This window comes from Phascolarctos cinereus, unplaced genomic scaffold, assembly GCF_003287225.1.
Source record: "Phascolarctos cinereus isolate Bilbo 61053 unplaced genomic scaffold, phaCin_HiC Scaffold_3;HRSCAF=262, whole genome shotgun sequence".
In the NCBI taxonomy this organism is placed as follows: domain Eukaryota; kingdom Metazoa; phylum Chordata; class Mammalia; order Diprotodontia; family Phascolarctidae; genus Phascolarctos; species Phascolarctos cinereus.
Genome location: NW_027555736.1, coordinates 59,669,085 through 59,741,173, shown reverse-complemented (window position 1 = coordinate 59,741,173; position 72,089 = coordinate 59,669,085). Strand labels below are relative to the sequence as shown.

At 40.1% G+C, this 72,089-nt stretch overlaps 2 protein-coding genes across 3 annotated transcripts; one reads left to right on the top strand and one right to left on the bottom strand.

The window, feature by feature from the left end:
• The first annotated feature begins 14,183 nt into the window (after positions 1 to 14,183).
• On the top strand, positions 14,184 to 19,426 carry TMEM254 (transmembrane protein 254). 2 transcript variants are annotated; one of them, XM_021006190.2, is made up of 4 exons: positions 14,184 to 14,453; positions 16,856 to 16,959; positions 17,163 to 17,222; positions 18,541 to 19,426. In XM_021006190.2, exons 1-4 carry the CDS (start codon positions 14,364 to 14,366, stop codon positions 18,659 to 18,661), a joined length of 375 nt encoding a protein of 124 aa, XP_020861849.1. In that variant the 5' UTR covers positions 14,184 to 14,363; the 3' UTR covers positions 18,662 to 19,426. The 2 variants fall into 2 exon arrangements, with proteins under 2 accessions (XP_020861849.1, XP_020861850.1); XM_021006191.2 differs by lacking the exon at positions 14,184 to 14,453 and adding an exon at positions 14,571 to 14,753.
• An 11,728-nt stretch (positions 19,427 to 31,154) lies between these two features.
• Positions 31,155 to 67,269, bottom strand: LOC110221504 (L-threonine ammonia-lyase-like). Its single transcript, XM_021006193.2, is given in 13 exon segments — positions 31,155 to 31,672; positions 34,770 to 34,827; positions 36,236 to 36,403; positions 40,551 to 40,676; positions 40,790 to 40,865; positions 41,913 to 42,009; positions 42,386 to 42,551; positions 44,914 to 45,155; positions 47,743 to 47,859; positions 51,044 to 51,380; positions 64,285 to 64,311; positions 67,080 to 67,228; positions 67,231 to 67,269. Coding segments are annotated over 13 exon segments (1,701 nt in total). The 3' UTR covers positions 31,155 to 31,573.
• Between the last annotated feature and the right edge of the window lie 4,820 nt (positions 67,270 to 72,089).

Genomic DNA, 72,089 nt, shown 5'->3' with positions numbered 1-72,089 from the left:
TTGCTACATTGTCCTTAAGAAACATAGATGACTCTTGCCATCTACCAGGAAGTTGTCTGTCACCAGAGGGTACAGTTTCAGGGTGGTTGGTTTGGACTTTTAGTCCTTTGATTTTTTAGTACCCTCCCTTCACCTCCTCTACAAAAGGTGTTGCAGAGACCCCTGCCTATTGGCCAAGGAATGGTCAGAATCTAGGATCTCTGACTCTCCAATTATAAGGCTACCTACCCCCAAAGCTAAAACCATTCACCTCAGGATCATGGTTTAATCACCTTGTTCATGTAAAGAAAGACAGAAAAGGAGTGGCATCATCTGGGACCTTCAAATCCAGACTCGGGCTCACCCAGATAAGTCCAAGCCCAAAACAATGGAAAGAAATCCCTTTCACATCCATCCCACCCCCCCAGTTCTCTTTACTCTAAGTCTGAGGGAGAATGCTTAAAGGTAGAAAGGAAGACAGTCAAGTTAAGGCAACAAAGATTTACTAGGAGCTTATTATGTCATTATCTAAGGTCTTGTAGATGCAAAGGCCAAAAAGAGATGATGGTCTTTGAGGACATCCAGCTTAGCTTACTTTTATAGCCCATGAGGACAGTTGCTTCTCAATCAAGTGTCCTCACCTTAGACTGAAGATCCCTCTGATCTAGCCTCCAATAGTCTCCCCCACATATAGTCTTGCTTTGTTGAACAAGTCAAACAGGGAGTCCTTTGGACTGACAAAGCAAGATGAAGGATTGTATTAGAGTGCCCTTTCACACCATTATATCCACATTCCTTGAGTAACTAAAAATCCAAATTCTGACATTACTGGAAATTGTCATTTAATCAGATATCTAGAAATCTGAAATTCTTGGATCTGGTTATTTGGTGTCTCAGTCAGACTTCCTGGGATGTCAGCCAGATTGCCGATGGGGTCAGCTAGGTGTCCATGGGGGACAGGGAGATTTTCCAGTGGAACAGCCAGATGTCCCTGTGTGTCAATGAGGTATCCCTGGTGGTCAGCCAGATCTCTCAAGGGATCACCCAGATGTCCCTGTGGGGCAGGAAGATGTCCTTGGGAGGCAGCTAGATGTCCATCAGGAAGAAGCAATGTAGAACCAAGTCCAGCAGTTCTCTTGGATACATCAGTGGAGTGCAGTTCTTGTTGGTTAAAAGAACAGAACAATTCATATGACTGCTCTTCCTCCTTCAATGGTGGTGGCAGCGTTTGGTCTTGAAGCTCCTGTGACTGATGTTGAGATGAGGTCAACTGTTGTACCTGGAAGGTGGGGGCCTGGGGCACCAAGGGCTGCAGGGCTGATGGCTGGTTGAGGTGTGGCTGCTGCAATCGATGTGGGGGTTCCTCTGCACACCTAAAAGACCTTGAGTGTTCCTTTGAGTACAACTGTTCCACTGTCCAGCCTTGCTCCTGAATATGCAGTGGTGACTTCACTCGTCCATAAAAGGAGGTGTGTGTGTTATAGTTCTCTGGCCCTTGGGTTCCCTGCAGGGCCCAGGAAGATGCCCACTGGCTGCAGCTTCCCTGGGATATTGGTTTGGAGAGGGCACAAGGGTGAAGTTCAGTTGATGGTTCCACAGTTTGGGAGAAGCCAAAGTGACAACTTTGGGAAATGCCATATCCACATAAACAAGCAGCCTCAGTGGTTGAAGCCAAGCTCCTCTTCTCAAAGGAGCAGCCACTCCTTGGGCCAGTTTCCTCACTAGGCTCACCTGACCAAGAAAAGCACCTGGATGCCTTGAGTGATCCAAGTGCTTGCTCAGAGAAGTCCTCTCCCAGAATTGGACCTGGAGATACATCTTCCAGACACATCCTTCTTAAGCTGGTGGAAACCTCAGATGCCTGCTTTTTCTGTTGTGCAGATTGTCTTGCTCTCCTGTTCTGAAACCACACCTGAGTGGGGAGAAGAAGAAATGTCATGATGTCTATTAATCTGATTTCAATTCTATTTCTACCTTGTCATAAAAAGGGGTAAGGTTTTGTTTCTTTAAAGTGGTATCACTCTTAACTGATGAGCAAGTTGGTAAGACATTTCTCTTTTCGGCAGATTTCTTCATCTGATTAAAAGAAAGCCTCAAGGAGATGGAAATTTTTTAAAAAATCACTTAATTCCTCAAGAACTGCATCCTTAGCCCACCCTACTTGACCCCACTGGACTCCATATTCTTCCTGGAAGCATCCCCACTCTCCAGCCTTTCTTACTCTGTAGAAAATATATGTGTGTGTATATATATATATATAGATATAGATATAGATATAGATATAGATATAGATATAGATATAGATATAGATATAGATATAGATATAGATATATATAGATAGATATATAGATATAGATGTAGATATAGATATATCTATATATATGAAAACATATAGACATGAGTTCTCAACTTGCATGTATTCGAGGCTCAGGAATGTTGGTCAGCCCAGAAAGTTCCTCTCTTTCTTCAATTCCAGGATAAGGGTTCTTTTGGTAACAGTTCTTAAGAATATTTATTTGTTCTTTTGTAAACACTGTACGTTTTCTTCTTCTTGTTGACTCAGAACTGTAACCTAAGGGAAAAGGAGGAAAAGAATTGGAGAGTTACTTTACAACAACAGAAGCATTTCCTTCCCTTACTAGATGAGATTTGGAATAAATAACTGAGCCTTCAATCAGCCTCTCTGCAGAAGTACACAACTGGACCTTTTTTAATCCACCCTCTCTTGATTTCCCTAACATGGTCTTCTCCTACCTTTGCCCACTGCTTTTGCCTTTTCTTCTTCTTCACTCCAAGTATTGTATAAAGTCTGTCCTCAGGTCTCTAGTGTCCCTGCAATCTGTTCTCTCTTTTTTATTCCCCTTAACTTCTAGGCCAATCTAGTCTTTCATTATTTATGTTTTCCCTTCCCCCAAAAAAACTCCCAACATGCCATTCATTCTTCCTAGCCTACAGAGAAAGGAAAAAGAAATAGCACAAAGGGCTTTTGAATCTCCTAGAAAGTCAATTAGCTACTCTGGCCTCAGTTTCCTCTTCTGCAGAAAGCAGTGTGAATAACTGATGTCTAAAGTCCTTTCCATTTCTCATGGTGACCTTCTGACCACGTTCCTTAACTTGATGTTCAAGGCCCTAAACAATTTGGAACCAACCCACTTTTCCAGCTTTCTCATACATTCTCCAGTGAAAATGAACAACTAGTCTCTCATTCTCCACCCCAGTGACTTTGCTAAGGCATTCTCTCTACCTGGTATCCCCTATCCCATCTGTTGGCAGTTAGCATCTTCCCTTCCCTTCCATTTCCTCCATGATGATTGCCTTCTCCACCATCCCACTCCTGGTTGGCAATGATCTTCCCTTCCTCAGTCTTCATTAACCCTCTCCACCAATTATACCATAGTTGTACCATATTATAATAATCAGTTACAACACTGGTTCCCTCATTTCTAAAATGATAGGATTGGCCTGGGTGAACATTAAGGTCTCTTCCAGCTCCAGATCTGTGATCTCATTTCAGATTGAGGTTATTTATATGTGTTATACCTCCTGCCTCATTGCCCTCACACAAGATTTTCCCTAGGTATGAGACAGATTTTCCTTCCATCTCTATTTCCTAGACTCCCTGGCTTCTTTCCAAGGACAGCTCAGGTAACACATCTCTCCCCCATGGCCTCTCCTGCCATAATGCCATAATCACACACTGGTTAAGGTTTTCTACCTCTTGACATAACTTTGTATTTACTTCTGTGTCCCCGAAGCATGGCCCCATGGGAACAATCCAGGTCATGAAGTCAGAGGTCAGCTAGAGACCAGCCTATGCTACTTCCTACCTGAGTGGCTTCAGCTGGCTTCTGAATACCACATATATTGTGCTGGGCAACTAAGTGGTGCAGGGGATAGAGTGATCAGCTTGGAGTCAGGAAGACTCATCTTCCTGAGTTCAAATCTGGCTTCAGACACTTACTAGCTGGGTGACCCTGGACAAGTCACTTCACCCTGTTTGCCTCAGTTTCCTCATCTGTAAAATGAGCTGGGGAAGGAAATGGTAAACCACTCCAGTATGTCTGCCAAGAAAACCCCAAATGGAGTCAGGAAGAATTAGATGTGAATGAAAAATGACTGAACAACAAAAAGAACAACATTGTGACACACACACACACATACATACACAGGGTCCTAAAATCTCTGTAACTACATTGGTGTGTAGAAAATTCCCTATGAAAGTCTCTCTACTATTAGTACTACTACTACTAAATTATTATAATAGTCAACAGATATTATCTCAGTACATCCTCAGAAAACCCTGGGTACTATTATTATCCTCATTTTACAGATGGCAGAGGGAAGGGAAGGGACTTTTCTAGGATCACACAGTCAAGTAAATGTTAAGGACAGGGTGGGAACTCAGGTCTTCCTGACTCCCAAATGCTGTAGTTTCCATAGTTCTACCTAGTTAGTGTTTTGAATTTGATACTTTCTTTACCCCAACCCATATATTTCAGAGACAAGTCTTTAATTACTCAGGTCTTCCTAGCTCTGGAACCATATCTATATCCACTGAGACCTTCTGCCTTTTTTCCTCCTCTGGAGAGATAAATGTGTACCATCACTGTATATCATGATCTGCTACATAATCTCTGAAAACCAACAGTAACTCATCCCACAAGGTTGCAATAAAGTATTCCACTTAACTGGAGTAACAGAATGTAACCTTTTCAATTCTTCAGGAAAAGAAAATCACCCAGGTCTAGTCTCTCATTGATTGTAACTGCTTTAGCAATCTTTTTTTTTTTAATGTTTTTGAGCATCTCTCACGCTCGTTCAACAACGCATGTATTGCCAGCTTTAAAATGCTGAGTTCAACCCTAAGGATAGAAAGCACCCTCCTCCAAATAATCCCACCAATTTTTTCTCTTAGGAGTTTGAATTCTCCTTGGTGGATATAACAGGCAAACTGATAAGCATGTCCTGGATAATTTGGAGATGGGAGAGAGTATTAATAAGGCAGAAGAGAGGAGAGATATTGATTCCAGTTTACGGTGAATCTCAATGTACTGTTTCACAATTAACTGTACAGGCTTATAATAGACCTAGTAAGAAACTTGGCTTATCTATTCAATCAATGATTTTTTTTTTCAAAGGCCAAGGACACGGCACTGCGCACTAGAGCAGAAGCTGAGGGGAAATTTTAACTAGTAAAAATTTTCTAAAACTAACTGAGAACTATCCCTCCAAATGAAGAAATGAAGTTTAAAATCATTCAAACCATAGAAATACCATGCAGAAGGTTTCCCATCATCCCCAGAAAAAAGTAAGTGAATTTCAGGCAGGCTTTGAGGACAAAGAGCGTGTTACTTACTAAAGAAATCCAGCTTCTTTTCCTCTGGTGCTGGGTTGGTGTCCATCTTCCTTGGAGAGTCAAAAGATCAGATCCAAATGGTAAGAAGTGATGGAGGAGCACTGAGGCTTGGGAGATTTATACTGTCTCTTCAAGATCCAACCCAGAGGAAACTGAAAGCCTTACCTCCTTTTTTATCTGGAGATGCTCTCTGAAGGCAGGATCACTATTTATGTAGGAATAAGCACCTCCTACAAAGGACTAAGTCTATTAAATGGGCTAAAACCAAAGTTGGCATGGAAGCTCGGGGCCTCTAGCTAAATACTCAGGAAAAGTGTTAACTTAGACTTCATTGTAATCCCCTCACTCAACAACCGAAAAAATTTGCTTGAAGGAAAATTGATACTGGGCAGCTAGGGCGGCTCAGTGGATAAGGGCCTGGAGTCAGGCAGACTCATCTTCTGGAATTCAAATCTGGCCTCAGACTAGCTATGTGGCCCCAGACAAGTCACTCAATCCTGTTTGCCTCAGTTTTCTCACCTGTAAAATTATCTGCAGGAGAAAATGGCAAACCCCTCCAGTATCTTTGCCAAGAAAACCTCCAATGGTGTCATGAAGAGTAGGACAGGACTGAAAAATGACTGAACCAAAACCACAACAAAGTTGACATTGGTCAAAAGATCCTACATAAGCCTGGTAACAGGAAAGCTATGAGGCTAAAATTATAAAGTGCAGAGAGCTTGCTAACTCGTCTAATTTTTTAGACGGAACTTCTTCATCTGGAATCCTCTAGATCAGTGAATTCCCAAGTTGTCTCTATCCCCTACAATTTTGAAGTCTTATTTTACAAGGCTAGAAGCTGAATTCACCTTAAATGCCATCAGACCTTTAGCTGATTACTACAAGATAGTAAGATACTCTCCCTCCGGAAATTCCTCTCTATTTCCTTATCTTTGCATTTTCCCCCAACTCAACCCCAAGAGAACATGAGCAACATTGACTTTTGTTCCCAATTCCATAAAACACACAATTGTTAAGTAAATTTCATAAGAATTTTAAAATTTTAATCTTTTGTTCAAGGAAATTTTACAGTGAGGTAGTGATTTTTTTATTTTAATTTATTTTGTTTATTTATGGAATAAAGCAAGCATTTCCATAACATAGTACAATAAAAAAAGATGATTGCACATGAAACTGCAAATCTAAAATTAACAACTTATTGTTCCTTTCAAATAGACAACACAATTATCATGTAAATTTCTTTTTTTCCCTTTTTTTCTCCCACAGTCCCTCCCCCCATGCAGAGTTGACTATCAATAGACACAAATAGGTATATATACATGTATGTGAATGTAATATTATTGTATACATACTTCTATTTATCAGTTCTTTCTCTTTCTCTGGATGTAAATAGCATCTTCACATATCCTTTTTACTTAATTTAGGCACTTATAATGGTCAACAATTATTAAAATTAAACATTTAAAATTTATTATTTTAAAATTTTATTATTTAATGTTTATTTATAAATTATTTAAAATTTAATATTTATTATTAAAAAATTTAAAAACTTATTTGCTTAAAGTAATTCTTCAAATAATGTTATTCTTACTGTATACAATGTTCTTTTGGTTCTGCTCATTTTTCTCTTCTTTATTTTATGCAAGTCTTTCCATGTTTTTCTAAAATCATTAAGCTCATCATCTCTTTTTAAAAAATTAATTAATTAATTTTTAGTTTTCAACATTCATTTTTATAAGATTTTGAGTTCTAAATTTTTTCCTCTCCCTTCCTTCCCTTCTCCCCAAGACAGCACAAAATCTGATATAGGCTATACATCTACAATCATATTAAACATATTTCCACATTAGTCACGTTATGAAAGAAGAATCAGAACAAAAGGGGGAAATCCACAAGAAAGAAACAACAACAACAACAACAACGAAAAGAAAATAATATGCTTCAAACTGAATTCAAACTCCATATTTCTTTTTCTGAATGTGGCTAGCATTTTCCATCATGAGTCTTTTGGAATTGTCTTAGATCATTGCATGGCTAGAGCTCATCATTTATGGCTTAGTGGTAGCCCATCACAATCATATACCACAACTTGTTCAGCCATTCCCCAATTGATGGGCATCCCTGCAACTTCCCATTCTTTGCCACCACAAAGAGAGCTGCTACAAATATTCTTATACAAATAAGTCCTTCCTCCTCCCCATTTTTAAAAATCTCTTTGGGATATAATCTAGTAGTGGTAAACAATACCACTTTAAAGAAACAAAAATTTACCCCTTTTATGACAAGGTAAAAATAAAATTGGACATCATTACATTTCTTCTTCTCCCCACTTAGGTTTGGTTTCAAAATAGAAGAGGCAGACAATCCACACAACCAAAAAGCAGGTGTCTGAGGCTCCCACCAGCTCAAAAAAAGGAAAGTATATGGAAATTGTATCTCCAAGTCCAATTCTGGAAGAGGACCCATAGTGCCTCCCTAATCACCTCCCAAGATGGCTGTGAGAACCGAGTGAGATAAAGTAGGAAAAGTGTTTTACAGACTTCTAATTGTTGTACATGTCTTTATTATTCTTTTCCCTGCATGACTTTTTGAAGCATTGACATTGATGTCTCAAGGAAATATATCACAGCAAGCTGAAGATACCTTCTTCAGGAAAATCATCTTGACCTCATTTCTTCCATACTGTTGGGAGGAACACATTTTTGCCTACAGCATGGCTATAGCACCATTTTTTCCCCTGTCAACGTATTAGTACCTAACATGAACTTAAGATTTCTCACCATATGTAAAGAAGAGTGAGGAGCTTTTCTGAGTTCAGAATCCAAGCAGCGGAATAAGTAAAAGGGCTATAGTTTGAAATGTTTGCTACTAACAACTGTTTGAATTCTTGCTTATCTAACTTGGTTAGCATAATGGAAGGGCTAGCAAAATTTAAATAAATCATTCTTTTTCTGAAAGAGGTAAGCTATGAAGGGATTTCTTCCTTGTCTGGGAGAAGAATTTTCAGGGGTGAAAAATGGTTTTTGTAAAGGAACACCGTTGAGAATTCTTTCAACCTCTAAATAAAAGTATTTAAGGCTTGACAACTTCATAAAGCCTTTTTTATTCTTCTGCCAAACGTAAGAGCAAGGTAGAAACTTTTCTATATAGGGGTGGTTGGGCATTGTAGATCAATTTTTTTTTTTTAGATAAGAATCTGAGGCTCTTAACTTGGAAAGGTTTGGAGAAAGAGAGGGGGTCCATGAACTTGGATGAGAAAGAATGACATCTTTGGGTTTTTTTTTTTTTTACTAATTTTGGTTTCCTTTGTAATCCTTCATGTTTTATCAAATGCATTTAAAACCATTATTTTGAGAAGATTCCCAGGATTACTGGAGAACCAATGGTTTCCTCTTGGTTTTCATATTCCCATTGCCTAGCACAGGATCTTAGAACTAGGCACTTCATGTTCCATGTTGTTTAATGCCTTTGTTTAGCTCTGTACCCTGGAGCCAATAGCTTAACCTCTCTTCGCCCCAGTTTCCTCATTTGGAAAATAAGGATAACAATCCTCATAAACATCTATGCCTTAATTTTTTTACCATCACACACAACAGTTATGCCCTTTTTCATGATTCCAAACTGTTCATAATCTCTTTATCCTGTCATCTCTTCACCTGCTTCACTTTTCCTTAAACTATTGTTTTCTCTCATTAAAACCACCTATCTCCTCCATATCATTCGTTTTCTTCTCTTCATCGCCTTGAACTCCAATTTAACCAATTCAATTGTAAATTCTCCTCCACACTTTACTCCCTTGACTCCTGGTCTTTCCATCCTTAGGTCTAGACTAATTCTCTGAACCTTTGAGCAATCCCACCATCTAACTTTTGTTCTAGAATTCCAAAAAGCATAGTCACCCCCTCCTTCGGACAAGGTACAGTTCCGTTACAAATTCATTTTATCTAATCTCAAGTACTCAGGGTTCCTCGGAAATCCTTTCATTCTTTATCTCATTCCCAAGTTTCAGATCTTTTCTTTTTGCCCCCAAGCTAGTCCCCCCCCCACTCCCTTTGTCAACAGGTGTCCTTTTGCACTTTAAAGCAAATAATTGAGGCAGTTTGTTGTGAGTGCTTTCCTTCCCCAATTTTACTCCTTGAAATTTCCCTACATATTCACCCATTCTCTCTTTACTCCAGTTTCTGAGCAGGACATAGTCCTTCTTTCCAAGACCAGCCCTCTAATTTTTATCCCATTACCTCTTCTCCCTTTCAAGAGTTTGCCTCATCAATCACTTCCCTCTTCTAATCTCACTTTTCTTCAACTTCTACCACTTTGTTGATTCCTTTCCCAGTTCCTACCCCATTCTAAAAATTATCTTCATCTGACTTTGCCCATCCCCTTCAAGCTATCATCTCTAGCTCTTCTTTTCATTGCCAACTTCCTAGGAAGAGGCATTTATGCTAGATGCCTCCATTTCAGCATGACTCACTCCCTTCTTAGCCCCTTCATTCTGGTTTCCTGACCTCACTGGTTAACTAAAATTAATTCCTGCGTGATTACCAATGATCCCTTCACTGTTAAATCCAATACCATTCTATTAGTCTTCATCTGTTTAATCTCTCTGCAGATTTTAACAGTAACCATCTTAACTAGGTGGTACAGTAGATAGAGTGCTAGGTCTGAAGGCAGGAATACTCATCTTCCTGAGTTCAAATCTGGCCTCAGAGACTTTCTAGCTGTGTGATCCTGGGCAAGTCACTTCACCCTGTTTGCTTCAGTTTTCTCATCTGTAAAATGAGCTGGAGAGGAAAATGGCAAACCTCTCCATCATCTTTGCCAAGAAAACCTCAAATGGGGTCACAGAGAGTCTGAAATAACTGAACAACAACTTTAATATGGAAATGCAAGGTAGTGTTAGTACTCGCATGCTAAATTTAGCATACATTTTAAAAACACGCTGTAATAGAGATTCATAGTTCCTTATACAAAAAGACCCAAATGGTAGAAATGAAAAACACACCAATAATTGTTTACTAACTTTAAATAATTCATTCAATTGTAGTTGATTTCTTTGTTCCAGCTCACAATGTCTTAGTTCTATTCATACTTAGAGCTTGAAAATACCTTAGAGGCCATTAAATCCAACCCCCTCATTTTACAGATGAGGAAAACGAGGCACCAAATTGCTGCTTTTGCTCTGTTTGAATACCAGCACTGACCAAACAACACCAGACATAATACAATTTACATTTTTTTCTCCACAAGGGATTAAGCACTCCACCTCTACTTCCTGAGTACTCACTCTTCTCTGGATTTTGGGAAATTAATTTCTCCAATCCAATCCAATATAATTGCCTGTTGTGTGCTAGGCACCATGCTAAGCCCTAAGGATAAAATTAATAAAAAAGAAAAACAGACTCTGTCCTCAAGGAGCTTATAATCTAAAGTGGGAAGAGAGGAAGGGGAAACAATAGGGAGTATCTTGTTCCATGGAGTTAAAAAAAAAAAGATTTGACTACTCTAACCACTTATTCTTAGGCTGCATTGCTTTTATTTTGGATAACAATATAATTATTTTAAAATGAACATTATTAAGAATAAGGTTTGGGGTCTTCCTTTCTTTGCTTACCCTCTCAGTAATCTCACCAGTTTATTCACCAGTCCCAATTATTTTCTCTACATCAATGACTCTGACAAGCATACATCTGGCCATAAACACGTGGACACGGTCCCACATCTCCAACCATACCTGGATATCTCCTCTTGACTATCTTACGGACAACTGAAATTTGATACGTCCAAAATGGAACTAACTCTTGAATATAGTGCTGCTCAAAACGTCCTTATTTCTGTTAAGGGTGCCTTGCCATCCCTTTGGTCTATCAGATTTACAACCTGAGTCATGCTTGGCTCTTACCCCTCCTTCAGACCTCAAAGCTAATTAGTTACCAGTTGTTGACAGACCCATAACTAGAATAAAGGTCACTTACTTGTAGTGAGCAATGAGGAACATAGAAAAATACCATGTCATATCATTAGGATGATTATGTGTGTGAGAAATTTTATATTCTTGCCTTGGGTGCAAAATTAGCCCGTTATTGTTCATTGCAGCTAGCTGCAGCTTGTTAATCTCTGCCTCAACCCTTTGGTCTGTGTTCTCTCTATACTCATGATCACCACCCTTCTTCTTTGGGCTCTTATCATCTCTCCTAGAACGTGACAATAGCCTCCTAATTCTCTTAGTTAGTCCCCCGAATTCCATTCTCTCCTTTTTCCAATCTGTCTTTCACAGAGCTTCCAAAATAATCTTGCTGCCTCAGAAATCTGACCAGGTCACTCCTCTGCACAAAACCTTTCAGGGCTACCCGACTGCTTCTAGAACAAAATGTAAACCTTTGGAAAGAGGGTGGTATTTAATTCCCTCTACAGTATTTCTCCTAATTAGACAGCTTTGTTTCATATTCCCCTTTCACCAGCTCTAAATTGCAGCCAAACTGAATTAACTATTCCCTAACCTATCTCTCAACTCAGGTACCCTACCCCCAATGAAGCTTTCCCTGAACTCTGCATTTGTAATTGTTCTCTTCCACCTCAATTTACCTTGTATTATATTTACTGGTTTCCATATGGTTCTTCCAACTCAGTAGAGTCCTCTTTGCCACATTAACTTAGTCTTTGGTCCAACACACAGAATAAAATTCCAAGTCTTCAATATTAGAGGAGCTATAAGGACTACCAAGTTGGTATCTTGGAAATGATAGAGTTTATACCAATCAAACAATCAAATAAGCATTTATCCGGGATTTCTTAATGTGAGGTACTTGAAATTATTTTTTTAAAAATACTCTGATAAGTATTTAAATATAATTGTTTTCTTTTGTAATGTTATGTATTGGGGGGGAGGGGGCCGCATTTGTAACCTAGGTATTATCCTGGACTTTCTCTCTTTTTTTACCTTCCTAACATTTTGACTCTACACTCCCTTGTCTCCTCTGTCACCACATGTAGTGTGTTGAAATGGCCTTCTGGTTGATATCCCTGCCCCAGGTCTTTTCCTACTGTGGTCCATCAGAGGCAGCTAGGTGGTGCAGTGGATAGATCCCTGATTCTGGAGTGAAGGAGACCTAAATTTAAATTCAGCCTCAGACAATTATGTATCTCAAGAGAAAAAGATACATATTTGGACCACAAGGTATATGATTTATTTCACTTCTAATTTTTAAGGCTATGATCTTTGATATTAAGGTCATATATCCATTTAGCAAGTATTATGGAATATGGTCAAAATGTTAGTCTAATTTCTGCCAGACTACTTTTCCAGCATCTTTCTTTTTTAGTCTGTTACAAAGAATGACTCCCTGGGTAAGGAGAAAGGAAGGGAAGAATATATTCAGAACTGTAGGTGATTTAGAAAATAAATCTTTTGAAAGAGAAAGAAAACTATTTGTCCATGTTCTCAGACCTCTTATCCTTTTGTTAAACGGTTATTTTACACATTTCTGTCAATTCCCCATGAACTTTGGATGTCTGACTTCAATCATATATATTTAACGGAAAGGTTTTTTCCCCCCAAATATGTATCTTTTTCTCTTGATTTTAAAGTCATTAATTTTTTAGCCCTTTAAAATTTTCCACAATCACAGAAAGGAATCTGAACTTTCTTTCTGTAATCCATGTCATCCTCCTACTCAATAAACTTCTGTGGCTCCCTATCCCTACAAGTTAAATATTAAATCCTGTCTTGTTTTTAAAGTCCTTTATACCCTGGCCCACTTCTACCTTTCCAGTCTTTTTGCATTTTGCCCTCTTCCATGTATTTTTCTATCCAGTGTCCCTAGACTCCTGGCTTTCCGGAAAAAGACACTCCAGTCCATGACTGTGCATTTTCTCACTGGCTGTCCTCCATGCCTAGAATTTTTTCCCTCTTAATTTCTGTCTTTGGGCTTCAAGTCCAGCTAAAATCTCATCTTAAGCAACAAGATTTTACCAATTCTCCTTAATGCTAGGGCTTTCCCTCTGTTGTTCTCTCCAATTTAGCCTGTATACATGTCTCATTTGTCCATAGCTGTTTGCATGTTGTCTTAACCCATTAGACTGTGAGCTTCTTTAGAATAGGAATACTTTTTTGCCTTTCTTTGTGTTTTCAGTGCTTAGCACAATTTCTGGCCCATAGAAGGCATCTTAACAAGTACTTCTTGATTGCAGTCATTCAGAAAGATACACAATTATTAAAAGAATAATTATGAGATAGAATCTTTAATTATCATCCAACATTTTTGTTTCTGACTTTTTACATTTAGATAAATAATCTCCCCATGAATAACTCAAAATTGAAAGAACGATACAAAATTACCTGATAGGAGTTGAAATACAAGATAAGTAAAGGCATAATATAAGAGCACCCATGCTTGATACTGGGCGTAAGTAGAGCCCTGGACTTGTGGTGAGCAAGACCTTGTTTTCAATTCCACATCAGATGCTTACTACTAGCTCTCTGACCCTGAGCAAATCACTTAATTTCTCTGTGCCTCTGTTTTCCCCTCTGTAACAAAAGGTTTGGCTTGATGGCCTCAGAGGTCTCTTCTACATCTAAATGCATGATCCTTTGAGTAATTCAGTCACCAAGCCCAAATGAATTACATTCATAAGGTATTAAGAAAACTAGCAGGTGTGATTGGTGAGCCATTCAGTGATCTTTGAATGAGCATGTAAATGAATATTCGCAACCGTGCCCTAAACCCATAGTACATGGTATTGATAGCTTTCAGTCTGGTAGAATCCGTGCTTCGGCTATCCACACACACGCGCGCTCGTGCGTGCGTGCATGCAACACGCATGCACGTACGCTCATACATGTGGGTTCATTACCCGCACGCACTGGAGGAGGGGTGGGGGGCCTGGGTGGACCGCAGACACAGTTGCGCGCACCAGAATACCCCCTCCACGTGGTTTTCAGAGGGCGCCAACTCCGCCCCCGCCCCGCCCCCTGTCCGCCTTTTTTCCCGGGTCCTGCAGTCCACGCTGGGCAGTGCAAACCCTGAGGACCATGGAGGCAGCGGGGAGCGGTGCGGCCTTCTTCAAGAGAGGCAGCCTCTTCTGGTTCGCAGTGATCACGGTGGCCTTCGGTTACTACACGGTGAGTGGGGCTGCGGGGAGGAAGGAACGCCGCCAGGGAGGAGTGCAGGCGCATTCTGCCTCCCTCCCCACCCCAACACATACTGCCCCCGGGCCCGAGCCTCTGCGCACGCGCCCTTCACTCCAGGAACGGGTTAGTCCACTTTTCCTTAGGTAGGGGGTGGGAACTGTGTCCCGCGCTGACAAAGCTTTCAGGATGGAGGCGAAGGAAAAGAAAGGTTCGCAGCTGGCTGGCGTTCACTTACGGAGGGGCAGCCCGGTGGGCATGGTGATCACCGCCATGGGTCTGGGATACTTCACGGTAAGGATTGGCGAAATTTTAAAAGTCGTCCGAGCGGCGCAGGCGCACTGCTTTCCTCTCCTCTTGCATTTCTTGAGGTTCTTGCGCATGCGGGCATCTCCTTTCGCCTTCCTCCCCTTCCCATCCCTGTGTTGCCTCAGTTACCGGAGTCAGGATGAAGATGGGGTGGTGGAGCGCGTGTAAACGCTCACTGTGGACTCGGAGTGAGAAGGCTAGAGTTGGGGTGGGGGGAGAAGAGCTTTCTCTCCCACTGGCTGCATAATCCTGAACAAGACCCTTTCATGAATGCTTGTTGATTTGATTTTTCAATTCAACAATCCGACCTATAGCTTACTGGCTGTAGGTAAAATGGGCATAATACTTGCAGTACCTGCTTAACAGAGTGGTTGTGGAGAAATGGATTTGTCAGCATTCAGTTAAGCAGCAAGCATTTAGTAAGAGCCTACTGTGTGCCACGCAGTGAACTGAAAGGAAAAAGGAACTGCCCTTACAGATTTTACAGTTTAATAGAGGAGACAGCCTTAAAATTTTAGTGAACCATTATTGTGGAGGCTACCTGCTTGCCCAGTCCTTGCTATGTGAGGCTGACGACTTTGTGCAACTCTGCCTCATTTAAATGCAAATCACTCAGCAAGTCAAGACATCACTCCATGATGTCATTGGTCTTCTTTCAAAAGGAAGGATGGAGAAGAAGTTCTATGTGCCAAATACTTGAGCTAAATGCTGAGGATACAAAAGCATAAGTGAAGAAATTCACTATCCTTAAAGAGCTCACATGCTAACGGGGGAGGGGGGAAGACAAAACATATGCCCTGTCCGGGAGCAGTGGCAGAATTGATTTGATTATGGTTTCAGAACTGGAAAGGAAGTGGTTTGGGACAAGGTTATTCCAAGGTCCATGAAGGTTGGGGATGGGACAAGGTCATTTGAAGGTCCATGAGGCAGGTAGAGACCAGGTGAGGCAGGAGTAAAATGAAGACTGTTTTCAGCAAGCCTAATATAGTAGCCCCACATATGAGGCAGAGTAGGGAAAAAAATTTGTCTGGAAGCAGCAATCTCATGGAGGAGATAGGGAGTCTTAACCCGAGCCATAAAGGATGAATGGGATCTGGAGAGAGTAGGATTTGGCAGGAAAGGGAGATGGAGCAATCAAAAGTGAATACACATGAAGTATAATAGGTGGGGCCATTAACTGTTAAGAGGAGAAAAGGCTATAAAGTCTGGAAGATAGGTGGGGTCAGATTATAGGGGCTTTGAATGCTATGCTGAGGACTTTGGACATTATAATAGGCAGTAGTACTGGGATGTAAAAATGTTTTTTGTTATGCCTTCATTTTTGTACTATAGTATTTGATAGAATGGAATTTTACTTGTTAAGGTAGAATAGTGAGGGAGGACTTACTTTTTCAGTACTCCAGTTAAACTTATACATGGGAAAAGTAGATGGAAAAATATAACTTATGTTCAGTTCAACAAACATTGAGTTTCTGTTATGTTTAGAGCACTGTACTAGGTTCTGAGGGACATGTACAATTCAGATAAGACATGAATCTCATCGTCTACATGACATATATGTGGAAGCATACAAGTACATAGTTATCTTGACAGTTTACGAGATAGATAGAAAAACAAAATACTTGGGAAATTTGAGGGTAGAGAAAGTCAGTATAGGCAGAAACCACCAGAAGGCTTCATGGAAGCAGTACCGTTTGTAATAGGAAAGTCATCATCTCTTTCAGAAAGAAATTTGCCCAGGTTAACAACTACACTTCTGGAGGGTTGTTTAGTATCATCAAATTTAGTTTGGTCTAGCTTATCATTTTCAAGGGCCCACTGTTTCATGGGTACCTAGAATTCAAACCACATACATAGTGTTGCGCTTTTGCTGGAATTTTGGAATTTGGGACAAATGAGCTGGGACCTAATGGATTTTATTCAGAATTTCTGTGGTGATCTGATGTATGTTGGTAGAACTTATACAGATAAGGGGCAGTTCCTGCTTTGTAGAGTCTTCTTTTACAGCCAGTCTCTTAAAAGGGAAAGTTTCCATGGCTATCAGGTGGCCTAATGTGTATTCTGTTCCTTTTCTGCTTCTTTTTCAGTGGGTAGCCTTCTGGCCTCAGAGCATCCCCTGTCAGAAACTTGGACCTCTCGGGCTCTTTACTCAGTACTTGGTGGATAACCATCTAGTACTCATTCGTAACATGTAAGTGAGATCTGGAAAAAAATAGATGTTGACTGTGCAGTATTTTACTGAAGATGGAAGGCCTGTATCACTAGTCTTCTGCATTTTAATCTTTGACCAACATCTATTTTCCAATTAGCTAGCATCTTTCCTTTCACATTTCTGTGACAGAATTCACTTATCGGAAAAGTCCATCTAAAATCAGCACTGGCTTTCTGTTTTAGGTATTGGTTTGCCTGGTTGATTCATGTGGGAGAAGCCATATATGCTCTGATACTGTGCAGGTAAGTGGTTAGAATTTTCTTTAATCCCAACTTCCTGTTTTTCCTTTAATTCACTGAAATTGGAAATAAATCAAGTTAAAGTGAGCTATTCTTAGGTGATGCAGTTAATTCTTCTGATGTGAAGGATAATGATCAGTGTTTTAAGGGGAGATTAGAGTTCATATGAAAAGGTGATAGAATTTAGAGGTTTTCTAGTCCAACCCACTCATTTTACCAATGAGGAAACTGAGGCCAAAAAAAGGATTAAGAGACTTGGCTAATGGTCATACATTTACCAAGTAGCAGAACAGGGATCTGAACCCAGACCCTCAACTCCAAATCCAGTGCTCTTTCTTTTATACCATCCTTGACCATTCAGGACCGTGGGTAAAGAATGAAAGCCTAAGTTCCTTTCAAAATAATAGCTATTTTGCACAAAATTTGGAAAAGATATTTAGTTTAGGAATCAATCTACTAATAATTTTTTATATTAGCATTGGTACAGCTGCAAACTATTCATAGCTTGAAGTCACTAAATAGCAGTTTGTTTTTCTCTCCTTGATTCTTTCCTCTTTCCTCCCTCTCTCTTTTACTCATTTCTTTTCTTCCTCTCTCCTTCCCTCACTCCCATCTTACTTTCTTTCTTCCTTTCTCTTCTTTCCTCCCTTCTTTTTCATTCTTTCCTTCCTTCTTTTCTTTCTTTCTTTGTTGGTTTCTTTCTTTCTCTCATTCTTTCTTGGTGAGCTATCATTACCTCACATCACAAATTAGATTTAGGCCACCTGCTTCCCACAATTTGCTAGCCCACGTACTAAGAAAAAATGTTTTCAGCCATTTGAAAGGTTAGAATTTTGGAGTCAGATCTCTTAATTTGATTGAAATATGGAAAAAGAACAAGACACTGTTCCTATATACTCAGAACTTCATGGTTGCATCTGTAATACAGATACCTTGTGTGACTAGATTATCTGGTTATGAAAATCTCTTAAAATTATCAAATGATTCAAGCAAGTAAGTACAAGTGGTACTAGCAGATTTTGTAGATAAACTATGCCCAGATCATCACATATCCCATTATATTGATTTTAAAAATACATCCTAAGCAAAATATGGGGTTGCCAAAAAAAAATTCAAAATGGCTTTCATCTGAATGTTTTTTTTTAATCTAAAAAATGGCCAAGAAAATATGTTTAATTGGTATCATTAAATCTCTGCAGAATAAATGCTGCCTTCATTTGGATCTTTATGTTTATAAAAGAATCCTAACTGTTGGATGTAGAACCCTTTATACAAAATGAAAATGATCATGTTTCTAATGTTGTCCTTTTTTTTCATGCAGTAAAAAGGGTATCACAGATGGCTGGGCTCGACTGTTATGGTTCCTGCAAACATTCCTCTTTGGGATTGCTTCTCTCTCTGTCTTACTTGCATATAAACCTTACCATCACAAAAAAAAGTAAAGAAGAAATTAAAGGAGTTTTTTGTACATTGTATATTCATTCCTACTTTGTCTAAGTCTTTTTTAAAAATAATTTACTGTTTTCTTGACATTTCAGAAAATGTCTATACTGTGAATAGGTTTGGTTGCTTTTCTCTGATCTTAAAACTCTTTCGTCATCATGCACAATAACCGATGATTTTTATCACCTCTGACCAGAAGCTGCCTGACTAGGTTTATTGAATTCCATGTAGCTCAGCAAACATTTATTGAATACCTGTAGTATGCAAGGCACAATATGAATTAAGATTGGCCCTAGAGTCGGGAGGACCTGAGTTCAAATTGATCTTCAGACACTTGACACTTACTAGCTGTATGACCCTGGGCAAGTCACTTAACCTTGTTTGCCTTAGTTTCCTCATCTGCAAAATGAGCTGGAGAAGGAAATGGCAAACCACTCTAGTATCTTTGCCAAGAAAACAACCAAATGGGATCGCAAAGAGTGGGACACAACTAATCAACTAAACGACAATTCCATTCAGGGTTTTTATAGTCTAATAGAAGAGATAAGACACATACAAAACTCAATTAACACTTCTGGGCCTGTAAAATGAAGGGGTTATACATGATGATTTTTTTTAAATTCTCAACTTTACAAACACGGAATGAGCACTTCCACATACATCGTGGAACAGAAAGAGAGCATCGTATGTGAAATTGTGAATTGATTATGTGGAGCTGGTTTTTCATTTTAAACATGTAATAAATTCAAAATATAAATTTCAAAGTGGTTCTGATTGTTTGCTATTCCTTCTGGATTTCCTTCTGTTCTCACTTTTGGGGCAGGGAAAGGAGCCTTAAACTATCCTTTTCTTCCTCCTACCTCTTCTTCTTTATAATAAATATTCATATAACATTGTGCAACAATCAACTTTGATAGACTTGGCTTTTCTTAGCAATGCAATGATCTAAGACAATTCCAAAAGACTCATAATAGAAAATGCTATCCACCTCCAGGGAAAGAACTATGGAGTCTGAATGCAGATCAAATTGTACTATTTTTACTCTTTTTATTTTTTCTTTCTCATGTCTTTTCCATTTTGTTCTGATTCTTCTTTTACAGTATGACTAATGTGGAAACGTGTCTAATGTGTTGTACACATAATCTATATCAGATTGCTTGCTATCTTGGGGAGGGGGGAAGGAAGGGAGGAAAAAAAATTTGGAACTCAAAATGTTATCAAACTGAATGTTGAAAACTGTCTTTGCATGTAATTGAAAAAAAATACTAATAAGGGGGGAAAAATATTCATAGTCAAGCTAAACAAATTTCTGCATTGGCCATGTCCCAAAATAGTTGTCTCATTCTGCACCTTAGATCCATCGCTTCTCTGAGGAGGTGGGTAGCATGCTTCCTCCACCATCTTCTGAAATTGTGGTTAGTCACTATGCTGATCAAATTTCTTAAGTTTTTCAGAGTTGTTTGTCTTTACCATGTTGTTGTTATTGTATAAATTGTGCTCTGGGTTTTGCTCACCTCACTCTGTATGAGCTTGTACAAGTGTCTCTAGTATTCCCTGAAACCATTACTTTCATGATTCTCATGGTACAATTTTACCATTATATTAATGTATCATAATTTGTTCAGCCATTCACCACTTTATGGATACCCCCTTAATTTCTATTTATTTGTCATTACAGTAAGAGGTCCTATAAACATTTTTGTCTTTATGGGTCTTTTTATTAAACTTATTTTTAAAAAAATATCCTTTGGGGCATATGCCTAATAGTGGAATTTCTGGATCAAAGAGTGAGGCATAGTTTAATACATTTTGAAGCATAATTGGAAATTGCTTTCCAAAATGGAGGGACCAATTCATAGCTCTGTCAGGAGTGCACTTATCCTCTAATATTTGTCATTTTTCTTTGTGTGTATATCTATATTGCTAGTCTGATAGTTGTTAGGTGGAACTTCAGGATTATTTCATTTTACATTTATGTAATTATTAGTGATTTCAGCATTGTTTTTCATGATTATTGTTAGCTTGGATTGTGCCTTTGACTAGCATTTTATAGCTTTTACTGTTATCTTCAGTTGTGTTGTTATAACTCATATATATGTGTGTGTGTATATATATATATATATATATATATATATATATATATATGTTACATATATATGTAAGAATTCCTTTTTCAACATCCTAGCAGTGAACAATGATCGTCAAACTTTAACCTGGAGACCTTCCAGCGAGGTGTGACCCTCTTCTTCCTGAGGCAGCTGACTTCGCTCTTGGAGAAGTCTTAATTGTTAGGAAGTCTTTCCTTGCATGGAATTGAAATCAACCTCTTTCCACTTGCCTTCTTTTGCCTTCCTTCTTGGCCAAGGAGAACAATCCAATCCTGCTTCCATATGATAGCCCTTCAAATTTCAAATTCCTAAAGACAACCCCTCCTTATACTTCCTCCTGGATTTCCCTCTTCCTGTTCATGGCACTATCATTAATGTCATCATGTTTGGAGACTGTGGAGTCATCTCTGACTCTTTTTCCTCTCTCAGTCTCCACCTCCAATCAGTAGCCAACGTTTCTTCATCACAGCCTTCCTTTTCTTCCAACTGCCAACATCTTAATTTAGACTCCCATTGATCAGATCATCCTTCCCCCATCAAAGCCTTCAATAGTTCTCCATAGTCTTCAGAATAGAATATAAACATACTAGTCTGTAATTCAAAGATCTGGTCCTGACTTCATGTTTTAGGTTTCGTCACTCACTATTGTCTTCTAGCCATTTAGGACCACTTTTTATTTCCTAAAATGTTATCTGGCTTTCCTGCCTTTGCTTACAGAATAGCAGGCATTTATCTAGTACTTGCAGTTTACAAAGTCTTTTACGTACATTATCTCCTCAGATCTTGACATTATAGCCCTCTTATCTTTGCCTTTTGAAAATTCTACCTTTCCTTCTCTACTTTTGCTATCTCTTACTTTGCAGATCTCCTCCCCCATACCCCAAGGAAATTATTATTTCCTCCCCTAAGCTTCTATATCACTTACATTGTATTATCCATTTGGATGACTACACATACACACACACACTTACAAGTTTTAAAGTCATTTATCTCCCCTACTAGATACCAAACTCCTTGAGGCCAAGGACAATAAAGGCAGCTAAGTATAAAGTATTAAACTTGGCTTTTACTTCCAGTTCTACTTATTACCTGTGTTACCTTTGGCAAGCAACTTTAAGGGTTTTTAAAATGGGATAATAATATTTGCACTAAAACAACAAAATAGAAAACTTGCCCTTTAGGGTTATTATGAAGATCAAATGACGATGTACATAAAGTCCTATTGTACAACTTTGAGCAACTTTTGCACAAAGGTGGTACTCAAGTGGACATTCAAGGAATGAATGTGTTTATATATTTTTGCCTTATAATTTACAACTCAAGCTTTGACTCTTTTTGTTCAGAATCCGTGGATTTCCTTCCCTTATAGCCCCATCCATCTCAAGTCCTTGAAGGAATGGAGAATATATAATAAAACTGAATTGAATGTTTTTTTAGTGTTGTGACCTAATTTAGAGTTTCCTCTTTGGGGCAAACATGCTATTTTTTTGTTTTATGTTTAATAAAGTGCCTCACGTGAAAATGTCTTCTTGTGATTTGAGTGTTTTTCTTGTAGTGATGAAATGCCACTGATCCAGCCCTCTGACACCCTGTTTGTTCCTCTTGCCACTTAAAGGGCTCTATTTACAAACCACAGGTATATTTACACATCCCTAATTACAATATAAATATGTATATTAGAACATGACATCAGATGTTGGACTAGTTCCCACTACTCACTGACTTGGGAGATACAAAATATTAAACAGTTATAGAGTAGGTTTCTTCACAATTTGAAAAAGCTTTTCTTCAAATGATAACTTTTTTTTTCACAAAGCTTGCATTATCCATTAAATGGTACATTGCAAAGGAAGGAAATACAAACTGAAAATGAAATAAATAACTCTCTCACCTCAACTCTAGTGTTAGGGTTCACTTTATAAGACTTTACAATCTTCATAGGCATTCACAACATACTGTTTAATAAAAATTTCCTTTGAGCTATGCTAATGAAATTTAGCAGATAGTATATCTGTAGAGCAAAGGTTCAAGGAGAAACTACCTTTTGAAGAAAGCATAGGGTAGTTGAGAATAATTTTATTTCCTTTTCCAACACGTAGCTATTACCAAGAAATTGTACAAGCTAGTTTGAACAAACTTACTGGGGTACATTGCTACGTATCCATAGAAAATTTCCATTGCTTTAGGCAGAAAAAAAAAACAATTGTCAGGCTCAAGACACAAATTGGGGAATGGGAACTGTACTGACACCCTCAAATTCAAAATTGCTTTTTTTTTTTCATCCTAAGGGCTTTATAATGGCAGATCAGCCAGTGGATGCAGAAAGACTACTTAAAGTGAAATAATAGAAAGGATTGCATTATACCCTCTTTCTTTCGGGGTCTGTTTGTCTGAAGGCTGGGTTATAGAGCAGAGCTACTATAATTGAAAAACAAAAAATGTTTATTCTACCATAGCTTTCCTGGACCATTACCTCTGCCACTCTATTCTAGTATTCCATGACCTGAATGTGATCGCTGTTAGTTTTTCTTTCTTGCCATGTAGAATAAGGATATGATTTATCTCAGTAAAGCATGGACTATTTTTCTTCTTCCTTGGGAGACACCCATTAATCACCTTGTCTGAGAATGGCTTGGAAATTTGGCAACAATGCATAGATGTAGGTTAGGGATAGGGAACCTGCAGCCTCAAGGCCACATGTAGCCTTCTAGGTCTCAAACCTAGCCGTTTGACTGCATCTAAACTTTTTGTGCCTTTTTGTTAAGGAGATTTGTTCTGTGAAGTTTGAATGCAGTTAAATGGCCACGCTTGAGGACCTAGAAGGCCACAGGTTCCCCAACCCTGGTGTAGGTGATGGTCTGCATCCCTAGTGCCTTCCTGAGTGCCTGCCTGTAGTGAACACTTCATAAGTCCTTATTAAATGAATGAGTCTGATATTTGTATTATTAATTATTTAAAATGTTCAACATGCAATCTTCACTTGCTCTTTTTTCCAGTAGTGGATTTGTGTTGATCTATCTAAACTCTCTTCCTACCCTAGTCTTATGATGAGTGGCAGACATTTAGAATATGGCTGATTGACGTTAGAGGATGCACCCTCTGATCTTGGAATAGAGTGAAGCAAATTGAGATCTTAGAGTCAGAAGGAACTGATTCTACAGTGGGAGAGGGGCTTCTGATTCAAGGTGCCACAGGCAATAAGCAGAGTCTCAAACCTAGGCCCTCTAACACCAAATCCAGTGTTTCTTCTACCTTCTCATCACTGCCTCTTATGGAAGAGCAAGAGCAAAGGCGAGATGCTGGCCATAAGCTTCTCAAGGCTGGAAGGGACATAACTCAACTAGTGCTTAATAATGTTTAAAAGTTTCCCATCTGGCTATATTCCTCTGGATTTCTCCATTATATCCTAGGTACCCATCAATCATGTCAGATCACTTCAGCCCTGCAACTCACACCTCATCAGTACCTGATGCCCCTGGGGTCCCTTCCTCTGATTTGGAGGGGGGAGAGCTCCTCCACCTAAGGAGAGGCCCCAGGCGAACCCTTATTTTCCCACCCAGCTGAACTGTTCTAGACTGTTCCATCATACCACCCCACCTTTTGCTCTCCCCAACTTTTCAGCCTCCTTTTGTAGGTTTTCTCTCCCCTCCCATTAGATTGTAAATTCCTTGAGGGCAGGGACTGTCTTTTGCCTCTTCATATGCCAGGTGCTTAGAACACATAGTAGGTGCTTAATAAATGTGTATTGATTGATTGAGGGCAGAAATTGTCTATCTTTTTCATATTTGTATCCTCAGCACTTAGCACAGAGCCTGGCACATCTAGGTGCTTAATGTCTCTTTGTGGCCTGCTATGACTTTGGAATTCAACATAGTAAGTCCTTTATTTTCTCCATATATTTAAAATATCTTTTTTAAAAGGAACGTTTATGCCAGAAACAAGGACATATGAGAGGAAAGAAGAGATGGGAAATACGGCACTTACATAAAATTTCAAAGTGATTGGTGTATACATTGAAGAGAAAAATCAGAATTTTATAAGCTCTTAGTCATTCTCCATTTTGCTTAAGTAGCAGCCCCTCTGGGTTACTCTCCCAATTTGCACTCACATTCGTAGTTGAATCCTCAGAGAAGTGAATGAATATCATCTCCACAATTCGAGGGTCCAGGGTCCTAAAACTATAGCTAACAAGCCTCCAACAGTGTGTTTTGCTTTAACAGCCAAGAGACATGATTAACTGAAAGCAAAGGCGTTTACTGAGATGACATAGTGAAAACAGTAGCTACAAACCAATCGCTCCTAAAATCTGCACTGAACTCTCCCACAAATACAGTAAACATCCATGAGAAGGAGGGGAACAAATGGGTAGTATGCTGATAGTGTAGAACTCACAGAGACCATATGGCCAAGACAACGAGGGTTCTACGGGACCTCAACCTCTATTCCCCATCGAGCTCTTGCAAAGCTTCTCCTCCTCAGAGTCTCTGCTAGATGACTTGCTTAGCTAGGGGTCCCAGTGTCTGCTCCTCTCTGCAACCTGACTCTCTATTTCAGGGGCTAGGTCTCTCAATTCTATGGCTGGCTCACATCTGCTGCCAAAAGTTCCCTTCTTGAAACTGCTTGAACATTGCCTCTTTATGTCTTCATGGTGTGGGTTTCTACTCCCTAATACATTCAACCTATCCTATGGGGCAAATAGCTCTGATGGCCAATGGGAGTAGGGAGTAAGGAGAAAATAAAATCTCCCTCTCTCCCACCCCCACCCCGAAACCCCCAGTACTACCCTCTAATATAGGCATAGTGATCTTTTTTTTTGAACAGTTGCTTTTTAAATTTTATTCCCCTCCAACTTAACAGTATTCTATTTTTTCAAATTACTTGTAAAGATAAGTTTTCAACATTCACTTTTATATTTTGAGTTTGAAATTTTTTCTCCCTCCCTCCCCCTCCACCCTCCGCAAGATAACATGCAATATGATATAGACTACACATGTACAATCATATTAAACATATTTCCACATTAGTCATGTTGTGAAAGAAGAATCAGAACAGAAGGGAGAAACCAGGAGAAAGAAAAAAAATTAGTATGCTTTGATCTGCATTCAGACTCCATAGTTCTTTCTCTGGATGTCGTTAGCATTTTCCATCATGAGTCTTTGGAATTGTCTTAGATCATTGTACTTCTGAGAAGAGCTAAGTCTATCAAAGTTGGTCATCACACAATATTGCTGTTACTGTGTACAATGTTCTCCTAGTTCTGCTCACTTCACTCAGTATCAGTTCATGTTAAGTCTTTCCAGGTTTTTCTGAAGTCTGCCTGCTCATCATTTCTTATAGCACAATAGTATTCCATTACATTCATATACCACAACTTGTTCAGCCATTTCCCAATAGATGGGCATCCCTCAATTTCCAGTTCTTTGCCAATATAAAAAGAGCCTCTATAAATATTTTTGTACAGATGAGTATTTTTCCCTTTTTTTATGATCTCTTTGGGATACAGACCTAGAAATGGTATTGCTGGGTCAAAGAGTATGCACAGTTTTATAGCCCTTTGAGCATAGTTCCAAATTGCTCTTCAGAATGGTTAGATAAGGCATAATGATCTTTTCCCACAAAGCTGCTACCTTCAACTCTCATAATTGTATTCCAGGGTTAGCTGTATAAGAACGCCTTAGTTATTTAACGACCAGTTTTCAACCAAAACACATTAACATCTCCTTGTCTGGGATTTCGTGGAGGGAGAATGGTGGTGTGATGGGCTGGGGAACCAATTCAGCCCCTTACATTTAAGTATTATTACTTTAAGGCTCTTTTTGAAATTAGTAAAAATGGTTCAAAGTATTCATATCTGATGACGCTGACTGTCCTCTATGATTCTTCAGGATCAGGAAATCTGTTTTGCTTGTGATTATTTAATTTTCTGTACTATCCTCCCTCTTGTTTCCCTGTTAAGTCTGACATACCTCTATATCAAACGATTTATGTATATGTGCGTGTGTTTAATCCTTTGTCTATTTCAGATGAGAGGTTATCCGATGCCTACGCACTCCTTTTCCTCCAAGTTTCTGTACTCTTCTCACACACCACTCCCCCCTCCTTTTTATACTGGTGTGTTCTTTTTATCCTATCTTCTCTTTCTCCTTTTCAAACCCACAGAAAAGAACCAGTGCTCTCACAGGACCTCCATTTCTCTTACTTAACTCCCTCCATACCTTTTGAAGACATAGAGGGTCTGAAGGGACACTTCCTGGCATCCAGAATACAAAACGACCAAGAACAGCTTTAGCTTCTCTTGGCGATCCAATAGCTTGGCTGTTGGACCATGATAGGCAACTCAGAAGCAGGAAAACTTCAATCAACTAAGTCAATTTTCCAAGTATTCAATGCATATTATTGTTGAATAGCATTCCCCAACTGTAGCTAAATAATGTTCTTTTTGTTAACTGTTGAATGACTTACAAGCATCTCATTTCATTCCAATATTGAACCTACACTACCAGGAGACTGGATTAAGTCAGACCTAGCCCAGAACACAACTGACAAAATGTAAGTAATTATTATCTTTGTTTTATTATTTGTTACTCCATTAAAGAAATTTTAACACCAGTACACTTCTTGTTTACTTAAGACAGATTAAGGAGTTTTACAGAGAGAGGAATGAATTAAAACTTATGGGAAGAGAATTTCTCTAGTTTATTTAATAAATAATAATTAATTGATTAAGTTGTCAAAGCTAACTGATTAATGAGAAATGTGATTTCAGTAATTAAAGAGGAATTAATCAGAACAAGATCACAGAATTTGTGATTTATAGTCTGGAATTGTGAGTTGCCTTGAGCATGTAAGAACTTTCTTTATGCATGTGCTAGGTCTTTATAAGTATGTGCCCAGTTTCCCCCACAGATGCTAAATATATTGGTGGGAAAATATGACCCAAATTTATATGTGAACTGTAATGTATTAATTATTACTACATTTGCTTTATATTGAGTAACCATAATATGTCACAATTCTTCCTTTTCCCTATTGTTAAATAAGAGCTGATGGTGTCATTGTAATTGTGTAAATGGGAAGCATATTGATGAAGACTCATATGTAACTATAATAAGTATTAAGAATGTATTCCTTTTTAACAATAGAATGCTTAGAGGATTTGAGTGGTGTTCTAGTAATAGTGGCCTATTCCTGAGCATCCCAGAGCTGCCAATGTGAAGGCAAGTGTGGGTGTGAGCCAGATGAGAGAAAAAGTCAGGGACCACATGCCTGTTCATGAATTATACCACTACAGTGTCTAGTTGGCTGATCAACTGAAAAGACTTAGCAACATTCTAATGTCATAGGAAGGGATGGGGATAAAAGGGGGAGCATGATAGAAGGGAGAGTGGATTGGTGGAGGTGGTTGTCAGAAACAAAACACTTTTGAGGATAGATGGGGTGAAAAGAGGGAAAGAAGGATAAAGGGAGGGAATAGGGTAGAGGGAAATACATAGTTAGCAATCATAACTGTGAGAAAAAAAGTTTCCAGAAAATTTCTGTGATAAAGACCTCATTTCTCAAAAATATAGAGAATTGAATCAAATTTATAAAAATAAGAGCCATTCCTCAATTGATAAATGGCCAAAGGATATAAATAGGCAATTTCCAGATGAAGTAGTCAAATCTATCTATGATCACATGAAAAAAATACTCTAAATCACTATTGATAAGAGAAATGTAAATTAAAATAACTCTGAGATACCTCGTACCTATTAGATTGGCTACTGTGACAGAAAAGGAAAATGACAAATGTTGGAGGGGATGTGGGAAAATGGAGACACTAATGTACTCTTGGTGGAGCTGTGAACTGATTCAACCACTCTGGAAAGCAATTGGGGACTATGTTCAAAGGGCATATCCTTTGACCCAGCCATATCACTAGTAGGTCTCTATCCCAAAGAGATTTTAAAAAAAAAGGAAAGAAAAAGAAAAGATTTATATGTGCACAAAAATTTATAGTGATTCTTTTAGTGGTGACAAAGAATTAGAAATTGAGGGGATGACCATCAATTGTGGAATGGCTGAACAAGTCGTGGTATAGGATTGATGGACTGTATATTGATGGAATACTATTATAAGAAATGCTGAGCAGGATGCTCTCAGAAAAACCTGGGAAGACTTACATGAACTAATGCAAAGTGAAATGAGCAGAACCAGGAGAACATTATACACAGTTAACAGCAATATTGTACAATGGTGAATTGTGAATTACTTAGCTATTCTCAGCAACGCAATGATCCAGGACAATTCCAAGGGATTTATGAAGAAAAATGGTATCTCCAGAGAAAGAACTGATGGAGTCTGAATGCCAATTGAAGCATACTTTTTAAACTCTATTTTTCTTGGGGTTTTTATTGTTCTTGGGGTTTTCTTGGGGTTTTTTTTTTTTGGTCTGTGTCTTTCACATGAGTAATATGGAATTATGTTTTGCATGACTAAACATGTATAATCTATATCAAATTGTTTTCCCTCAGTGAGGGGAGAGGGAAGTAGAGAATTTGGAATTCAAAATTTTAAAAACAAATGTTAAAATTTGTTTTTTACATGTAATTGAAGGGGAAATATTAAATATATATGTATATATATATATATAGACACACACACACACACACACATATGTTTATGTATGAAAATTCCAAAGTCAGAGTTAGAGTCTAGTGAACTTCATGAAATAATTGGATGAATGCTTTTCCAGCATTAAACAGGTTAATTTTGATGAGGTTTGAAAGAGTTTGAAAATAAATGGTTTAGAGTTCTGAAAAGGAGATTTGAGAAAGAATTTTTGATCCTACTGAAATAGAAACAATTTAGGAATTTTTAAAGCAATGTTTCTTCGATAGTTGCTGCATGTTTCTTTTCTGCCAATCAATATGAGTATACAATAGGCTTCGTGAAATGCTTATTAATTGATTGATAGAAAAAGGATTATCTCTTTGCTTTGTTTTAAATAATTATACTAAAGGATTAATAATTTAGAAAATTTAAAGGAATTGATTTGGCTCTTTGGGTAATTCAAATGAATAAAAATGCTGTAAGGGGGAGTTGGCAATGTTACCACAAAGTTTTGAACATAAGCTAACTAAAAATAACAGACTACTGTAAAAAAAAAAGTTGAGATTTAAATACTGCCAATAATAATGATAAATCAGTAATTGATTGGGTTGAAAATTTTGTTGTAGTAAATTAGAATTTAACCTGTTTTTGTATGTACCCAATCTTCCAGGGTTGTTGGGAGAAGCATGTGATTGTGAAGCTCTTAGCATAGTGCCTGGCTTGTGTAGGAATTCAACTGGACACGGGTGCTTTTCCTAATTAGCTTGAAATGTTAACAAATTTGCAGATATATTTCAGGAATGCAAAGTCTAACTGAAAAGTCATAGACTAAACATTTTGAAATGCTTCTGAAAACAGGCCTTTGAAATTCCTTAAAGCCATTTTTAAAATGGCCTAGAAAAAGCCTGGCATGTGGTAAGCACTATATGAGCTACTGCTCTGTAAAAATACCAGGAGTTATAAGATAAATAACTTTCTATGAACTGATGAACTTGAAATGCATTTGACTAAATTAATATCACCTAATACATGTTGTTTTGATAAATTAGAAAATAACAACTCAGTCTTGGGAGAAATAAGTGGTAGAGTCCCCTTCCAAGTTTTCTGTTTGTGAGTTGTGAGATTTTAATAGCCCTGTTGACAGAGTATTGTGAAACTCTGCAGCATTGCTGTTTGAGAAACTAGAACTTCTCCCAGCCAAAATGGAAAACTGCACAGGCTGATAATTTGGAGAATCATGAAATTGTACCTTGTAAAGATTTCCTCTGTGTGTGTTTGTGTATGAACTTGTGTTACTGTATGTGAGTACAATACCTGACTCTTGTTAAGACGATGGTCCCCTATATAATGATACTAAGCTGAAGAAGTAGAAACAGGTTAAGCCTTTAAACAAGGCTAAACAGGTCTCTTAGGTCTGAGGCTGAGGTCTGAGACTGAGAATTCGAATTCCCTAGAATTTCTATCTCCAAGTATACTTTTTAGTTCATAAGAGGGTCATCATAGAGGGTCAAGGGCAAGGTCTATCCACCAATAAGACTTTGTATTTTGGTCTGCTCCACCTGTATTGTCTGGGTTATCAAGCACTATAAAACTAAGGCCCTGGAGGAAGTGGGCATCTCAGATCATGAGGAAGATCTGAGGTCCACTTCATTAGTGGGGGCCATGGATCCTTAAATAAAGTACATTGGCTCAGAGCTGCACCTCAGTGGTTTTTCTTGTAGATTGGACAATTTTAGGGTTCTCGTACAACTTAAAGTCTTCCAATGACCTTACAGACAAACTCATTCATTGATTCAATCAACAAACATTTATTAAGCTTATATTGTGGGCAGAGCACTACATTAGGTGCTGCAGGAAATTCAGTGTGTATATGCACACTTAGTCCAATCTGATATAAGATATTAAATGGTTTTTATTTTTGCACATCAGGAACTTTAAGCCCACAGAGATTGTGACTCTCCTAGAACAGTCACGAATGGTAACAGAACCAGATTTAGAACCCAACACCTGTGACTCTAAACTGAGCACTTCCCCACTCTACCACCTTAAGATCTCTGCCTTCTTGTGACTTATGCTCTATGGATTTTCCCTCAGAGCATTTTTTTGCCCCTGCCTTTCACAAGCCTACCTCCCACTCTGGCCATCCGGGGCTGCAACCATAGGGGCTCCTTTGAATGCTACCGTAACTAGCGTGGGTGATGCAAGTCCCCCTCACTGCTGCATCCACTCCAGGGATGGGTAGTGTTCCAAGAGGGCACTTCGGAGCTGGACTGCCTGTTGCTTGTCTCTGGTCTCAGTAACACAGGTGACCTAGGGTAGAAGAGAGGCGAGAGGTTTGTCGTCAAAGGTCACAGGTCCAGCCACGAAGTCTAAATAGACACCTTGCAAGGTCTTAGTGAACTTGAACATGCTGGTCAAGTCTCTTAATACCAATCACTTCCATTATCCTTTTGTTCCTAAGGCGCTAAACACTTGAGTCTTGTATCTGTGATAGAGCATTAGTCATTCCTCTTCCCATTTTATACAAAAGCAAACTGAGGCACACAGTGGTGAGGTGATTTGCTTGAAGTCTTCCAAGGAGGGAGGGTTGGGAATCTCATATTTCTGGTTATTTCTGGGATTTTCTTAGCAAAGACACTGGAATGGCTTGCCATTTCCTTTTCCAATGTTGTTCCCATTTCATAGATGAGGAACTGGGCAAATAGGGGTTAAGTGACTTGCCCGGGGTCACACAACTAATGAAAGTAGATTCGAATTCATATCTTCCCAACTCTAGGCCCATTGTTCTATCCACTTAACTATCTAGCTGTCCCAGAATCCAACATTTCTGCCTCTCAGTTCTCATGTATAACCACTAGTCCGTATTGCCTCCTTATATCTTTTTTTCCTCTCCTCCTTTCATCTCTACAAGATGTGCTTGTTTCTTCTATCTCTGTGGTGCTCCACACAACTCAATGTATATCCGAACGTTTACTCTAATTTGATAATGATGCTGGTGACTGCTGAAAAAGAGAGTAGAGGAGGGAGGGGGAGAAAAATTTAAAACTCAAAAGCTTATGGAAGTGATTGTTGATAAATCAAAATAAATTAATTTTAAAGATTTTTTTAAAAAGAGAGTAGAGGCAGGGGGAGCCCCATTTTGCCTGCCACAATCATGACTTTCTAGACCACTGCCACTCATTTACATCTGTCATTGTTTTAGTCAGAGCTGAACAGTTTTCCTGGTTGGAAAGAACATTACATTTCCATGATTTGGCTCAAGAGTCCTAAGATTTGCGTTCAGGTCCAAGCTCCACCACCTGTTAGCTGTAAAACGGGAGTGGAGTTTGCCCTACCAACCAGTGTGGTTGTGAGGAAAGGCTGCCAATCTTCAAAAGCTATGAATCGTAGAATCACATATCTAGAACAAGAAAGGATTTCAGAGGCCAGGAAGTTCCATCTCATTTTATAGAAGAGGAAATTCAGGAAGGGAGGGCAAGCAGCTCTTCCAAGATATAAAATCAACTTGCAAACTGGGGTGAAGTGGGTGTGCATGTGGAGAGAAAGAAGAGGAAGGCACAGAGGAAGGAGGAAAGCAAGCCCATGGGAATCAGACATCTAGGGCTGATCTTACACAGCATCACTTTATAAATGAGGAAATGAAGGCCCAGAGAGGTACGAGTGACCTGTCTGAGGTCACGTTGGAGGAGAACTGTGATACTGACCTAGGTTCACTGACTCAGCTCTTTCCACTGTACCAAGCATAGTCTCCAACCACCCTTCTTACCAAAAAGGAAGCTCGGAGAATACTCATGGACTGATGGCAGCACTCTACTGAAACTCAATGGTTCCTTCATTTTCTGATCCACTTATTTCTAGTGTTTGTCAACAGATTTTTATATTTTTATAAATCTTTATAGTTTTAAAATATTTTTATATTTTTATAATTTATCTTCTTAACTTTCCTCTGGAGTATTGCTTTGTGCATCACTTTTTGGACAGTATAATGAGGTAATTGTTGTTTTGTTGAGTCGTTCTCTGTCACGTCTGACTCTCCGTGACCCCGTTTGGTCAAAGATACGACAGCAATTTGCCATTTCCTTCTCTAGCTCATTTTACAGATGAGGAAACTGAGGCAAACAGGGTTAAGTGACTTGCCCAGGGTCACACAGCTTGTAAGTGTCTGAGGCCATATTGGAACTCAGGGAGATTAATCTTTCTGACTCCAGGCCCAGCACTTTATCCATAACGTTGCTGGGATTACTGAGGAGATATTGTATTCCGACTTTGTGTGCATGAGAAACAATAAAATATTGTCCCTATGTAACACATTTTATTATGTAACTTATAAAAAGAAAATGTCAACCAAGTTTGGGTGTTTTCTCCCCTCTGGGCTTTTTTTGAAGCTTTTAAAAGCTATGTTTAACTAGACAAGTCGACAAGGGAAAAAGTACTCCTAACGGACAACTCTTCCATTCTTCTGCTCATCTACTTCCTATCTCCTGTGAAAAAACAGCTCTTCTTGGACCAATGGCATCAATGTAGAACAGAGGAAAGAAGTTGCCCAACGTTACCCACAGTTAGGTAACAGCAGGGCTGAGACTAGAACTCAGGATTTGTACAAAGCAGATGGCCATAGATTGGAGAATGGCCAAGCAGACTGTGATACATAAACATAATGGCATACTACTACGTCAACTCCACAAAAGAATTCAGAGAAACACGGGAAGACTTACAGGAGCTGGTCTAGAGTAGATTAATTCTGCAGCTCAAGAAATAAACAGAACCAGGAAAACAATATACTCAATGACTACCATGTCAATGGAAACAATAAATAAAATTAACATTGTCTAATTATAATGATTAATTTAGTTTTAGAAGAAATAAGAAAATATACCTCTCCCCTTTCTTTGCAGAAGGTGGGTAAAGAACATTGCATATATTGTCAGACTCGGTTGATGTATTTGCTCATATTATTGATTTTTTCCCCTCCTTTTCTCTGTCTTTCTTTTTTTTATTCTGTGTTTCAAGGAGTAATTCCCTGAATAGGTGAGGGGAGGATATAGTTGGATATACTCATATGTATACACACACACACACACACACACACACACACACACACACACATATATATATATATATATAATATATATATATATATATATATATATATATATACACATATATACATATGGTTTTTCAAGCTATACTCGGTAGTGAAAGTTAAAAACAAAAGACATGAAAATTTAAACTTAAAAATAAGAGAACCCAGGTTATCTAATCCAAATCAAAGACCTTTTCTCTTAGGGATAGCTGGTAGAATTTGGGGCACAATGGATTTGGAGGTATGATTTCTGTCACTTGATGGAACTGGTGGCCTGTTGCCAAGCACCGCTCAGAAATCCCCCACCAATCCTATCCTTCTTACCTTTGTCATGAAGAGCTTAGAGGTCACAAACCCATGTTCCTTCTGAATGTCCAGCACCCTAAAAGATACACAGAGTCACAAGGAGAAATGTGCTGTGTGATCCATACCTCTCCTTGGTTGAACAGTCACCGTTAATGACTAAGGCTACAGCCAGCCCACAGTACTGTCTCATGCCCCTGTCCTCAAGATGGGCACAGCCATTCACAGAGCAGTCATAGCTCCTATTTCACAGTGGATAATACCTTTCCCAATGGAATAACCACCTGTCTTTCTTTGAACTTGAAGTGCAAGGTGATGAGCCAAAATAGAATAGAACGTCAGGACTGGAAAGCCACTAACACCCAGAGACGTTAAATGATTTCCTCAGAGTCACACAAGTAAGGGTGTCAAGAAAGTCTGTTTTAAGAATGTCTTTTGACTCCAAAACCAGAACTCTTTCCACAGCAACACATTATCTCTGATCCACCCAGTCCATATTTCAAGTTAGAGACTTGTAGCGTGTCTCCCATAGTCCATTAGTCAGGAATATTTTCCAGGCCTCCTTTCTAAAGCTCAAAGGACATTTGGAAATTATGCATGATGCGGTGGAAAAAGCATTGACTTTCTAGGCAGTGAACCAGGGTTTAAATCCCCGGCTCTGCTACTGTGTGTCTTGAGACAATATACTTGTTTTCTCTGGGCCTGAGATTCTTCATCTTTAAAATGAGAGAGATGGGATTATATGACCCCTAAGGTCTCTTCCAGCTCCCTTGTTTCCAACCTTCCTGTGCACCCTGCTCCCCATTCCTTCAAAATCCATCCCCACAATCCCCAAAGACCTAGTTTCTAAGTAGATTCTATTTCTTGGAAGAGTGATTTAAACTTTAAGATACACTCTTAAGAGTTCAATGTCCCCTCCTTAACCTAGAGAATGATACAAGTCACCATTTCTCCTAAGGAAAACCATCTCCCAATTCAATCCTTCTCTACCAAGGGTCCATCCCACCAATTTTCCATAGTGTTCAGAGAACACTCATAGACTTAGTAGAATATAAATTCCTTGAGGGCAAGAAACTGTTTCTTTGCAATCTCTAGCAAAAAGAAAGTAGTTGCAAAAAGAAAGTACTTTATAAAGCCCAGGTTGAATTTAATTTAATTTAAAATGGGTGGAAAGGTAACCCCTTTGATATTCTAACTGCCTCAGGGTATAATGGTTCCTTATTTCCAACAAACGGAGTGATTTAAAAATCAGGGAGAATTCCCTGGAAACCTGCATAATTCTTTAGCCAGAAGGAAGTGAAGCCATTCTGTGTAATCTGAGTTTTCCAGGACTTAATTTCCCCACTGGGTCCCACATCTCCCTCTCATTTCCCATCTATTCATCAGCCCCCCTGGATTTCTCTCCTTCCTAAGACAGGAACCCTATCCCCCAGCCCAGGGTGCTCTGACTGGGGTACTCGGCCATCTAGAGCCACATCTGAAATTACCTCACAGCCTCTCGGTCCAGGATCTCCAGCAGCGTGGCGATATCGCCTGCACTGTCACTCAGCCAGAGAGAGAACTTGCAGGTCTGACCATCCAGGGTCAGAGCCCTCTGGATGCATTGCTGTAGGAGGCTCAGGCTAATGTTTCCACTGCACAGGACCACAGTCACTCTGCAAAGGGAGACAGCAAGTGGGGAAGCCCATGAGGCCAGTTTAGGGCTCCCTCTTTCTAAAAATGATGAGTACCTTAAAGATCATTATGATTTGATTCAGGCACTGCTCAATTGCCTATAAATTAAGTGATTGTAGTCCATGGTCATACAGCTAAATTCCAGAGGCTCTGGACTTCCAAACTCCAAACCTAGCAGACTACTACCCACTGCCCCACACTGCCTTTCATGGTTGACATTGGCCAATTATAATTTGGATATGAGCCCAAATTCAAGATTTGCTATGATGTGGTTCCTTACCTCCCAAAAACTCCCCTTCATGTATCAGCTGAACTGGACTATTCATAACTTCTTATACATATCCCCCAATTTCTCACCTCCACCTCCCACCCTGTGGCTCATCCCTCTTCCTGGCATAGCCTTTCTTCTAGTTCCAACAATACAGTTCCGGGCAGCTAAGTGGCACAGTGGATAGAGCACTGCCCTTGGAGTCAGGAGGACCTGAGTTCAAATCTGAATTCAGACACATAACACTTACCAGCTGTGTGACTGTGGGCAAGTCACTTAACCCCAATTACCTCACCCAGGAAAAAGAAAAAGAAAAAGAAAGCCAACCCTTGAAGCCCAGCTCAAAAGCCAAATCATGAAGCCTTCCCTGATTCCTTCCAGTCCAAAGTGTTCTTTTGTTCTTTTGAATTCCTATAGCACTTGGTTTATACTTCTCTGATGATCATTATCACAGCTAGGTATTCTAGGGTTGTGTGTGTGTGTGTGTGTGTGTGTGTGTGTGTGTGTGTGTCTATATCTTATCTATCCCCCCTATTAGATTGTAAGTTCTAGGGTTTATGTCCTCAACAGCTTTGTGGTTGCTGTTCAGGTTTCTTGGCAGAGACACTTGGAGTGATTTGCCATTTCCTTCTTCAACTCATTTTACGATGAGGACCTGAAGCAATCAGGGTTAAGTGACTTGCCCAGGGTCACACAGCTCGTAAGTGTCTGAGGCCAGATTTGAACTTACGAAGATGAGTCTTCCTTATTCCAAGCCCAGAGCTCTCTCCACTATGGTACCACCTAGCTGCCCCCTCAAGAGCTTTGTACCTCTTTCCAAAGACTATAGTGACTTGTGTATAGTAGAAGTTTAATAAATGTTTATTGAATAATAATGCAAATAAGAAAATGCCCTAAGTAGTAAATGTATTTGTTTCTACAAGCTTGGGCTGACCTAAGCACTTAAAAATGAACTGTTCCTAAATCAGCCATCAGACTCTCACTGAGTCAAGTTCTGTCCAACTCTGAAACATCCTAGACTTGTTGACTGAGTTTGACTCCAAGTGCAAGATGACAAGTCTCTCTACCAAGTCATCAGTGTCCAAGGATGAGGTTTGTTTTTCATTGACTGCCACTCCTCCCCCCGCCCTGGAATGCAGACAGTGGACTTGCCAGCAAAGTTAGCTTCTACACGACCTAGTTGTCTGCTGGCTGGCTGCAGAAAGGGAGCTGTCTACGTTAGACTGTCCGGTTCTTACTGAGTTTGCTTCAGCTAAGATGCATTTCTGTAATCGCTGGCATGAGTCACCACTGTCTCTCTTGGACTGAGAAATGGATGGATTTCCCAGGACATCAGTGAAACAGGCTATTGTTCTCATCGAGCAAAATGGAGATTCTCAACGTCAGCAGCTGCTTAAATCTAAGCTCTCCTCTCTAGAGTTCTGGATTTGGAGGCAGAGAACCTGGGCTGGAATCCTGGCTTTGCCTCTTACCACATGTGTGACCTCAGACAAATCTTTCTCCAGAACTCAGTTCTCTCATCTGGAAAATTATTTTGTTGGATCCTAGAACCTCTAAGGTCCCTTAGGATTTTGTGGTCCTTTTTGGCTTGTACCCTCTGCTGTGTAGATAGACTGGGCTCCTCACCTTCTTCCCAATGCACTGCACATTCCAACCTTGGTGACTTTTCGAGTCCTTCTCTCTATAATGCCTAGAATGTCTTCCCCTATCATCTCAGCCTGTCCAAATTCTACCCATCCTCCCAAGCCCATTTCAAGTCCTCCTCTATGAAGTTTTTTCCAACCATTTAATCTACAGTCATCCTTACTTTACACCTATTTTTTAAAAAATTCTGCTCATTTATACATGTCCCTGTGCATAGCACACAGTAGGTGCTTGATCAACATTTGTTGAATAAAAGAAGCTCCCCATTAGAATTAGCCAGGACAGAACCCACCTAGAACGATCAGAAAAGCGTGCTTGTTAATCTGTAATTCAAATGGGCATTAAATTCCTACCATGGGCAAGGCACTAGGGACATAGAGGGGAAAAACCAAAAAGGTCCTGTTCCTGGAGTTTATAACTTACCATGAGCCTCACCTGGCTCTTCTCAGCTCAGAGGCACATGGTACTCTTACCCAGAGCTCACTTGGTAAAGTCAATCCCATTGAGGTATTCGAGACTGGTGTGTTATCTTTTTCAGGGAGTATTTTATTTTATTAAGGGGATGAAGGGATGGGTCAATATCTGATCCAAAAGAATATTAGTTAGCATTCATATTGTGCTTGAAGGTTTGCAAAGCACTTTATATATGATCCTCATAATGACCTATAAATTTACAGATGAGGAAACTGAGGTTAGGAGAGGTTAAATGACTTGCCCAGGATCACCCAAGTAGTAAGCAGCTGAGGCAAGATTTTAATTCAAGTCATCTAGACTACAAGCCCATCAGTCTAGCCACTGTGCAACATAGCTTCCTCTTATCTCTATGGGGGAGATTTCTGGCAATATTGGGGCCAGGAGAAGGAAGAAACATTCACAAGGAAAACCTTCTAGGAATGCCTCAAATAGCACCTTGTGGCTGGTCACCTGATATGCCTACTGAAAGACTCTGAATTGGATATTCTCATTAACTTTTTTATTTGTTTGTTGTTGTTTTTTTTTTTGGTGAGGCAATGGGGTTAAGTGACTTGCCCAGGGTCACACAGCTAATAAGTGTCAAGTGTCTGAGGCCAGATTTGAAATCAGGTCCTCCTGACTCCAAGGCTGGAGCTCTATCCACTGGGCCACCTGGCTGCCCCATGTTCTCATTAACTTTGAGGGATTTGTTTAATCTCTAGTGTTCATATTCTTGCCTCAAAGGTAAAATGTTGACACTTTAATCTCCTTTTCAAAGAGAACTGGAGAAAGCAAGCTTTGACCAGAAAGCTTACCTTGCCTGACCTTCACAAATTCACAATCAGCATTGCCTCACAAGCTCTCTTACCTGCTGATTTACCTGCTAATTTACCTGCTAATTTACAAAGGGCAATGGGGAATTACAGCACTTTACCAAATCTGAATGGTTCTCAGTTAAGGGAGAGAGCAGATGCCTACATCAGTCATATGTGGTTATAGGTGGTAATGGAAGAAAAGGAGGCTAAAGTAATTAGGGGCTGGTTGTGGGTGATAGATCTTTAAAGACAGGGAACCCACCAATTGGGTTAGGGGAATGAGCACCTTGAGCGAGGAGTTGCAGATTAGCAAAGACTGATAAAATAATGAGAGGAGAAAAACTTAAGCCTGAAGCAAGGAGTCATCTGGCCCCGTTCTGAGAAGGAGTCCATTTCCCAAGCTGTATTTATGTAAAGCTGGATCTTTTCCCCACAGTTTATCTTTGCCCCAGATTCTCTTGAAGGGAATTTTTTCATTCCATAATAAAAGATCCCATCAAAGAGATCAAGATCCATTGAAGTTTCAAAGTTCATAGTATTTGTTTAGAGAACAAACAGGAGTGGGGCAGCTAGGTGGCTAAGTGGAGAGAGAGAGAACCAGTCCTGGAATCAGGAGGACCTAAGTTCAAATATGGCCTCAGACACTTGACACTTACTAGCTGTGTGGCCCTAGGTAAATCATTTACCACCACCACCCCCATTGCCAGAGAGAGAGAGAAATAATAGGTATGAATTTATCTCTTCTACACATCTAGAGTCCTTGAGGGCAAACTATATCTTAAATAACAGTGTTCCAATAGTGTCTTGAACATAGTAAGGGCTGGATAAATATTGATTTGATGTTGACTGGTGGGATGTAAATGAATGCTGGCCATCTGGGCTCAGCCAGAGCACATAGGCAACCACAGATGCATAGGTTTTTCAGGACTTGGTCCATCCATTAGGTACCTTTTGCCCTTTAACTCTGGTAACTTCCCAGCCACAATAGCAGCTAGAGCAATGGCTCCTTCTGCGTCTACTGTGGCTCTCTCATACTCCAGCAGCCTCAGCATGGAAATCAGAATGTCTTCTTCCCTGCCAAAAGGAAGGATGAATACTGAAGAAAGAAGCAAAAGAGACAGGACCCCTTTCCCTTTGTGATGGCTGCAAGCCTCCCTCTACGTAGGTGAGCTATCTAGGAAACATACGTCACGGTGACAATCTTGTCCACAAGCTCCCCCATCAGCTGCAGGGTATTTTTCCTGGAGCATGACTCACTCAGATCTGTGGAGAAAAAACAGATATGCCCTGGGTTAAGGAGCTCCCTCCCAAAGTTCTACTAAGGAAAACCACAGCTAACTTTAGCGGCAGGGAGATCAAGGGCAGAGCTCTCTGCCAAGCACCATAATAGCCTTTGTCCAAGGAAAATAGCCAAAAAGCCCTAAATTGGGAAGAGAGGTATCAGGATGCTCCCCCTTGCATGGGAGGAATCAGGTTAGTGTAACACCTACAGAAAACAGACACTCTGGGCCACGAGTGTGAGGCTGCTCTTGGGAAAGCTGTAAAATGGGACTAAGAGGAAAAATCTGTCGGACTGCCATCTAATAACTTTCAACTTTAACTATTCTTGTGACATTGAGGCACTAAGCTTTACTGTTTTACCATCGTTCTAAGACTTCAGGTAATATAGCACCCTCTAAATTCAGTGTCCTAAGACAAAATTCTGATTGCCCTACCCTGATTACCCCTCTGGTCAGGTTCTTAGGGAAAAGACTGGAATTTATGAGCTTCTGCAGAATTGAAAGTACGATAGGAGGTGGGTTGATACTTGGTGTTAACCAAGCAACAATATTGAATCAAACAGTTGGCTTAATAATTAAATAGGAAACCTATGAAAGAATATAAGCTCTTTGAGGACAGGACAAACAACTTTATTGTTGCTTTTGTATCCCAGGAAGCAGCATTGCCAGAAGCTACCCTTGAAGCCAGGAAGACCTGGCTGAAATTCCCGCTCTGGAGCATACTGCCTATCACAACTCAGGGCTCTGGACAACACTCTGAGACTCTGAATGGCAGAGAAGGTGCTGACCTGCATTGATAGAAGGAGTTTCCTCACCCACACTGTACCAGTGGTATAGTAGCTGAAGTCCATATGCCCATCACAATCCTAGAGCTTAGCATGATGCCTAACAAATAGTAGATGTTTATTAAATGCTTGTTGGTTGAGTAATCAATTGGTGTGTGAAAGGCAGGGGAATAATGGACAGATCCAGGAGCCAGGGGAGGGCCCTTGTAAAATCAAGGTCTTCAGGGGGTCAGGAGGGCTCCTACCTCTATAGAACACGTGGCCACCCCAGGTCTGGCTCTCTACCGGATGGCTCATCTTCAGAGAATGTTTTACAACAGGGAAACTCTCAGGTTGGACACCCTGGGGAAAGAGAATGGCATCAAGTGACTGGGAGAAGTGCAGTTCCATCGGGAAAATATTGAACTAAGGAATCCAGAAGCCTGGGTTCTCATCATTGCTGGGATGCATGAGCAGGAAAGCATTATCCTCATCCACCAAAGGACAGAGCTGGAGGAGATGATCTCAAAGCCTCTATCAGCCCTAGTTTTCTGCATGTCCCCCTCTTTGTTTTCTTCCACTTTCCTTTCTACATTTTGTTCTCTCTCCTGTGCCAGTGAAATACCTGGGGATTGATCAACTCTGCCGTGGGAGGTCAGAGCAGGCTGAGCTCTGGTTGTACAAGCACCACTGAATCTCATAGCAAAACCAGTAGCAGTGGGAGGAGGTGGGAACTTACGATCACAGAGACTTGGGGGTTCAGCTGCTTCAGTGCAGCTGCAGAGCCTGCCAGAAGTCCACAAGGGCCTCCAGCAGGGAACACCACTGCATCCAGGTTTGGTACCTGCCTGAAGATTTCCAGTCCCATAGTGCCCAGACCAGAGAGATATTCAATATTGTCTCCTCTGCAGGGAGATAGAAGAAGGTATGAGTGAAGGAAAAGAAAAATTCTATCTCTCGATCACTGGAAATTGGTTCAACAAATTAAACAAACATTTATTAAGTATCTAGTAGTATTAAGTAAGTAAGCAAAGTAGGGGCTTCTAGGTGGTACAGTGGACAGAGCATGGGGCTGGGAACCAGGAAGACTCATCTTACTGAGCTGAAATCTGACCTCAGACACTTACTAGCTGTGTGACCCTGGGCAAGTCACTTAACCCTGTTTGCTTCAGTTCTTCATCTGTAAAATAAGCTGGAGAAGGAAATGGCAAACCACTCCAGTATCTTTGCCAAGAAAACACCAAATGGTCAAGGAGAATCAGACACAGCTGAACAACAACAAAAGTTTACAAAGAGCTTTACATACATGACCTCATTTGATCCTAAGAATAGTCTTATGGGGTAGGGGCTATAATTTTTCTCACTTTCCAAATGAGGGAACTGAGGCTGAGAGAGATTAAGTGACTTTTCTAGGGTCACAAAGTTAATATACATGTATACTAGTATACACAAAGCATGTATAAGGCATGATTTGAACTTACTTCTTCATTCTAACACTTCATCTACTACACCACATAGCTTTCCTCCATCTAAGTATAATACAAAATAATTTGAGGTAGGTAAAAAGTAGGAGTCTTCTGGGACCTGGGAAAGTTTCAGAAAAGAAAGAGATCTTAAGGTGAACAGTGAGAGAAAGTAACAAGTCTCAAAGATTTCCAGAGATGAGGAAAAACCAGATTTCAGAGGTGGGGATGATTTTCTATAAATGCATGGAGGGAAGAGTTATGAACTCAGGGATAACTTAACCCAATTTGCCCAGAATGGGAAGTGTGTGTACCAGTAATATCAAACAAGCTGGAAAAGTTGGAAGGATCCAGATTTTGGAAGACCTAAATGCTAGGCTAAATCATTTGTATTGTATCCTAAGAGCTTAAAGCAAAGAGGTGCTGTAGTAAACTATGTGCCTTAGAAAGATTGGCAGATGTGTGGAGAACACGTAACTGTAATAAAGCTAGATTGAGGATTAAAAGCAACAGATAACACTTTGTCTCTCCAAAAACCATTGCCTGAGAATCCTTGGGAAATGAGAGAAACTGGTCAAACATCATTGCTCTGTGTCAGAAATGGGACCTTTCATTGTAATAACTTTGTGGAGTCTGTGTCTCTTCAACTTATCTGCGAACAGCAGCACTATTTAGCACTGATGCTTGGGGAGAGACTCCATCTGCTTCCTGGAGGAAAACTTGAAGCACCAATATCTTTGGTGTTTGGTTAGTGGAAGCCTCAGTTAACTATAAAAAGTCCTTCACTAAACATTGTTAGGCTCCATAAGTTTTGCGAGTATTCTGTCTTACATTTTTCTGGTGTGTCCTCTGACCTGGCACAAAATCAAGCACTTAAGAGAACATTTGCTGCTAAAATGGGCAGAAGAACTAAACTACCCCTCCTGCCCTCAAAAGCCTCTTTGAGCCATAAACCAACTTTTGATCAGACATGAAGTTGTCTCCCATTGAGTTAGACCATCAATACAGAAATCTGGGACAGACATGGCAGTTTCACAGTTGCAGATTTGACTAGAAGAAAGCGAGCTGGATTAGGATCAAAGCAGTGACTAACCACGATTCCAGAGGACAAATGATGAAGCATGCTACCCACCTTCCAACATGATGGTGATGAGTATGGAATGGAACATTTTTTAAATATGGCCATTTATTTTATTTAATAGTGCGTATTTGATAAGGTTTTTGTTTTTCTTTTTTCCCAGTGTATGTAGGTGGTGTGGTAAGAGAGGAGGTAGAGAAAGTAGATTTTGTTCATTAAAAATAAATTTAATTTTAGAAATAAATTATATGACATAATAAAGGCTAGTTATGTTATGAGAATACGTAATAACAGGTAGGTAGCTTGAGAGCTTCACGGGTTCCCATTAAATATAAAAAAGCCTACAGAGAGATTCCCAATGTAGTGGGCAAGCATTTCATAAGAAGAAGGTTGTGATCTGCACAGAGAGAGAGGGAGAATCCCCATTGATCAGATCATGCATTAACTGAAATATGAAAGTATAGTTATCTCTCTATTATATTGTAAGTTCCTCAAGGGAAAGCACTATGTATTATGTAAATTTTGTATCTGTTCCATTGTCTAACAGTGTTAAGCATATATAATGGACACCAAATGAATATTTTTGTAAAGAAGGGAAAAGGGCCCAGGGCTTGATTCGCATGACTAAAGTTGCCAGCTAAGGAGTGAAGCATTCTTGGTTCTAGAATAACTACAACCTTCTGTCTCACAGTCGAGCCGGATAGACTCCAGGTCTGGTCCACTTACTCCTCTAGGTAGAGATAATCATTCTTCTGAGCTAGCTGTTGGGCGTGACTCCGTGAGTCTTTGGCCGATCCACCAAAGGTGATCACTACAGCACCATAGTCCCGACACATCCTCACCCTGGTCACAGAGGTATTGGTGGGCATGATGACAAATACTGGGATCTGGAGTTCACTTGCATGGTAGGCAACTGCCATGGAGAAGTTGCTGTCAGAGGCAACAATCACTCCCTTTCTCTGCTGGTCCTGTACAAACATACAACCCTGTCAGCTTCTGTCTGGGTTAAAACCTACCTCTTAGAAGCAACCCTGTTTGCCATTTCTTCATCCTTACTCTAACCAGGTATGACCCCTGACCTCTATCCAAGAACTCCAAACTCACCACTTTTAGGGACTGGTTACCTTGGATGGAATATATACAAGCCTGAATTTGTTCTCTTGTTAATTCTGTTCTGCCCCTGAAGCCCCTGCAGATCCTATGAATCCTGGTAGCTTGAACCTTAGATCCCTCCTTTGTGCTGTTTTCCAAGATCATGCCCTTTGGTTATCGACTACCTAGATTTTGATTTGTTCTAAGATTCTCCAAGTATCCCAGGTGTAGAGTTTAAAATTTTCCAAACTACAATAAGAGAAACAGAGGCAGCGCTCTGAGCCAATGGTACTTTATCAAAGGGTCCATGGTCCCCTCTTATGAAGTAGACCCCAGAGCTTCCTCATGGTCTGAGATGCTCCTTTCTTTCAGAGCCTTATTTTTATAAGGCTTGGTACCAGATTTGATGCTTGAACATTCTAGAGGGGCTACACAAAATACAGAATCCCATTGGATGCTTTGAGGGTCAAAATATGCTTCGTCGGCTAGAGATGGCATATCAGCAGGGGGGGTCTTGAGTTGGGGGAATCATGGGGCATCTGCACTAAGTAGTCATACGATGGTCACAAGATGGTCACCTGCTCATGTTGGACGAGGGAAAGTGGTCTGGAAGTACAAAAATTAGTTGGGGGATTTTCTATGTAACTGAGTCACCTCCGCCACACTGGCCTTGGTCACCATAACAAGGGAAAACAAAGGGGGAGGGTCTCTAGTTAGCTTCCTATGATTAAGTAAGTGAATTTACAATCATAGCTCACAGCTCTGGGGCCTAATATATAGAACATATAATCACTACTTCTAGGGAATCATATCAAATTGGTTAACAGTGATTGGACTAGAGTAGGGTTCCAATGACTCCTTTCTCACACCAACTAATTAGGTGTCAACCTGAATTCTTCACCCTCCATATCCCCCCTTACTCCTTGCCCCTCCACCCATATCCAATCCCTTGCCATGTCTTGTGCATTTTAGCTTCCTAACAGCTCTCACGTATTCTCCCTTCTCTCCTCTGACATTGCCACCATCTTGGTAAAGTTCCTCATCTCTTCACATTCAGACTATTGGAATAGCCTGCTGGTTGGTCTCCTTGCCACAAGCCTCTCCCCAATCCAATCCATCCTCCATTTAGCACCCACTCAATAAACTCTAATGGCTCCCTATATCTTCCAGAATCAAATACCAAACCCTCTGTTTGGTGTTCAAAACCCTACATCATCTTCCCCCTCTATCATGTCTTTTTACACCTTATTCACCATTACATACTCTTTGATCCAGTGGAGAATTTGGTGAGTAATATGGGTTGGTAGGCAAGTAATACAAATAGCTAATATTTATGTCAGAAGTTATATGCCTACCTCATTTGATCCTCAAAATCACCTTATAAGGCAAGTATTATAAGTATCATTACCTCTATTTTATAGGAGAGGAAACTGAGACTCAAAGAGATAAAGTCAGTTGCCTGTGGTCACATAATTACTAAGCATTAGAGGCAGGATTAGAACCCAGGTCTTCCTAGCTCTAAATCTATAACTCTGTCCATTGCATTTGTTGTTGTTGTTGTTTCAGTCACGTCCAACTCTCCATGACCCCATTTGGGGTTTCCTTGCCAACAGTACTAGAAGGATGTGCCATTTCTTTCTTCAGCTCATTTTACAGATGAGGAAACTAAGGCAAACAGGGTGAAGTGACTTGCCCAGGATCACACAGATAGAAAGTCTCTGAGGCCAGATTTGAACTCAGGAAGATGAGTAGTCCTGACTTCAGACCTAGCACTCTATCCTAGCTGCCCTGCTCATTACATTAAGCAGCTTCTAAAATGTGTTGGGTATTAAATGTCAAAGCAAGGCCATAAATAAGATAACACAAGTTAAACCCAATATTTCAAGTCTACCCCAAAGCTTCATGAATAGGCACTAATTTGGGGAAGCTAGTTGGCACAGTGGATAGCAAACTGGCCCTAAAGTCGGGAGGACCAGAGTTCAAATCCAGCCTCAGACACTAGCTGTGTGACCCTGGACAAGTCATTTAACCCTGATAGTCTCCACTCCACCCCCACCAAAAAAAAGGAACAGGCACTAATTTAAATATTTCTGTGTAATATATGTGTGTATACATAAAAACATATATGTATATATGTATGTATGGTGGTACCATGAGCAGAAGGAAAGAGTAGGAGAATTAGCAGGGAGAAGTATTGGGTGTAACTCTTAGGAGGGAGTGGGGCAGGGTCTCTTTTTCCATCTGGATGTTTTCTAGAACATCTGCCAGCATTCAAAATATCTGATATGCTTAATAAAGCACTGCCACGTTCTATTTCCAAAGATAGGCTTCATCATCGATCAGTCTGTACCTATTCAACCAATCACAGGTTTCCACACCCACCATCCACATTCCCTAACCTTCCAATCAACTGGAACATTCTAAATACGCTTACTGACGAACTCTTTTTCCATCAATTCCCACCTGATGGAGAGAGGACAAGAGACAGAGCACCCCTCGGTCCTTCACTGAGCCTGTGTACTGGAGAAATTCCTTCTTTAGGTAGAGCTCCATGCCATATTTCTTGGACAGTCTAGAATACTGGAGATGGAAGGAAAACAGTTAGTCTGCTGTGCTGAGTCCTAAAAATTACTAAACTCTCTTATTCAATGCTCATATATCTAGCCCCTTTTTGCCAATATGGCCTCCTCATTCTTCCATCAAGGATGGTCTATAAGAGCTAGTGAACAAGATAGTGTCTGAGAACAGGGTTTAGATTTCCTAAACCTGTCAGAGCCTCATGGCTCCATAGCTTGGGCAGAAAAGAAGATAGAGTGAAAGGGGTATTACATTTAAAATATATGTAAACGACCCAGAAATACCACTACAAGGTCTATATCCCAGAGATCAAAGGAGAAGGACCAGCATGTACAAAAATGTGGATAGCAGCTCCTTCAGTGATAGCAAAGAATTTTGAGGGGGTGTACATCAATTGAGGGACAGCTAAATAGGTTGTGGCATATGATTGTGATGGAACACTATTGTGCTGTAAGAAATGACAAGGGGGATGGTTTCAGAAAAACCTGGGAAGACCTATATGAACTGATGCAAAGTAAAATAAGAAGGACCAGGAGATCATTGTACTCAGTAATAGTAATATTATAAAGATGATCAACTGTGAAAGATGTAACTGCTCTGATCAGTATAATGTTCCAAGACAATTTGGAAGGACTCCAAGAAAAATGCTGTCCACCTTTAGAGAAAGAACTGATGAACTCTGAGTACAAATTGAAGTATAATCCCAACCTACTTCTAGAAAATAATGAACCAAAAAGGAGGTGTTAAACTAATTCAAAATATGATATTCCCTTTATTAGGTATGAAAAGTATCCTTTTAATGAATTAGAATGAGCAACATAGTTGGCCTCGAAGTGATTGGCAAGGTGGCCCTTAAAAGACAGTGGACCAGTTTGAGAGGAGGTGAATTTAAATGAGTCTGTTAATTATCTATACTTAAAAAGGAACACATCTCCCAATAAGAAGATATGTGGAGTTGGAAAAGGGAGAAGCTTTAAGAGGTTTAGAAGCAACATGAATAAGGGAGAGCCAAAACACAGGGCATGGGAACACGGTGTGTGTGTATAGAGTAGGTGGGGAACAACCTCAGGAAGGAATCGATGCCTCTACCAGTCATATCTTTTGCTTTAACTCTTCCAGAAATTCTTGTTGTGCTTGGGTCCAATTAGCATTTTTCTTTGAGGCTTTAAAAGAAGTTTTGTTTTGTTTTTGGTAGCTGTTCTCACATTGTTGTCTTCTTCTGAGTTAAGTTAAATATTTAAGTCTTGGTCTTCTCTGCCATGGTTCTATTTTTGTTGTTTGTTCACTTTTCCAGACTATTTCTTGACATTGAACTTTACATAAAAGTTGGATTCTGTTCACTTGGGGACAGGCAAACACTATCCTAAGCTCCAAGATTTTTCATGCTGCTGTTTTCAGAGTTAGTTCTAGGAATCTGCAAGTTTTTGATGCTTCCAATGTGATATGATCCAGGGAGAGGTGTGGTCACTGTTCTGCTGGTCTATGTTCTAGTGTTTACCAAGGAAAGGCCCCTGCTTCCCCACAGTCATAAGCACTAGTGCTCCTCTTTGCCTTGGAACTTTGACCAGGTCCCTGCTCCCTTGTGACTGACCAGAAGGTTTCTCCCTGCCCTGGAACTGACCCAGAACTATGTTGGGCCAATAGAGTTGCCAGTCAGCAATAGCTACACCCGTTGCCAGCAAAGCATCCCCTGTAATCTCTTTCTGACCAGTTGTCCTGCCCCCCCTTATGGTCTTTGGGCTGAGAGCTCCCAAAGCCACTGCTACCACAACCACATCCAAGGCCCATCACTGGTGCTCCCACCTTGGTGTTACAGACCTTTCCTGTGGATCTCCTAAATTGTCTTAGGCTGGAGAAATGTTTCTGACGGAACTTTTGGTGTCTCTGCCACTCCAAAATTTGATTTGAGGAACTATTTTAAAGTTGTTTGGAGGGGAATATTGGGAGAATTCAACTGGGTCCAAGGCTCTACTCTGCCATCTTGGCTCTGCCCCACCCTTTTTCTTTTAAACATCCCAGTTTCTGTTGAGTGTATCATCATTCTTCTAGTCCCCCAAATGTGAAAGCTCAGTGTCCTCTCCCACACTTCCCTCTCCCTCACCTCCTGTATCCAGTCAGTTGCCCATTCTTCTCATTTTTACCTCCACAGTACCTCTGACATCTTTTTCTCCATTCACATAACCACTATCTTAGCTTATGCCTTCATTACCCCTTATTATAATAGCCTTCTAATTGACTTCTCCGTCCTCCTTCTCTCCCCTATCCAATCTGTCCATTGCACGATTGCCAAGCTATCTCCTCCCATTAGTGACCTTAGTGAGCAGCTTCAGGGGTCACTTCCCCAACTGACACTCCAGTTACTAAGTTGGATGCTAGAAAGATGCTTATTATTACTCTTTTCAGAGTTCTAGGAGTCACTAGCATATTAGGCCTTTCTTTCTTCTGAATTGCTTATAGAGGATGACTCTCCCTCTAAGACAAACCCTATTTATTCCATGGATCCTTTTGACAGTCTTGTGAAACTTAAGGACCTCTATTGCTTTTAAAAGGCATAAAATAAAATACATAAGGATACAAAGGAAAACAATTATAATAAAATACAATTTTTAAAATGTTTAAGTTGGGACCCCAGATTAAGAACCCTCTGAGATTATACCCCTCATCCCTTTGCCCTAGATATATATTTATAACATATATTTTTTTATAATATATAATTATATATTACATAATATGTAATTATATAATATATATATGGTATGTGTATAGTTGTTTACATATGGACTCCTTCATAAGAATGGGAACTCCTGGAGGGTGGGGACCCAAGTTTTGCCTTTCCTTGCATCGCCAGCACTCAGTACAGTGCTTTGCATACAGTAAGTGCTTAATAAATGCTTGTTGACTCAATGACTAACTGCTCAAAAGCATTTTTCTGGGATCCAAATGGTCTGTAAATTGGAGAAACTAATTTTAATAATCATATTCCCTTGTACTGGACTAGCATCCAGAACATCTTGAAGATCTCATCCCATTTGATCCTCACAACAGCACAGTTGCCCACAGGTACAGCATGGTTACTCTCACTTTAGAAAGCGTTCAGTCCAGAGAGGTTGTGTCTTGACCAAAGTTCCATAGCTAATTAGTGGCAAAGATAGGACTAGAACCCAGATCTGCTTATTTCATATCATACCGTGCATGGAGTGACCTGGACACCCTTCTGGATCTGGGAGGCTGCTGTGTTAATATCTTCCAATCTGATCAACTTAAAGCTGGGTGTTTCTTGGCAGGCACTGCCTTTGGATGGCTTGACTGGGAGCTCTAGGGGGCTCTCTCCATGCTCCAGGACCTTCAGCTTCCATGTCTTAGCATTCCCTTGAAAATCATCTTCTTCTACATAATCCTTTAACTGCTCAAGCTGGCTGGGTGGCTGGCACTGGCCGCAGCTGCTATTTTCCAGGGGCTCTTGTTCTCTGATGCAGGATGCCTGGAGGACAGCAGCTTCAGATTTCTTTTCTTTATCATTGTTCCTGGAAGGAGAAAAAAGAGGAAGAGAGTTTGGTTACCCAAGATACTTTCTACGGGGACCTAATTAAAAATACCTTTATTGGATCCCACAATCCTCTCAAGCTATTTTGCCCTATACATCTCTTCCCTTTCATAGACAAGCTCGATTAAAAAAAAAAAATCTGTCCACCACTTTGCTTCCCCTTGTCATCTGACTTCCCATCACATCACTCAATTTAAATTTCTCTCTCTAAAGGCATCAGTGGTCTTTGATTTGACAAACAGTGACCTTTTCTCAAGGGCAGATAGGTGGTACAGTGGATAGAAGGGGTCAGAGGGTGGTTGGAGACAGGATGACCTGAGTTCAAATTTTACTTCTGACACTTATTAGTGATGTGACCCTGGGCAAGTCATTTAACCTTGTTTGCCTCAGTTTCCTCATCTGTAAAAATAAGCTAAAGAAGGAAATGGCAAACTACTCCAGTACCTTTGTCAAGAAAACCCCAAAAAGGGTCACAAAGAGTTAGATACAACTGAAAAATGACCAAACAACAACAAATGTTACCTTTTCTCAGTCATCATCTCTCTTGACCTCTTTGTACCAACTGATACTTTAGACTGCCCTTTCCTGCTGCATGTTCTCTTGTCTCTGGGTTTTCATGACAGAGCCTTTTCTTGGCTTTTGTCCTATTTACCCAGCCTTTCTTTTCTCATTTTTCTTTTCTAGACCATCAACCTTACCCTACCAACTAACCATAGGTGTCCTCCAAGGCTCTATTTTGGGCCCTCTTTCTCTCTCTACTCCCTCACTTTGTCATCTCCTTAACCACCATGGGTTCATTCTTATCTCTGTGCGTATGACTCCTAAATCTATGTATTCAGCCCTACTGTCTCCTTGGAGATCCAGTACCACCAACTGCCTACTGGACAATTCCAATTGGATATTCTATAGGTAGCCTCTCAAATTCAACATACTCAAAGCTGAACTTATAATTTTCTCCTGCCCAACCTTTCTTTTTTTTCCATCTTAAAAATTTTTTTAACATGTAATATCAGTGCTCTGCAATATAACTTATTTTACATGATTTGGCATTGAGGTTATGAAATTTTGACACATATTCTTTAATCCTTTATCACTAAAACCACATGTCACGTGGGATATTAAGCCAATTCTTGATGAACAGTCCATTTGTCCACATCTAGCCTTGATTATATCCCAAGGGTTTCCTTTCCTTAAAATATATATATATATATATGAAAAACATTCTTTTCTTTTTAAATTTTGAGTTCCAAATTCTCTCCCTCCCTCCCACTCCTTCAACACCCACTGAGAAGGTAAGGAATAAGATATCAATTATACATGTGAAATCATGCAAAGCATATTTCCATATTAACCTTTTTTTTTGAAAAGCAAGAAAAATTTAAAAGTAAAAAAATTATACTTCAATATGTACTCAGAGTTCATCAACTCTCTCTCTGGGGCTGGAGAGCATTTTTTCATCATGAGTCCTTTGGAATAGTCTTAGATCATTGTATTGATCAGAGTAGTCAAGTCTTTCACAGTTGATCATCATTATAATGTTGCTGTTACTATACACAATGATCTCCTGGTTCTTCTTGCTTTACTTTGCCAAAAAAAAATAGGGTTTTGTTAATATAATTTTATTTTTCCCCAATTACTATTCCATGTTCCCCTAATTTGCTTAGGGTATCACTCTTTATGTCTAAATCATGCAGCCATTTTGACTTTATCTTGGTATATGGTGTGAGATGTTGATCTGTACCTAGTTTCTGCCATACTGTTTTCCAGTTTTCCTGGCAGTTTTTGTCAAATAGTGAATTCTTGTCCCAAAAGCTTATATCTTTGGGATTATCAAACACTGAATTACTATGGTCATTTATTACTATGTATTATCTGCCTAATCTATTCCACTGATCCACTACTCTATTTCTTAGCCAGGATCAAGTTGTTTTGATGATTACCACTTCATAATACAGTTTGAAATCTGATATAGCTAAGGTACCTTCCTTCACATTTTTTTTTCATCAATTGCCTTGATATTCTTGGCCTTTTATTCTTCCAGATGAATTTTGTTATTATTTTTCTAGCTCCATAAAATATTTTTGGTAGTTCAATTGGTATGGCACTGAATGAGTAGATTAATTTAGGTAGAATTATCATTTTTATTATATTGGCCTGGCCTACCCTTGAGCAATTAATATTTTTCCAATTGTTTAGGTCTGACTTTATTTGTGTGAAAAATGTTTCGTAATTATGTTCATATACTTCCTGGATTTGTCTTGGCAGATAGACTCCCAAACATTTTATTGCTTTAGCTAGCATTTCTAATAATATTGAATAAGAGTGGTGATAATGGGCATCCTTGCTTTACCTCTAATCTTATCAGGAAGGTTTCTAGCTTATCCTCATTACAGATAATGCTTGCTGATGGCTTTAGATAGATACTATTTATCATTTTAAGGAGTTTATATAGGTCTTGCCATGTTTTTCTGAAACCACCTCTCTGGTGATTTCTTAGAGAAAAATAGTACTCCATCAAAATCATATGTCATACCTTGTTTAGTTATTCCCCAACAGATGAATATACTGCTATAAATACTTTTATATATATACTCCTTTTTTGGGGGGAGGGGGGACAGAGAGAGGCTCTCTTTGGAATACAGAGCTGGCATGCATAGTTTTATAGCCTTTTGAGTATAGTTCCAAATTGTCCTCCACAATTGTTGGACCAAGTCACTACTCCACCAACAATTCATTTTTTCTATCTATTTTTCTCTCCTCCTCTCCAGCATTTGTCACTTCTGGTATGTATGAGGTGGTACCTCAGAGTTAGTTTAATTTTCATTTCTCTAATAGTGATTTAGAGCATTTTTTCATATGACTTCAGATTGCTTTGATTTCTTTTTCTGAAAACTGCCTGTTTACATACTTTGACCATTTATTAATTGGGAAATGGCTCTCATTTTTATAAATTTGACTCAGTTCTACAGTCAATATATATTTGAGAAATGAGGCCTTTATCAGAAAAACTTGCTACAAAAATTTCTACATTACTTCATTGTCTATGGTACCTTTTAGCAAAATGTAGTTTTTCTTATTATCTCTTTTAATTAGGTCTGTTTTTGCTTTTGCTTTGTCTGAGATCTTGATTGCTACTCCTGCCTTTTTTACTTCAGTTAAAGCATATTAGATCCTGCTTCAGCCCTTTATTTTAATTCTATGTGTGTCTTTCCCTTTCAAGTGTGTTTCTTATAAATCTCACATTGTTGGATTCTGGTTTCTAATCCATTCTGCTATTCGCTTTCATTTTATGGGTGAGCTCATCCCGTTCACATTCATAGTTATGATTAATGTGTATTTCCTTCCAGGCCATTTGTTTCTATTTCTTCTCTTTTTATCCTGTCCCTCCTCAAAAGTTTATTTTGCTTTTAACCATTGCCTCCCTTAATCTGTCCTCTTTTTTATCACCACCACCCCTATATCTCTTATCTCCTTCCTCTCCTGTTTATCTATTGAGTAAGTTAGATTTCTATACGCAACTGAGTACATATATGTGTGTGTGTGTATGTATATATTCTTCACTATTTGAACCAATTCCAATGAGAATGAAGTTCAAGCATTGCCCACCTATTTTCTCCTCCAATCTAAAAACTCTTCCTTGTGTGCTTCATTTGTGTGACAAAATTTGCCCCATTCTAGCTCTCCTTTCCCCCTTCTCTCAGTGCATCCCTTTTTCTCACCCTTTCATTTTTTGGGGGGGGCAGGGGGGAGGAAGAGATCATTCCAACACAATCGACTTGCACTCATGTCATTTGTCTATGTGAATGCCTTTTAACTGCCCTAATAATTATAAAGTTCTTAGGAATTACAATTATCATCTTCCCACATAGGAATGTAAACATTTTACTTCCACTGAATCCACTATAATTATTCTTTCACGTTTACCTTTTCATACTTCTTTTGAGTCTTCTATTTGAATGTTAAATTTTCTTTTCAGCTCTGTTTTTTTCATCAGGAATGCTTGAAAGTACTCTATTTCATTAAATATCCATCTTTTCCCCTGAAGGATTATACTCAATTTATTGGGTAAATTATTCTTGGTTATAATCCTAGCTCCTTTGCCTCCAGAAATCATACTCCAAGCTCTTGGGTCCTTTAAAGTGGAAGCTGCTAAATCTTGTGTGATCCTGACTGTGGCTCCATAACAATTGATTGTTTCTTGCTGGCTTTTTGAAGTATTTTCTCTTTGACCTGGGAGCTCTGAAATTTAGCTACAATATTCCTCAGAGTTTTCATTTGAGGATCTCTTTCAGGAGGTGATTAGTGGATTCTTTCATTTTCTGTTTTACCCTCTGGATCAAAGATATTAGGAAAATTTCCCTTGATAATTTCTGGAAACATGATGTCTATGCTTTTCTTTTGTCATAGCTTTCAGGTAGTCCAATAATTTTTAAATATCTCTCCTCAATCTGTTTCCTAGGTCAGTTGTTTTTCTGATAAGATATTTTACATTTTATTCTATTTTTTCATTCTTTTGATTTTGATTGCTTTTTGATGTCTTGTGCAGTCATTAGCTTTCATTTACCCAATTCTAATTTTTAAGGAATTATTTTCTCCAGGGAGCTTTTTACCTCTTTCTATTTGGCCAATTCTGCTTTTTAAGGAGTTCTTTCCTTCAGTGATTTTTTGTGTCTCTTTTACTATTAGGTCAATTCTATTTTTTAAGGTAATAGTTTCCTCAGTACTTTTTGTGCCTCTCTTATTAAGCTGTAAATTCTCTTTTCATAATTTTCTTGTATCACTCATTTCTTTCCCAAAATTTTCCTCTACCATTCATCTCTTTCTTTCACTCTTTCAGAGATTCTTGTTAGGCCTGGATCCAATTAACATTTTTCTCTGAGGCTTTTTTTGTGTTCTGTTTTCACATTGTTGTCTTTTTCTGAATTAATGTTTTGGTCTTCCCTGCCATCGTAGCAGCTTTTTATTGACAAATACTTTTGTTGTTATTTGCTCATTTTTTGAACCTATTTCTTGACTTTAAACTTCATGTAAAAGTTGGGTTCTGCTCACCTGGAGGTGGAGAGGCCTTGTCCCAAAATTCAAAATTTTTCATGCTGCTATCTTCAGAGCTAGTTCTGTGAGTTTGCAAGTTTTTGATGCTTCCAAGGTGGCGTGATCCAGGGAGAGGTATGGTCATTCCTTTCTTGTGCTTTGGTGTTTACCCAGGAAGGTTCCCCGTTCCCCTGTAGCCACAAGTACTAGTATTCCTCTTTGCCTTGGAGCTGCAACCAGGCCCCTGTTCCCTTGTGACTGACCAGAAGCACTCTTCTCTGTCCTGGAACTGTGACCCAGGACTGCAGATGAGCAATAGAGTTGCCAATCAGCAATAGCTGCACCAGTGCCAACAAAACACCCCCTATAATCTTCTTCTGACCAGTTGTCTGACCCTCTTGCCATCTGTGGGCTAAGAGTTCCCAAAACCACTTCTGTTGCTGCTGCAGCCACTGTTACTACCCTCTCCTGTATGTTCTCAGGACAGGCCTCCAACTCTGTCCTGCAGACCTCCTAAATTTTCTTAGGTCAGAAAAATGTCTCACTCTGTTCAAATCCAGCCTCAGACACATAACACTTACCAGCTGTGTGACCCTGGGCAAGTCACTTAACCCCATTACAGGGCTTTAAAAAAATTAAAAAATAAAGTGTTTGGAGAGGAATAGCAGGAGAGTTCAACTGGACCCCAGTCTGCACTCTGCCATCTTGGCTCTGCCCCACCCCCATCTCTCTTTCAAATTTCCCAGTTTCTGTTGAGGGTATCACCATCCTTCCAGTCCCCCAGATGTGAAATCTCAGTACTCTCTTTCACACTTCCCTCTTCCTCACCTCCTGCATCCAGTCAGTCACATTCTTCTCATTTCTACCCCCTCAGCATCTCTCACAACCTCCTCTCCATTCATATGACCACTATCCTCATCTATGCCTTCATTAGCTCTTATTATAATAGCCTTGTAATTGGTTTCTCTGCTTCCCTTCTCTCCCCATCCAATCCATCCAACTGCACAGTTGCTGAGTGGTTTTCCAAAAGTACAGCTCTGAACACGTCACTCCCAGGGTTCGAAAAGCTCCAGCAGTTTCCTTATTGACTCTGGGTTAAAATACGAACTCCTTTGTGTGTTGCTCAGACAGAGCTTTCTGATTTAGCTCCAGCTTACTTTTCCATACTTATTATACAAAACACTCTTATGGGAACCCTACATTCCAATAAACTGAATTGCTTGTTGTCCCTCACATATGGCATAGACTGTCCGTCATGCCTGGAATACTCTCACTCCTCACCTATGCCTCTCAGGTTGACTAGTTTTCTTCCAAGTTCATCTCAAGCATGTGGTCCTCCATTAGGCTTTCCTCATCTCCCAAGGGACCAGTGCCTCCCCAATTGCCTTGGATTTACTCTGTGTATATTTTGAATTTACTTATATCTTTGCCATTTGTTTGTCCCCAATAGAACAGAAGCATCTTGAAGACAGGCACTGTTTTAGTTTTCATCTTTGTGTTTCCAGAGCTTAGGACATAACTGTTTATTAGATTGTTTACAAAGCAATGTCCTTTAGAAAGTGGTTTCCAACTTTTCTAATGCTGAGAATCCTTTCAAAATCAAATAAAATAATATTTGAAAAGCACCTTACACAGTGTATGGCACATAGTGATTCTTAAGAAATGCTTGTTTTGGGAGGCAGAGCCAAGATGGCAGAGTGAAAGGAAGCAGTATAGCTGAGTTCCCCTCCACAAAGTCTCCAAACAGATCTAGAAAATTCACCAGATCTCAACAGGGAAATCCAGAAGAAGTAACAGTGAGTCATTTGTTCAGCCCAGAGCAGGGAGGTTTGTGGATACAGGGGACAGATCTGGTAGGGAGCATTCCAGAACCCAGGGAGAAGCTGTGCACCATGGTAAGAAAAGGTCTCAGACTGTAACCAGGGCACTACCAGGAATATACTGAGCCACTGAGACAGGGACAGTTGAGAACTGGCAACCAACCAATGCCAGGTGGAAGATCCAGGGCAGAGTGAAAAAGGGACCTGAACACAGAAGCGGTTCCCTGTTAGGAAGCAGGGTATGGAGAAAGCAGGTTCAACAGTAGTGTAGCTCAGACCTCAGATGCAAAGCAGGGTTTCATTTTCAACATCTAGTCCAGCCTGAATAGGAATATCCAGTGCAGGAATCCCAGGGGAGCCTATAGTTCTATCACTCTGAGCCAATAGAGCTTTTCCGCTGGCTGATAGGGGTTGAGTCCAGCAACAGGTCAGGAGCTTACAGAGTTCAGATTAAGTGTGGAGGGTATCAACCAGACATTGCCTTGGATCAGACCACTTTGGGAGCACTGAAACCTTGCAGGTCTCTAGCCTGTTCCTGAGATCCTAGAATAACACAATACACTAAAAAAGCAGAAATAGGATCAACCCAGACCTGTTCTCCAGAAGTGCTGTAGAACCCAGCCCTAACATCAAGTTTGAAATCAAGAAGGCTAGAAGAATGATCAAACAAACAAATGAACAAAATGAGCTATTATGGTGGCAGGGATGTTCAAGACACAAATGCAAAAGAGAATGACTCCAAAACATCTACAAGCAAAGCTTCAGATAAAAACACAATTTCTACACAAACTCAACAAGAATTCCTAAAAGAGATCAATTTTTTAAAAAAAAGAGTTAAAATATTTTTTATAAATTAATTAGAGTTCTTGAGGGAAAAAAATGGAAAAGAAATGATAATCATGGAAGAAAAAATTAGAAAGGGAATTAATAGGTTGGACCAAGATGTGCAAAATCTTGCCCAAGCAAATAAGCTCCCTAAAAATTAAAATGGACCAAACAGAAGCTAATGACTCCATGAGGCAGCAAGAAATATTAAAACAAAGTCAAAAGGCTGAAAAAAAGAGAAAAAGTAAGGCATTTCATTGCAAAAACAACTGACTTGGAAAACAGATTGAGGAGGAAAAAATTTAAGAATCATTGGACTATCTGAATTGCATGACCGAAAAAAGAGCTTATACGTCATATTCCAAGAAATTCCCAAAGAAAACTGCCCAGATTCCTTACAACCAGAGGACAAAACGGAAACACTGAGCATCCACTTGAAGCCTCCTGAAAGGAACCCCAAAATGAAAACTCTCAGGAGCATCATCGCCAAAATCCAGAGCTTCCAAGTCCAAGGAGAAGTACTACAAGCAACCAAAAAAGAAATAGTGAAGAGAAACATAAAAAGCTAAACACGAATGAGCAATGATAAAGAATTAAACAGAGACAATATGCTTTCATTCAAAGATGGGGAGACGATACATGTGTCCTCTCTGATCCTTATCATCATCTGGGTTCATAGAGGGAATCTAATTCAATCAGGCCTGAGAGTTACTCTGTTACGACTTGATGATTTTAAGAAAATAATGGAAAGAAAGAGAAGGAAGAATAGCCTAGGGGAGGGGGAGGAAGGGAAAGGAAGGTTTGGGGAAAATTATCTCACACCAAGGTGTACAGGTAGATATTTATGCAACCAAGGAGGAGGTGGAAGGGGAATGGCCAACACATGAATCTCACTCTCATCTGAACTGGTCAAAAGAAGAAAAAACACACATACATGCACAACTGGATACAGAAACACACATACGTGCACAACTGGATTCCTCACCTGGAAATGGGAGGGAAAGAGAAAAGAAGAAAGGGGAAATTAGAGGGAGGGTAAATTAAGGGAGGGATTAGTTCTAAGCAAACAAACTCTAAAGATGTACACAAATATTTATACTTCTTTTTGAGGCAGTGAAGAATCAGAATCCATGAAGAAGCCCATAAATTGAGGAACTGAGGAACAAGTTATGATAAACAAATTTGAGGGAATACTATTCTGCTGAATTCTTATCCTTTATAATTATCCTATCATTATTATATAATTAGTAATGTGCATTCTTAGGTAATTTTCATTCATGAATCTTATCATTCTTACACAAACCAGGATTCCAGAGAACTAATGGTGAAACACATTACCTATTTCCTGACAGAGAAGTGAAGGACTCAGAATGCAGAATGACATAAATATATTTTAGTGTATGATCAATGTGGGAAATTGTTGTGATCGACTATACAAGTTCAAAAGGGTAAGAAGATGGATCTAAGCAGATGAGACAGAGACAGGGAGAGAGAGAGAGAGAGAGAGAGAGAGAGAGAGAGAGAGAGAGAGAGAGAGAGAGATCTGGGGAACTCTGAATAACACAATGACAAATCATAATTCTTGAAGACCTTTGATGAAACATGCTGCCTACCTCTTGATAGAGAGGTAATGACCTCAGAGTGCAGATTAAAATGGGATTTTTTAAAGACATGACCAATGAGAAAATCTGTTTTGCTTGACCATATATATTTGTAACAGGGATTTTGTTTTTCTTGCTTTCTGGATAGGGAGGCATGGGACGGAATTGGGTGGGAAAGAAGGCTAATCTTTGGCCGAAGATAAAATAAAATTTAGTCTTTAAGAAAAAATAAAAAGGTTTGTTTCCTTCCTAACATAATTCTAGATAATGATATCTGTAACAATCAATTAAGAGCTTATGCAATGACAAAAAGCCTCTGTGTAATTGATTATGCATTTACTGCACTTGTATTTTAGTTAGTATTGGTTAGTATATTAATATAAGTTATTATTGGTCCACATATTTTAATATATGTGTATATATGTGTGTACATATATATAATATGCATATAGATATGTGTGTATCACATTTGTCCTTCAATCTGCAAAAATTTTGTTGGCTTTTTAAAAATTACAGTCATTTAATGAAATGGACCACTTGTATTATCTACTGCCCCATAATCCCTACTCCCCAGGGACTACCCCTTAAGTTAGTTAGTCAACAAACATTTATTAACTTGTACTAAGTTCCAGGCAGGCAGGCATATGCTAAGTCCTGGTAGACAAAGAAAGATTAAAAACAAAAAGCAGACCCTGCTCTCAAGGAGTTTAGAGTCTAATGGGTGGGAAACCCATTAGGTTTACTAAGGTCTATAAAGGAAAGGATTTTGGGCTGGGGAGTGTGGGCAATCTGGGTTTTTCCCCCAGTTCCATTTCTTAAGCTCTAAGAATACTAGCAATGCAAATGTGCCCTTCACATTCAGAGCCCAGGAAAAGCTTTGCTGAGCAATTCTGAAATGTAAGAGAAGGAACATGACCAAGGGAAGATTACTGATCTCCAATTACTCTTTCTAGAAGAATTGTAAAATCAGTTCAGAGTCCACCACACTCTTGCCAGATCTAAGACACAAGGCTTGGCTCATTTCCTTCTTTTGCATCCCTCTTCAGAAAGGAAGAAGGCACTGGCATGCATGTATCTAATTCTTTCTTTGGGTATATGCCTTAGGTCTCCATCTAAAAGCTTCCCGAGATCCATCAAAGTCGTTCAATTTGGTTTCAGTTTCCCTAAATGTAAGATAAAATAATATCTACAGTGCCTTCCAGCCCTCACATTGCAGGTTATAAGGTTCTTAAAGGGAGGTGGTAGCTTATTTCTCTTGTGCCCCCAGATCTGAGCTCTAAGCCCAGTTTTAATCAGTCCTTTATTTTATTTATTTAGCTTTTTGCTGAGGCAATCGGGGTTAAGTGACTTGCCCAGGGTCACACAGTTAGTAAATGTCAAGTGTCTGAAGCTGGATTTGACTCATGTCCTCCTGACTCCAAGGCTGGAGCTCTATCCACTGCCCCATCTAGCTGCCCCTAATCAGCCTTTAATCAGGTACAGGCATACTTGGAAAATAATCCATGTCAGCTGTAATATTTGGAATCATCATTAGCATAGCAATCAGTAGCAATTTTGGAACTACTGTTTCAGACTCATGCAAACACAGAAAAACTTTGCCAATGGAAACTCTAGCTCCCACCACCTCTGTGGCCACCACCATCTTTCTCTGTCTTTCTGTGTCTGTGTCTCTGTCTCTCTCCCTCCCTCCCTCTCTTCTTATTTTTCCTCCAGTGGAAATTTCCCATACTTCAAGGTTAGTCAATCAAGCCATCAACAAACATTTCTCGAGTTCCTACTATTGCCAGGTAGTATACTTAAATGCTGGGGATACAAAGAAAGTAAAAAACATGGTCCCTGACTTCCAGGAGCTCACATTCTAACATTCTAAGGAAGGAGATACAAATAAGCAAATAACTATGTACATACAAATTACATACACACATGTGTAATACACACATACACACATGTACACACAAACATGATACGCATGTGCATATATAAAACACATGTACCTATACACACAAACATATAGCTGAGGTATGTGTGTACCTTTATGTATATACACAGACACATACATACATGCCTACACACACAGTCATTCAGGTCATAGGGAGCCCTAGGGAGTTGATCCAGAGGTATGTTGGAGCCATTGAGCAGATTGTTAAATTTTCAGTGTGAGGATTTACACCTCAATCTCAGATTTACAAATCAGGGATTAATTTATTATTTTGTTGATTATCTAGACTTAAGAAAATGTTAATAATGCAGAATAAACTGAAAAGTATCTGCAAACATTCTTTTCTTTGACAGCCCGGGTGCTAAACATTTATCACCCCACCCCTGTTTGCTCTATAAACAGTGCTGGGCTCAGCAAGTGTGTAGGAGGAGTCTCCAGTACAAAGTCATCACCAGAGTGGACGGTTAGCAACTGGAGGTTAACAACAACAATAACAACAACAACAACAACTACTACTACTACTACTACTACTACTACTACTACTGGCATTTGTATAGTACTTTAAGTCATCACCAGAGTGCATGCCTACCAACTGGACAACTACTACTACTACTACTACTACTACTACTACTACTACTACTACTACTACTACTGGCATTTGTATAGTACTTTAAGTCATCACCAGAGTGCATGCCTACCAACTGGACAACAACAACAACAACAACAACTACTACTACTACTACTACTACTACTACTACTACTACTACTACTACTGGCATTTGTATAATACTTTAAGTCATCACCAAAGTGCATGCCTACCAACTGGACCACTACTACTACTACTACTACTGGCATTTTTTTAGGACTTTAAGGTTTGCAAAGTGCTTTACATTCATTATCTCATTTGAGTTTAACACCTCTGTGATGGTTTAATTATTCCAAGAACTAGGAGTGTTTACAAAGACAACCTTGTAGAAATACCTTATTGACTTGTTCCATTGACATGCAACATCGCAGTGGTCTGGGTCACTGGGGTGTTCCAGTAGAGAGGATGTTGTAACTACCCCAAGTGACTTGCTTGCCAAAGCAAGCAATATTTTTTTTCTTGTTTTTTCTTGCCAGAGATACTAGAGTGGTTTGCCATTTCCTTCTCCAGCTCATTTTACAAATGAGGAAACTGAGGCAAACAGAGTTAAGTAACTTGCCCAGGTAAGTGTTTGAGGTCACATTTGAACTAGGAAGATGAGTCTTCCTGACTTGGCAAACCTTAAATCACTACATAGATGTCAGCTGTCAGTGCTACCATATTTTTATTCCCCAACTGAGCACAAGCAGGGATTACTGAATTAGGGTAGAGCCGTTGGAGGGAAGGTACTTAGTGTTACTGTAGATGTTGGTTAAAGCAAGTCACATGAATGCTTAATCAATGATCTGTCTATCTCTCTCTCCATCTCTCTGTCTCTCTGTCTCTGTCTCTCTCTCTCTCTCTCCCTCCTTATCTCTCTGCATCTCTCTGTTTATCTTTCCCTATCTCTCTCCCTCTCCTTGTCTCTCTAACTAATGCTCCCTTCACATCCACCCAGGTAGTCTTCAGGGATCCCTTAGTTCGGTTAGTCAGACACATCTGTGCACAAGAAGGGGTACCCAGGTATGATTCAAGAAACTTACCTCCTAGAAATCAGCTCCTCGGCGTAGCTGCAAAAACAGCAAAATGAGATCAGGAAGGCACAGTGAGATGCATTCTAGGGACTAAGAGAAAAAGATTTCTTACCCCACCCTAGGGAAAAAACTTGACTTGTAAAAAACCACACAATAATGTAATTTCCTTTATTACACTTGACTGCAATTTTGGATCCTTTTTTTTTTCACGTGTACTTGCCTGAGAAGACTTGCTAGTCCAACCCACAAGGCCCTATGGGAAACAGAACTTTTAACATTTGTCCCATCTGACTAAGGTTGAAAATTACCTAGCAGCACAGTATTGTGGACTTGGAATCATGAAGCCTTGATTGCTAGCTATGCCACGTGTTAGCTGTGTGAGATTGGCCAAATCACTTAATCTCTCCAGACCTCAGTTTCTTCATCTGTAAAATAGGCATAATAATATTTATGTGAGCTATCCCACAGGAGTATCATAAAGACCAAACTAAGGTATGTAAAATATTGCAATAATGCTAGTCTTCTCGACTTGTAATGAGAACAAAGGGAAAACCTGTTAAGCTTTAAACTGTGACTGATGTTGGGGATTTTAAGAAATCTCATTCTATACACACATGTGAATTGAAAGCGGATTTAATAATAATCCTTCTGGGGCTGGACCAGCTACTAAGCAAGGTGTCACAGATATCCTTAATCCAGTCCAGTCTACCTATCTCATGAGAATCTAATTCTACAAATGCATTGCCTTAAACAGCATTAAAGTATGCATTAACATGCCTGATGGAAAATCTGAAACAGAATATAGATACCAGAGTCTTATTACAAAAATAATTATACAATTATGCTTTTATAAAATGAAGTATTGAGGACAGCTAGGTGGCACAGTGGATCGACCACCAGCCCTGGAGTCAGGAGGACCTGAGTTCAAATCCAGCCTCAGACCGAACACTTGACACCAGCTGTGTGACCCTGGACAAGTCACTTAACTCTAATTGCCTAAAACTAAAAAATTTAAGAAAATTAAAATGAAGTATCAAAGTGAAGAAGATCTGGGTTCAAAGCCTCTGACGTTTACTATCTATGAGACCTCCCAGTACCTCCTCTAGCACCTACTTCACAGGGCTGTCGTAGGGTACAAATAAAATTATTGTCATTGCTGTCTGTCCTTCTTTCTCAAAGAGGCCCATGACAGCAGGGAGGTGATGCCATGGCATGCAGGTGAATTGGATTTAAGTGGGAGAGGGCTGTGCAAAGCCACCAGCCTCGCTCTCTCCTCTGGAGCCATCGAGGTCCAGGGGCAAGGCACAGATCTGGACCACTGGAGATGGCCCCAGCTGCAGTGAGAGACCTTGGCCTTTTTAAGCTGAGGGCTTTAACAAGGTCTCAGTTTAATTGAAGCAACACTCATTCAGTGATAAAGGGATTAAGACTTAATAAGAAGTGAGGCAAAAATAAAAAATCAATCTAGGAGGGAAAGACCCTCAGGGTTTCTGGCCAAAGCAGCAACAATTGCTATTTACATTCATTTTGAGCCAATCAGGGCCCAAACAATGTAATGAGCAAACATTAAATGTTTAATATGCAAATTTTAAAACTCAGTATAAGGGCTGATCGATGGTGTTTAGCGATCCCAGAATTTCAGAGCCGGAAGGGACTTCTGAGGCCATCTGGTCCAAAGGGTGACTGAACCAGCATTCCTTCCATGCATACATACACTAGCCTTAGTGAGTGGTCATCCAGTCCAACTAGAACACCTCCAGTGAAGAAAAACTCACAGCTGGTGAACTGTGTTCCCTTCCTTCACTGATGCTTGACCTTGCTGGGACATAGCCTCAGAATCTTATAGAATTTTTGAGGTTTATAAACCAATTTTTTCACAACAATCCTGTGAGGTAGGTAGTGTTATTATTATTATCATTATTATTATTATTCTCAATTTACAGATGAGGAAGCCAAGACCCCAAGATAATAAATGACTTAGGCAAGGTCATGCTGTAAGTGACAGAGTCCACATAAAGACCTAGGCCTTCAGACTCAATAGTCCATGCTCTAGTCCATGAAAAAGCTAATCGTGACAAAGCTGATAAGAAGCAGCAATAAGAAAGGAATAGAATTACTCCCCCAAACTTCAACCAAGAAAAATGTTATACATAGAATGAAGTCAATATGCCCCCACTGCTCTTTGTCTCCAATATGGTTTTTCTATGACTTCAGTTGCAACACTCTTCTGTCCATAAAAGCCACAGAAAGTCCAGAATCAAACCTGGATGATCTCCATAGAGCATACTGGGCACCCCCCACCCCAGAAGCCAGGTTATTAACAGTTTCCTGGGGTAGCAGTTTGTATCCATCACCCTCCCTTCAAAATAAAAATGTGTGAAATGACTCCACAGACAAATGACCCATCACTCTTTTGCCAGGATTGTAGAGCTGAGATGAAATTCTCAAGGACTTTGGGTCCTTCTCCTCCCACTCTCACATCTTCCCCCCACCCTACCCCCTACACACCCAGCTCCCTCCCCGGGCAAGAGCAGCTGTGCACCTAAGCCCCAGGGACAGAGAAGGACGAGTAAAATGCATTACCTAAACAATACAACAGCCACATAGACAAAGAGTTGAAGCAGAATCTTAACCACAGCAGTGTAAGGAGGCAACCAGGGTGACTGGATTTCTGGGTAGTCTGTTCCCCTGGGTCTAGGTCTGTTCCTAGCTGGGGGACGATCCATGAATCCCTATAGGAAATCAGGGGTGGGCAGGGGTCAGACACAACTCTAGTGCTAACTTAGATCGCAGAGTTCTCCAACCTTGGCCAGAAAAGATCATACTCTTCACCGCCAAAGTGAGCCCCAGGAGTTCGGTCCAGTGGTTCCTTCAAGAAAAACAACCGGGCCACAAAATTCATAGTTCTAGGTGCCTCGCCCTCCTCCCCACTCAGCACCAGTCCCCAGTCCTTGTGGTAAAGTGTTCCGGGGAGCCAACTGACCTCCAGCACATGCCCCTGGTGACTCCGGGAGCATTTGCTACTATTTAAAGAGCTTACCTCACAGGCCCAATCTGTCCCCGTCAATGTGAGGGCTCTGCAGGATTAGCAGTCCCCAGAGAGTTAGGGCTTTAGGTGTTTACAGCTTAACCACCTAAGAATTGGAAGCCTGTTAGCAGAGAGGGGAAATAAGGGGAATTTTTCATGTGAAAATGACAAAGAAGGACCCAGAGAATCCTTAAGGAATGGTAGGATTTCATGGGATTTCAAGCTGGAAGGGACCTCAGAGATCATATAATTCCCTCCTCCTCCACATGATTTATTTTATTTTTTACTTTTTTTAAACTTTTTTTTGTTACATTTTAAGTTCCAAACTGTTTCTATCCCTTCCTCCCCAGAGACAAAGGACTTGGTGCTGATTCTATTCCAGCTGAGATTTATAAGGCAGGGGGTCCATTGCTCATACAAAGGCTGACTGAAATTTTTCAGGTTATATGGCAAGAGGAGGTTATCCCTCAGAAGTTCAAGGATGCCTTCATTGTCTATCTCTATAAAGATAAAGGAAATAGATTGTCCCGTGATAAAGACAAGGGGATCTCTTTCTTAGTCATTGCTAGCAAGATTCTTGCCAGAGTCCTCCTTAATTTCACCTGAGAACCAGTGTGGCTTCAGAAGGGGCCAAGGACCCATCGATAAGGTGTTTGCTGCCCAATAACTCCAGGAGAAATGCCAGGAGCAGAACAGAGGTCTATACACAATGTTTGTAGATCTAACCAAGGCCTTTGATACTGTCAGCAGTGAGGGCTTATAGAAAATTATGTCAAAATTTAGTTGCTTGGAGAAATTCCTCAGCATTGTTCATCAATTTCACGATGGCATGCTTGTCCGGGTTCTGGATAATGGACAATGCTCTCCTACTTTTTCAGTCACCAATGGAGTAAAACAAGGCTGTGTGCTTGTTCCCATGCTTTTTAGCCTGATGTCTTCAGCCATGTGGTCAAATGCCTTCAATGAAGACAAACATGGCATTAAGGTCAGCTACTGCACTGATGGCAAATTCTTCAACTTGAAAAGTCTACAAGCCAAAACCAAAGTGGAGACAGTGTCGGTGCATGATTTTCTGTTTGCAGATAATTGTGCACTTAGTGCAGCCTCTGAAGCTGAGATCCTACGAGGTATGCATTGATTCTCTGCTGCTTGTGTTAATTTTGGCCTACAACTAACACCAAGAAAACACAGGTGCTCCATCAGCCACCACCACACCAGTGATTACAGAGCTGTACAGTAGCAGTTACACTTACTAACCATCGGTTACAGCAAATGGAGAAGTTTTGAATGTTGAGAATAAGTTTCCTTACCTTGGTAGTACACATTGATGATAAAGTTGATTCACCCTAGCTCAGCGTTTGAGAGGCTCCAAAGGAAAAGTGTGCGAGAGAAGATTGACTACCAAACTGAAGGTCTACCGAGCCGTTGTGCTGACCTCATCGTTGTGTGCCTGTGAGACCCAGACTGTATGCCAGGAAACTGAATCATTTCCATTTGAATGGTCTTAGGAAGATTCTGAAGATCACCTGGCAGATTAAGATTCCAGACACTGAGATCCTTTCTCCAACTACTCTGCTTCAGGGAGCGCAACTCCAACAGACTGGCCACGGCGTCCAAATGCAAAATGTAAGCTTGCCAGAAAGACTGTTTTATGGAGAACTCACACGGGGCAAGCGCTCACATGGTGGTCAGAAGAAGCGATACAAGGACACTCTCAAGGTCTCTCTTAAGAACTTTGGAATTGATTGTGTGACATGGAAGAGACGGCACAGGACCGCTCAGCATGGCGTGCCCAAATCAGAGAGGGTGCTGTGCTCTGTGAGCAAAGCAGAATTGAAGCAGCTCAAAAGAAACGTGAGAGGGGCAGCTAGGTGGTGCAATGGACAGAGCTCCAGGCTTGGAGTCAAGAGGAACTGAGTTCAAATCTGAGTCAGAAACTTCGCACTTACTAACTGTGTGACCCTGGGCAAGTCACTTAACCCCAAGTGCTTCACCAAAAGAAAAAAACAAAAGAAAAAAATAAAACAAACAAACAAACAAACCAGAGATGCACAGATTTAGAGAACCCACCTCAAATGTTCACATGGACTATTTGTGCCCAATCTGTGGTAGAATATTCTGAGCTCGTATTGGTCTGATCAATCAGACACACTGGAACTTGACTCTGGCATAGTGATGTCATTTTGATCCTTTTCGAGAATGAAGGACAACCACCCATAAATCTTGATGCAGAAGAACCCAGAGCATCCTTAAGGAACTGTAGACTTTTGTAGGATTTCAAGCTGGAAAAGACCCCAGAGATCATATAATACAGATACAGATTATATATATGTATGTATGTATGTATGTATGCAATTGGGGTTAAGTGACTTGCCCAAGGTCACACAGCTGGTAAGTGTCTGAGGCCGGATTTGAACTCAGGTCCTCCTCAGTCAAGGGCTGGTGCCCTATCCACTGCACCATTTAGCTGCCCCAAAGATTACAGATGATTTCGTGGAAAGAATGAAAACATCAGTTTGTATCCTGATCCTGCTATCTGTTGTTAATTATGTAACTACAAGTAAATTACTTCTGTCTCTAAACTTCATTTTCCTCATCTGTAAAATAATAATGGGCACATTTATATATTCTCTCGATACAGCTTCATTACAATCCTCTGAGACAGCACGTGTATTATGCCTATTTGACATATGAAGAAACAGAGGCCCAGAGAAATAAAGAGACTAACTCAGGATCATATAGATAGTGAGCTCTTCCCTTTACTTTCCACTCACCACACCAGCTTCGTCAGTCAGTCAGTCAACAAATACTTACTATATGCTAAGGATTAGAGATACAAAAGAAGGGGCGGCTAGGTGGAGCAGTGGGTAGAGCGCAGGCCCTGGAGTCAGGAGGATCTGAGTTCAAATGTGACCTCAGACACCTAACACTTACTAGCTGTGTGACCCTGGGCAAGTCACTTAACCCCATTGCCTAGCCCCCCCAAAAAAAAAAACAGAGAGAGATACAAAATGCAAAAACCAAAACACACAAACAAAAAACCCTAGGGTCCTTGCCTTAGAGGAGCTTATAAAAGAGATCTGGCTTAGAGATTTTAATCACTTTGTCTCTAGAAAGTCTGCCCTGCCCCATTTCTGCCTCACCTGGCCCATTATTTCAAGAATGACTAAGACAGCGCTTCACTCTGCATCTTTTTAACAACCTCAAAATGTCTCCCACCCCTCCTTCTCTTCCTTTTTGAAACTATGATCGTATCAACTCTGCCTTTGTTCCTGGAAGGAGTATGTCAATCTACACCTGTTGTGTGCCACTCATCCATCACCTGAGGTAGTGTGTGCATGTGTGTGTGTGAGGGAAACAGGGCTGAACTTCAAATTAAGATGCCCTGAGTTCAAATCCCTCCTTAGATACTTTTTAGCTGTGCGACCCTGGGCAAATCGCTAAACCTCTGTCTGCCTCAGTTTCCTCATGGAGATAATAATAGCACCTACCTCCCAGGCTGGTTGTGAGGATCAAATGAGATAGTATTTGTACAGTCAGTCAATAAACATTTCTTAAGTGTCTACTAAATATGCAAAGCACCTTAAAATGCTATAAAAATGCTAGCTATTTTAAAAAAATGTTTGCGGTCATTGTCCTTGTTATCATTCTCTGTTAGGACCCAAACTCCAGTGAAGGGACTATCTTTGGGTTTGTATTTTAATATTTAATATTTAATAACGGCTTTTTCATTCATTCATTTGTTTACAACCTAGCCCCTTCTTATCTTTCCAATCCTCTTACATCTTGCTCTCCCCCCTGCCCCCAGCCCCTGCCCCAGTCCCTCTCCTCACCACACCAGTCTGCTGGTCTGCTTGCTGTGTCTCGTACATTGTCATCTCTCTCTATCTTCATACCTTTTCACTGGCTGCCCCGCCATCCCTGGAATACTCCCCTTCCTCATCTGCCTCTTTTAGAATGCCTAGGTTCATTTGCTTTGCTGTTTTTGTTTTGTTATTTTTTGCTTACTTGTAAACTGAGTGACTTTATTTTTCCTAGTCTGGATGTGTATTTGGTCACTCACTGGCCGATTTCAAAACAACTGGCGCAGAAGGAACCTGTGACCTGCTGCTTCCACACTGCGTCAGTTCCCCTCTTCTTAGGCAACCTGGTCCCCCTCGGTTCCGAGGCGCTCATCATATCGGTGCTGGATAGTGCGTACCCCATTTGCCTGAAGTTCAGAAGTCCTGCATTCAAACTGTGCACCAGCCTCAGTTTCTCCGGCAGCAGGGACTACAGTCCCTGGAGTCTTTAAATTATCAGTTCAGTCAACATCTTGAGAAGAAGGCCGTTCTCAGCCTTCTCTTTTCAAGTGCTTCCTCCCTCGATTACTTTGTATCTATTTGTATAAACCTTACCCACACCGTGTGGGTGTCCATACACGTACATAACGTATAAGTTCATACATGTTATCTCCATAAATAGAATGTAAGCTCCTTGAGGGCAGGGGCTGATTTTTCTTTTCTTTCTTTTTTTTCCCCCCAAGGCAATCTGGGTTAAGTGACTTGCCCAGGGTCACAGTTAGTAAGTGCGAAGTTTCTGACATCACATTTGAACTCAGCTCCTCTTGACTCCAAGCCTGGAGCTCTGTCCATTGTGCCACCTAGCTGCCCCTCTTTTCTTTTTTCCTATAACCTTATCTTAGCACAGTATCTGGCACGTAGTACGTACGTGCTTAATAAAATGTTTATTGACTAATAGATGGGATTCCAAGCTAGGTCTTCCTGAACTCTTTAGCCACTGGGCC

Excerpts from the sequence above, each read along its gene's own strand:
- TMEM254 (XM_021006191.2), top strand. The coding sequence starts at position 14,649 with ATGGAGGCGAAGGAAAAGAAAGGTTCGCAGCTGGCTGGCGTTCACTTA. Across the intron at positions 14,754-16,855 it reads TGGGTCTGGGATACTTCACG|TGGGTAGCCTTCTGGCCTCA; the intron begins GTAAGGATTGGC and ends CTTCTTTTTCAG. Across the intron at positions 16,960-17,162 it reads CTAGTACTCATTCGTAACAT|GTATTGGTTTGCCTGGTTGA; the intron begins GTAAGTGAGATC and ends TTTCTGTTTTAG.